The sequence below is a fragment of the Lynx canadensis genome, chromosome B2 (assembly GCF_007474595.2).
Source record: "Lynx canadensis isolate LIC74 chromosome B2, mLynCan4.pri.v2, whole genome shotgun sequence".
NCBI lineage: Eukaryota > Metazoa > Chordata > Mammalia > Carnivora > Felidae > Lynx > Lynx canadensis.
The window spans coordinates 149,769,208-149,839,472 of NC_044307.1; the positions used below are offsets into that span (position 1 = coordinate 149,769,208).

The 70,265-nt window shown below is 54.4% G+C and overlaps 3 protein-coding genes and 1 long non-coding RNA gene across 4 annotated transcripts; all 4 read right to left on the minus strand.

Moving 5' to 3' along the window:
• Window positions 1-9,305: 9,305 nt before the first annotated feature.
• Window positions 9,306-11,932, minus strand: PRR18 (proline rich 18; the record flags this gene model as incomplete). The annotated part of the gene is made up of 1 exon (XM_030317129.1): window positions 9,306-11,932. A coding segment is annotated over one exon (369 nt), but the record flags the coding sequence as incomplete, so codon positions are not given.
• A 4,923-nt stretch (window positions 11,933-16,855) lies between these two features.
• On the minus strand, window positions 16,856-17,555 carry LOC115514649. The gene is made up of 2 exons (XR_003969059.1): window positions 17,289-17,555; window positions 16,856-17,195 (listed from the first exon to the last, which is right to left on the minus strand). It is a non-coding gene; the product is annotated as an uncharacterized LOC115514649 (long non-coding RNA).
• Window positions 17,556-19,746: 2,191 nt separating this feature from the next.
• SFT2D1 (SFT2 domain containing 1) lies at window positions 19,747-35,923 on the minus strand. Its single transcript, XM_030316775.1, is given in 10 exon segments — window positions 19,747-20,255; window positions 21,853-21,882; window positions 23,572-23,587; window positions 23,590-23,629; window positions 25,321-25,356; window positions 27,458-27,539; window positions 28,701-28,729; window positions 28,731-28,784; window positions 29,552-29,638; window positions 35,772-35,923. Coding segments are annotated over 10 exon segments (477 nt in total). The 5' UTR covers window positions 35,835-35,923; the 3' UTR covers window positions 19,747-20,215.
• Window positions 35,924-57,790: 21,867 nt separating this feature from the next.
• Window positions 57,791-67,060, minus strand: MPC1 (mitochondrial pyruvate carrier 1). Its single transcript, XM_030316774.1, has 5 exons — window positions 66,917-67,060; window positions 61,560-61,563; window positions 59,407-59,503; window positions 58,657-58,789; window positions 57,791-58,291 (listed from the first exon to the last, which is right to left on the minus strand). The coding sequence occupies exons 1-5, from the start codon at window positions 66,985-66,987 to the stop codon at window positions 58,267-58,269; spliced, it is 330 nt and encodes a 109-aa protein (XP_030172634.1). The 5' UTR covers window positions 66,988-67,060; the 3' UTR covers window positions 57,791-58,266.
• Window positions 67,061-70,265: the final 3,205 nt, after the last annotated feature.

Here is a 70,265-nt window from a genome sequence, read left to right on the forward strand (position 1 = left end):
AGTGATTCCCCTCCGGGAGTGTGCTGGCAATTCCAGAACAAAGGGACGTGTGACTAAAAAATACACACGGGAAATGATACCGATGTGGTCGGTTCTATTTCGCCTGGACGTCCACACGCTTTTCCCCATTCTTAGGCATGGGGTCCCTTCATTTTGTGCTGTGTTGCTGACATCTTGGCCACATTTTCCTAAAATTCTGGCAAACATTCCGTTATTGGTGGGAGACTGGGTGTAATTTCTTCTAGACGCACTAGGCTCTCGGCACACACAGGCGTCCCTGGGGAAAGTGTGGGTGGCCGGAGACAGGTGGGGGTGAACAGCGGAGCCTGCGGCTAAAATCATCGCGGTCATCCGGTGCCGCGGCTGGGGCAGTGCGCTTCCCCAAAGGAGAAGGGGACCCCAGGCACCGTCCGCGAGCCAGCCATTGTCGTGTCTGCACCCCCTGGGCCAGTCCTGGTCGTGGAGGAAACTTTGTTCGAAGCTGCTGTTGCCTCGAGAGTGATGCTGGTGTGGGAAGGGAAGTCTGTGGCGTGGCCCCACAAAGCAGCAGGGCTTCCGCTCCGGGATCGGTGACACTGCGGGACACCCTGGTCACCATGGGACACTGAGGGATACCCTGGACACCATGGGACACCGTGGGACACTGGGGACACCATGGGACACTGGGGGACACCATGGGACACTGTGGGACACTGGGGGACACCCTGGTCACCGTGGGACACTGAGGGATACCCTGGACACCATGGGACACCGTGGGACACTGGGGACACCATGGGACACTGGGGGACACCATGGGACACTGTGGGACACTGGGGGACACCCTGGTCACCGTGGGACACTGAGGGACACCGTGGGGCACTGGGGGACACCATGGGACACTGTGGGACACTGGGGGACACCCTGGTCACCGTGGGACACTGAGGGACACCGTGGGACACTGGGGGACACCAGGGACACTGGGGACACTGGGGGACACCGTGGGACACTGGGGGACACCCTCGACACCATGGGACACTGTGGGACACCAGGGACACTGGGGACACTGGGACACTGTGGGACACTGGGATACCCTGGACACCATGGGACATGAGGGGCACTCTGTACACCATGGGATGCTATGGCACACCATGGGACACTATAGGATACCAGAGATATGTGGGACACTGGGGGACACCGTGGGACACTGGGGGACACCAGGGACACTGGGGACACTGGGACACCGTGGGACACTGAGGGATACCCTGGACACCATGGGACACCGTGGGACACTGGGGACACCATGGGACACTGGGGGACACTGGGGGACACCATGGGACACTGGGGGACACCATGGGACACTGTGGGACACTGGGGGGCACCCTGGACACCATGGGACACCATGGGACACTGGGGGACACCATGGGACACTGTGGGACACTGGGGGACACCCTGGTCACCGTGGGACACTGAGGGACACCGTGGGACACTGAGGGACACCGTGGGACACTGGGGGACACCCTCGACACCATGGGACACTGTGGGACACCAGGGACACTGGGGACACTGGGACACTGTGGGACACTGGGATACCCTGGACACCATGGGACATGAGGGGCACTCTGTACACCATGGGATGCTATGGCACACCATGGGACACTATAGGATACCGGAGATATGTGGGACACTGGGGGACACCATGGGACATGCAGGACACCCTAGACACCATGGGACACTGTGGGACACCAGGGACACCATGGGACATGTGGGACACCCTAGACATCCTGGGACACTGTGGGACATCCTAGACACCATGGGACACTGTGGGACACCTGGGACACCATGGGACACTGGGGGACACCATGGGACCTGCAGGACACCCTAGACGCCATGGGACACTGTGGGACACCTGGGACACCATGGGACACTGGGGGACACCATGGGACCTGCAGGACACCCTAGACGCCATGGGACACTGTGGGACACCATGGGACACTGGGGGACACTGGGGACACCAGGGACACTGGGAGACGCTGTGGACAGGGAGGTAGAGAATTCCCATAGATGCAGGAGAGACTCTTCTCACTGACTCGTGTGACCACGCACATCAGGCTCTCTTTGCAAAAGGAGAGCATTTTTCCCACGTCCCGGTGACTGCCTGTGATACGAAGTTGCATCCGCTATTTTGCTTAAGGAAATAGAGGCAGAATCCTCTTTGCACCCAATCTGACAAACTACATCGCAGAGTCAAAAGCTTCCATGTCTCGGGTGTGAATACCGGCCGTTTTTGTTGTTTGGCAAACTAGACGCGGACGTCGGAAAGGATATCTGCTGGAACAACGCAGAGACCACGTTGCTCAGCACCTGCTCTGAACAACACTGTCTGTCGCCGGGAGGCTGGAGGCTGTGCCCTCAGTCGTTCAGTCCACGGTCTTGTCCGACGGCCATTTCAAAACCTGATAGCCCTTCTGTTATTCCCGGTCTCAGTCATTTGGGATTTTTTAAAAATCTCCTTTTTCCTTGGCGAGTCTCGCTACAGGTTGCTCAATGCAACGAGTCTTTTAAAGGAACCAGCTTGGGGCTCTGCTAATTTTCTCTGTTGTTTGGGTCCTGGTTCATGGACCTCTGTCGTGATCTCTGTTCGTGAGGAGTTTTAAACCAATGTTCCGCAGAAACTCCAAGCTTCCTAAAACCCACCTCGAAGGAGGTTCCCAGAGGTCACGCTGCGCACAAGTCCTTGCTGTTTGCTCATGGTGGCCCCCACGGTGTTCAGCTGGCCCGTTTGCAGAAAGGTGGGGAACCAGAACTCAGGTGGACCCAGGTGTGATGCCCAGCTCAAGAGCGGGGTCGTCGTGAGCTCTCGGCGCGAGCTCCTTACCCTAAGACCCCTTCTGCCTCTGGAACTAGAGGGAAGCTGGCTGTGAGGACCAGTGTGCCTGTGCGGCCAGCACAGCATCTCAGCCCCCCTGCGGGTCGGAGGAGCCAGGCGGACACGGTGGGGGGGGGGAAGCTCCCTGTGGGAGTCACGAGGGGCGGCTCGCGCAGGCTCTGGGACACCCCTGTGCATCACCGCCAAGTGGAGACCGCTGTAGGGATGAGGCGGGGGAACCTGACACAGCACATCGGTTTCCAAGTGTGGGAAGGTCTGGAGGAGCGAGGGGGAGCACAGTGTCATCCCGAGTTGCCCACCGCGGCCACTGCAGGACGGTCGGGGCTACAGCAGGCCACGGTGGCTGGGTCCCCCAGCTGCCGCCTGAGCAGGAGCCCAGGACCCCCCGCACGCCACTGCTGTTACTGCTGGGGTGCCACCAGAAGCTGGAGGAAACCGTCCCCCCTCCGTCCCCTCTTCAGCTGTCTGCAGCACGGCCACCCTCGACTGAGAGACGCAGCCGGTGTGGTGCCTGAGGCCCGACGGAGGGGATGTTGCATACGCCGGGCGGGGATGGGGCAGGTTCTCAGCCCTGTCTGTCTGTCTGTCTATCAACTGTCTGTCTACCGGCATACCTACTGGTATTTCTGTTCTAGTTCCAGCTGCTCTAACTGAATACCACGGGCTGGGGCAGGGGCGGGGGGATGATACACAGCAGACATTGATTATCGATTACTCTCGACTCTGGAGGCTCCAAGTCCCAGATCCAGACGCCGGCAGAGTCGGCATCCGGTGACAGCTCGCTTCCTGCTTGCGTCCTCATGGGGGAAGGAGCAAGGGAGCTCCCTGGGGTCTCTAAGGGCACACACGTCATTTGTGAGGACCCCATCCCGTGACCTGATCACTTCCCTTGGGTCCTAATACCATCACATCCGGGGGCAGGTTTCAACGTGTGGATTCTGGGGAGACACAGACAGTCGGCATTATCTCTCTACCACGTACCCCTCTATCGATCTATCGATCTATCTCCTCTCTCGATCTGTCATCTGAGGATGTCTCACCTACTCACAGAGTTGAGCTGTCAACGGGTCCTCATTGACTGTTGCTCGTAGGCATAATGAGAACCTTCCTGAATCGCATAGTATGTCACAGGCGAATGAGTCCGTGATACGAGCATCAGCGTCCGCTCATTCATTCTACAAGCTCTTGACATTCGTCACCCAGGACATAAAGACTAAAAAATGAAACACGGTGCTTCGCCCACAGAACTGGAGAGAGGGTGTGGGGAACGGACGAGGTTCCCTTGGAAACATTCAGCATTCAGTACCAGCGAAATCGTGAAGAATTTCTCAAGGAGACCACTCGCAAGTGTTCGGCGTTTTCAGAGACACTGCTGAATGTGATTTCAAGTGTGTCTTCCCCTTCGGATTGAGTCGCATCACGTCCGGAGCAACCGCTCACACAATTGCTTCTCCAGCAGCATGCGTGTGTGCACGTGTGTGTGTGCACGCGTGTCTGGGTGCCTGTCCACGGGCACGTGAGTCCACGCGTGCGCACACGTGTGCCTGTTCAAGCCTGTGCGCGCAGAGGTGCAAACACAGACAGGAAAAGGAAGGGTTCCGGGCAGCTGAGCCCGGCGGGCCCCCCACAGACTACACAAGAGGCCCGCAGCCCTCTCTCGTCGCCTCTTCTCCTCGTGTGGTGGCCTCCGCCCACACAGAGACAGGCAAACAACTGGGAATCAACCAGAAACAATGGGCAGTAACAGCCTCGCAGCAGCAGATGCCCTGGAAGAGGACCTTTAGGAACAAGGAAGGTAGCCAGGAAGTGGTCAGAAGAAGGAAGGAGGGGAGAGGTGGGAGAGGAAGGAAAGTGGGATGAAGACAGTGGAAAAGAGCGCGCGGGTGAGGGCGCACCCCGGGGGAGGGGGACAGAGCCGGACAGGGCGCCCCCAGCGTGCAGGGGATGCGCCCAAACCAAACCACGCCTCCCCCTGCACATCACCTCCCACCACCAGGCACCCACCGCCAAAGACCTCACCAGGAACCTCAGGACAGGAGTTAACACAGAAACAGGCACAAAAACAAAGAGAGAGAGAGAGAGAGAGAGAGAGAGAGGTGGAAGGCAAAGAAAATCTTTAAAATGTTAGGTTACAGCCCAGCTCGAGCCCTTCTGACCAGTTGGGCAAATCCCTTCACCTCCAAATCTTTGTATGTAGAAATACCAAGAAGGGACTGTTTCTTTTTCTCCAGATTTCAGTCAAAATTTGTTCTCTTACATCTTTGTGCTTCCCAGAGTTGTATGTGTGTGCGCCTGCTAGGAGGGAACCGATGATCCTTTCCTGCTGTCATATATGTAAATGACCTCGGGGCACCTGGCTGGCTCAGTCGGTGAAGCGTCCGACTCCTGACTTCAGCCCAGGTCATGATCTCACTGTTCGAGGGTTCGAGCCCCGCATCAGGCTCTGTGCTGTCTGTGGATTCTCTCTCTCCCTCTCTCTCTGCCCCTCCCCTGCTCACTCTCTACATCTCTCAAATAAAATAAAGTAAAATAAAATAAAATAAAATAAAATAAAATAAAATAAAAACTTAAAAAAAAACAAATGACCTTGGGGCACCTGGGTGGCTCAAGTCAGTTGAGCGTCCGACTTCGGCTCTGGTCATGGTCTCACCATCGGTGAGTTCAGGCCCCACGTCGGGCCCTGTGCTGACAGCTCAGAGCCTGGAGCCCGCTTCGGATTCTGTGTCTCCCTCTCTCTCTGCCCCTCCTCTGCTCATGCTCTGTCTCTCTCTGTCTCAAAAATAAAACATTAAAAAAAAATTAAAAAAAAACAAATGACCTTAAAAAGCACCCCAAGTCACAGACCATGTTATACACTGAATGATGTCCCCCCCCCCCAAATTCAGTGCTGTCCAACCACAGTCATTGCTCCTGGCAGATGGTCTCCTAAATTATGGCTTTTAACAGGTGGATTCACGCATTTGGACAGGGAGTAGTTCTTAATTAGTCTTGCATCTCGGGTACCCCCCATCCAGTGGAAACAGGGTAGATATTTGCTGAATGGATGAATGAATTTTTCTGGGTCTCCTCGAATACTATCCTGCTCAAAGTAAAACGTTCTATAAATGTTTATTAGAGTTGGTGCATAAAATCAGGAAATACCGGACAAACGTGCACCATTTGGGGATGGTTTTCAGTGCATAAGTGCGGGCGTCTGCGGTCCTCACGGCTCGCCCCCTGCCCCTCTGGGAACATCATGGCGTGTAGGGCTATGGAGTACGTGTTTCTGGGAAGCACTTACGATGACAGAGGTGGATGAGGGACCATCTGGGACATCAGTCGGCCGGGGGACGGCAGGGACTCTGGGAGAGGAGGGCTGAGGCAAGGCCCCCTCGGGTGGGACGTCCAGCATTCCCGGCGTCATGGTTCCCGTGGGCATTCTGAGCCAAGTGGCGACACTGACCGGTGAGGACTTTCGTTAGTTTGGTCACCATGTTAAGCTCTCTCCGCCACAAGGAACATGCAGCTGGGAAGGGGGTATGACCCCTAGAAAATGACTTTTTCTGAAATTGACGCTTGGGGTCTCTTATGACAGAACACGATTGGTACGCTCCTCGAGTACCGCCCTGTATTTCCTGCTGTAGAGCAGTGGTTCCCAGACCCGGGTGCGCACCAGCTCCTGCTGGACCCTGTCTCACATCTGCTGAATTGGGGTCCCTAGGTTTGGGGTCTGGATCATCTGTCTCTTGAAATGTTTCCCCAGTATCTCAGATGTAGCCCGCTCGGCAAGGACGGCAGGCCCTAGGAACTGACCTATACGGTAAAAAACAATGGTTCTCAAAGCGCAGCCCTAAGATTTTGAGGCCCTCTGAGGGTCTTGGTTTTTATTTCTAATGCAGAAAGTGTTGGACGGTATAATCCACATGAACAAAAGTTATGCGGCCTCCCTGAAAAATGTTTAAGAGTATAAAGGAGTCTTGAGACCAAAAAGTTCAGGTATTGATATAAAACTTCCTGGAGTTTTAGGCCAGTACTTGCTGATTTGAAAGTACTTCCTAAAGATTCTCTACCATTGTTGGCAGGGGTCCAAATAACCCACCTGTCCCGGGGGGGTGGTCCAATGGGGGAGAGGATGCAAATGCTAATTCTCCCGCTGGCTTTTATCAGGAACAGATACCGCCATGAAGCACATCTCTGCATCTTCCAGAAGCTGCATTGAAGGACGCTGTCCATCGCATTGCGTATAATACAAATATATGCATCACACAAAAATTCCTTTGCTCCAAGGAAAACGTTGACCTCCTGTAACGAGTTCGTGTTCTTGTTATTGGATATCGAAATTACGTAACTCATTATTTTTCATCTTGTCTTTACTACCGGGAAGCAAGGCGGTGCGTTTTGTATTCAGGACGTAAATCATAAATAATTCTGGAATAAGAAGGTAAAACACAGTAGACATTTTTAGTTTTAAACTCCTCAGGGAACTAAAAGTGTAGCCCCCACCCCGGGTGTGCATTAAATGGTTAGAGAGAAAACCCTCAGAATATGGTAACCAAGATAGTCTTTGATTTTGCACATACAAGTGCCAGAGACTAATGTGTTATAACGAGTGGTGAGGTTTTCCGTCGTGGCAGTGATAGTTACCCTGAGCTGGCGACGCGCAGGGATTGTCCCAAAGGCTTTACACACACGTCGTCATAATCCTTACCAGGGTCTGCGATGGCATCTTATGACAAAGAAGTTTAACGAGACACGGCTGACGCAGGACAGAATCAGGATGGAAATTCTCTGTTCGACCTTTACCCACGGGGAGGGCTCTTCTCCTGCACCACACTGGGGAGGCACTCGGTCTCTAGGCTGGACTTGGGGCCACCCTCGCAGGCCACGAGACCAGCGATGCGGGTCTGAACCGGGCCCCTCCGAGCACCCCACAGGTTACCAAGACACCTGCGTGCCTTACTCACAGCGCACACGGACTTGCTCAGGCAGGTATCTCCATGCTTAGAAACACAGGCACGAACGTAGAGCTTCAGAGTAAGTTTGCTGTGACCAGAGCCCATAGATCATCCACCCTCGACGGAACTGCGCACTTTCTAGGGAAGCCACGAAACCAAAGTTTCTGGCTTTTGGCGTCTCCTTTTTCCAGAAACAAAGGAGATCGATGTAAACACCTCTCTTGAAATGCTCGGGTATGCTTTAAATACATGGGATTAAGTCATATTCGCTCAGTCTCCAGCATGTTACATGCACTTGGCTTAGACAGTGGTGTCCCACGATCTGTCCCCACAACACGTAGCGAAGGCTCAGCCTCCGCAGAGGGGTTCCCTTGTCCCTGCTGTAGGACTGTGCAGTGTTGGGAGAATTTGACAATAATACCACGGCGCCTCCAGAGACAGCGTGTTCCCAACTGTCTTACTTCCACGGACCCCTTTTATTACTTTTTTCTCTGGGTATCCCAATATTCTTTTTTAAAAAAAATTTTTTTAACGTTTATTTATTTTTGAGACAGAGAGAGACAGAGCATGAACAGGGGAGGGGCAGAGAGAGAGGGAGACACAGAATCGGAAGCAGGCTCCAGGCTCCGAGCCATCAGCCCAGAGCCCGATAGGTATCCCAATATTCTAAAGACAAACCACATTTACTAGGTGACATCATCCTTTTTGGTGATCGAATAGCTCTCGCTGTTATTCAAACTGACCCTTCAACTTCTGATCGGCGTCACCTACCATTTTGAAATCACTTTCAGCAAAATAGTGTTCCAGTGAGCATACAGGAGTTCTTAGTTTGGGGTCCATGAGCTTCCTAAAATACACACAAATTTTTGTGGTCACGGGGTACATCTTGGGAGTGTATCTGGAATATAACGTGCGTGGGGTTTGTGACCCAACACAAGGTTAAGTATCATTGCCAAATAGCTTTCTTCCAATAACGTTTGATCACGGGGCACCTGGGTGGTTCAGTCGGCTAAACGTCCGACTCTTGATTTCAGCTAAGGTCACAATCTCACGATCTGTGAGTTTGAGCCCCACGTAGGGCTCCGAAAAAACCTGGTCATTGCCAGTAGTATTTAAAGCTAATGAACGTCTACCAACCCCCCCCCCCCCCCGAATCCCAGGCCCTCCGGGCGGGATGGGGGCAGCAACACGGGGGGACCACCTCACATGAACTCTAAGTACCTTGGTAATCTCTTCCCGACCAGCTTTTAATATTTAAAAAACATTTTTTTTGATGTCTATGTTTTTGAGAAACACAGTGCGAGCGGGGGAGGGGCAGAGAGGGAGACACGGAATCCGAAGCAGGCTCCAGGCTCCGAGCGGTCAGCACAGAGCCCAACGCGGGGCTCGAACTCACGGACCGTGAGATCATGACCTGAGCCGAAGTCGGACGCTCAACCGACTGAGCCCCCCAGGCGCCCCCAGACCAGTTTTTAAAATCCTCCCCAAAAAGAAAACACAAGGCATTGAATTTCTCTTTTATTTAAACATTAAGAAATTGCAGCACAGTGACTCCGAAAACTTTCTCAAAATGTCCGTAACAACACGACGAGACATCCAGCGTCATAGGTAGAAGTTCCGTCTCTTCGAGGGTCATCAGCCGGAGCAACATAAACGTTCCGCTCGTCTGCTTTTACAGTGAAGAACAAGGCACACAAAACTCTGTTTGACAAATGCCATTGGGAAAAAGGAGCACAATACCGGACTGGGGCCGGTCAAGAGAACTGGGGCGGGGGCGGGGGCGGGGGGGGAGGGGACCCAGAGAAGGAAGAGGGTGAGGAGAGGGAGAGACAAAGAACAGGGACACACAGACCCATGCACTGTGACCGTGACGGGACGAGGGACACGCACCCACATGGGCAGCCACGGAAAGGTGCTTCGAAAAGTCACCTACTTTACGAAAGTCTTTAAAACGTTACTGAACTCAACAGAAACCTGGGTCTCTCGAGTCCTGGTATCTGCTCAGAGGGCACGCGAGAGCAGTTAGCACCCTGCCCACGGGACCACCACTCACGCTCACTCCCAGGGCTGGTTAACGTCCAGAACCAGCGCTCCGTCCCGGACTGAGAGTCCACGGCCACGTCTCCGTGTCGCCTCAGCCGGATTGCCACCTGGGCCTCTCTGGTGCTGACGCGTTCATTTTCCATGAAAGACAACTGAGCTCTATGCATCCAGGCAGGAGTCGGAAAAGACAAGCCAGTCGGTGGGGAGGGGCTTTGGCTTTGCAAACTCCTCTGCTGGCTGACCTCGCTCCTGCTGGATTAAACGCTTCCTGTTTGACTAGGTTTGTGTCTAGTGAGAGAGAGCGAGACAGAGAGAGTGGGGCAGAGATCACAGGCACAATCTGGCTTTTAAACATGTAAGGCTTCCGTGTAAAATATAATTAAGACTTCCCACATTAAAGCCCAACGAGATAAACATTCAACTACTTACTGACTTTCACACAAGTCAAAAGGTGAGGTAATACATTACTCTTCCATGACCAGCCTTCTCTGATTACGACTTTTTCCCCCCTCTTTCTCAACCTTAGAGTTAAGTATAATCAGATGCATGGAGGGAGTGTGTAGAAATCAGCCTGGAGTCAGCAAGAAAGGGTATGGGCGGCTCCCAAAAGGCCGAGGAGTTTTAACCCTTTATTCAAATAATAGGCAGAGATTTTCTCTTTTAAAAAAATGAGTATACACAATTGTACAAAGCCACTATGTCACCGATTTTTACCCGGTGATTAAAGCCGCTGGAATCGTTAACATCTGCCCCCAGGGACCCCCCCACTTCCTCCCTCAAATGAATTGCCCGCCTGGCCCGGAACATGTCGATCTGCGTCCGTCTGTCCGCACACGGCTTTTTGCCTTCTCCCCTCCCTCCGCGGTCGGCCTTTCCGCAGGACAGAAGTCACATTGCAGGTGGCGCTTCCAAGAAAAACGGCGACCTTCAGCAGAAGCTGACTTTCACCCCCGCTCACATCTTGTCCCGGCCTTTCAAGTCCATCCCCGTCGCTGTGCTCCAGGGACACACCTGTGTGCGTGATGGGGTCTGTGCGTGTGCGTGTGTGGCCGTGACTCTGTGTGCACGTGGGTACGTGAGCAGGAACGTGGTTTTAAAAAATGTTTAACGTTTATTTATATATGAGAGAGGGGGAGGGGCAGAGAGAGGGAGACACAGAATCCGATGCAGGTTCCAGGCTCGGAACTGTCGGCACAGAGCCCGACGCGGGGCTCGAACCCACGAGAGGGGAGATCGTGAGCTGCGCGCAAGTCGGACGCCAGACCGGCTGAAGCCCCCAGCCCCCCGGAGAGCTAAGCGTTCGTGACAGAGCTCTGTGGGTGTGGGTGTGTGAGCATGCGTGTGACTGTGCGTGGGGGCAATGTGGGCAGGCAGGCCCGGCTGGCAGACGAGGCTGTGCGTGTGCCGCCAGGGTGCCCCGGAGGAAAGGCTATTTGCGCGGTCAGCCAGGGGCATCCGGTCCTGCCCACCGGGTGCGGCGGGTTCACAGGTGCCGGAGGGTGGCCGTGGGCGTTGGGGGTGGGGGGAGGGCAGGCTCCCAGGGTGCGGCCACGCTTCCGGGAGGTGGGGAGGTCCCTTCCCCTGCTCACGGCCATCCAGGGGGTGGGCGCAGGTGCGGGGGTGGGGGGACCCCCAGGCTCACGGGCATCCAGGAGGCGGGCGCAGGTGCGGGGGGGGGGGCACCTTCGGGTCCGCGGGGAGCCCCCACCCCCCCTCCGGCTCACAGCGTGCTCAGGTGCGGCAGCGTGTCCAGGGGCCCCGCGAGGTCGCGCGCGGCGGCCGCCGACTCCACGCCGCGCAGCCACTCGGTGCACCTGCGGACCAGGCCCTCGTCCACCGCCCGGGCCTCCTCCTCGTACTCCACGTCGTCGTACCGGTGCCGCTCGTTGAGCAGCGACACGCGCGGCGCCGGGCGGCGGCCGGGACCCGCGGGAGAGGGCGAGGGCGGCGGGCGGCAGGGCCGCGCGGGCAGCCGCCTCTGCAGGTGGCGCCCCTGAAGCAGCAGGACGGCCTCGGGGGGCAGGCCGGGCGAGAAGCGCGCGGCGGCGGCGGGTCCTGTCCCCGGGGCCGCGTCCCCCGCGGGCTGTGGCCGGATGCGGGCGGGCCGGGCGGGGGCGCGCGGCGGGCCTGGGCCGGGGCCGGGGGGCCGCGCCGGGCCGCGACCGCTTCAGGGCGGCGGGGGGCCAGGACCGGACAGCGCGCCCTCGGGGGCCTCCTCCTGTCCGCGGCGGCGGGCGGTCGAGGGCGCGGGCGCGGGCGGGGCGCGGGCGGGCGCTGCCCTGCGCGGGGCGCCGGGCCTGCGGGTCGGGGGGCGCGGCGGGGTGGCCCCCGGGGTCGGCGTGGGCGGGAAGGGCATGGTGCCACGGAGCCTGCGGGTCATCGGCGCCCTGGAAGGAGACGGGCGGCTCTCAGTCGCGGGGGCGCGGGGGGCGGGTGTGGGGGGGCCCGGGGCGTCCCCGCGGGGTGGCCGGGCTTCGGGCGCCGCGTGCCGCCCCGCCGCACCCACCTGCGTCCGGCCGCGGCATCGCCGGCTTCGCTCACGTCCCGGCTCCCGGGGCCCTCCCCTCGCTCGGGGACAGTCACCGGCCGCCCGAGCCCGGCCCGGGCGGGGACGCGCCAGCAGGAGGAGCCGAGCGTCTGGCTGGTGTCACGACCCGACTGTTGCGTGCGGCCGGCCACGGAGCCGGAGCCGGGACGGCGCGGGGCGGGACCGGGCGGGACCGGCCTCCCCCGTCGGCCCCCACCACCGACAGGACTCAATCAACCCGGGGCGGAGGCGGGAGGGCCGGCTGGGTCCCGAGTCCTGGGCGGAGTCCCTGCCGCTTGGAGGGAAAGTCCTGGACAACCGCTTGGCGCCTTTAAGAGGGTGGGAGTTGGGCCGCGGGGGGTCACCGGCCAGGCCAGGCTGCCGGGCCGCGCCCTGGTGTCAGAGGGGAAGGCCGGCCCCCCTGGATGGCGCTGGGGAAAAGGCATTTCGGGGGATCCTCTTAGTTCCCCTTTTACAATGCTGATGCCACTGCTGAAGGGCGGTCCCCTGAAATTCGAGCCCTAGCTTTATCAAGGGGCAAGACAGGCCCGTGTCAGTGATGCCATGACAATGGCAGAGGAAACGGTGCACACGGAGGGATTCCTGGGCGCAGAGCAATGTACTTACTGCTGTGACGGTGGTTCAAGCGAGTGACACATCGTGACTGTCATCCCATATTCGAGGAGGAGACCTGGAGACGTCCCTCCGACGTTCAGACGAGTGATGACGTCACACGGCGACGCATCACAAGTCAAGGCACCACTCAAGGAGAATTATCCCCCAGCAAACACTCTTCCATAGGAGGTGCTTTCAGGCCTAACCGGGGACGGGACCAGGTTGTGCGGCTATGGCCCAGGTCAGCCGAAAGCATTCAAGTGTGGGTGAACTCCAAGTGCGCTGTGCCAGTGGCCGCCCCCCCACCCCCACCCCAGCAGCACCTCCCGGCCGTGAGGGCACTGGCCGCGTCCCTGTCCCTCCTGCCCCCGTGTCAGGGCACCAGGCAAGAGCGGAACTCGGTCGGTGGCCAGAGCCGGTCTCCCCACAGCTGGGGGTGGAGAAGGGGGCTGAGGTCCCATAATCTCCACCTGCAACCGAAAACCACATCTACATACGTGTTCTCCACAAAACGTGCAAACGCGGCTTCAAGACAGGCTTCGTTCTCTCAAACGTTCTCCCCGTCCCGCCGGGGGCCTCAAGGTTGGCCTCCCACTGCCCGCTGCTCAGGGGCCGGGATGTTTGAGGCAGGTTGGGTCATAAATCTCTGCCGCAGGTGCGCCTGTGTGTTTTATTCCAAGTTTCTGTATTTCTAGGTGGATGCGGGACCGGGTAGGTTAGTGGTGCAGCGGGTGGACAGCGTCCCGCCGGGAGAGCCCGGGTTGGAGGGCAGGCGGACACAGTGAAGACAGGAGAGGACGGGGGCACAGGAGGACTCGGAGGGGAAGGTGACACACAGGAAAAGCAGCAAACCGGATCCTCCCGAGACTGGAGTATGGGTCCCAGATGCCCAGTGGCTGCAGTGGCAACCGTGACGGGGTCCTAATTCCCAAGTCCCGCAGGACAGTCGCAGGTGACCAGGCGGAGCTGGCGATCCCATAATCGCCTGCCTGTGTGGCTTCTGTCACCATTTCCCTTCTGCTAGGAACTGGGGGCTGAGTGGGATGGAGGAGAGGAGACAATCCCAGCAACAGAATTCCAGACACACCACATCTGAGCCAGCACCTTGAGGAAGGGAAGGAAAGTCCTGGGCAAGGGTGAGGGGCTATTAGCCACGCCCACATCCACAGTAGCAGAGATCGGGCATTTTCCTCCAAGAAGAGACAGTGAGATTCATCAGACCGCTGCACACGTCGGATGAGACTGTCCCTGGGATTCTCCAGAACCCCCACATCCTGTCCCAGCCCAGAAGCATGGGGACTTGGGAAGCTGGACGTCTCTGCCTGACCTCCGAGGAGAAAGTGAGTGCCGGGCGCCTGCCATCGCGTCACCTGCCCAGGTCAGAAGGGCGCTCCCCTCCTGTCTTTCCTCAAAGGCCCGGTAAGCACCCCTGCTGGGGGCGGCGACGACTTCCGGTACCTGGTGGTGGGCTACTGGCCCCGGAGCGGCAGAGGAGTGAGTGTCCCCCACAGGACTCTGCTGTTCAGACTCCGCTCAAGCATCCAGATGACAGCATCCCTGCTCCCTGCCAGCCACCTCTTCTACTCGAACCCTTCAGCCCCTGGGAAACCGGAGGCTGGAAAGAGTGGCCTGGCCTGGCGGGGACCGTGGGCGAGCAGCGCGCGCCACCTGCACTGTCGCGGCCCGCTGGCTGTTATAGAATCCGTTACAGTCTGTGTGGTTGAATCAAGCCGCTGGTGACAGTTACCAGGAAGGAAAACCACACTAGGACAGCCAGCCAAACTTCCCTCCAGAATTGGGGACGCGACAGAAAAGCAACTACAGTCAAGAAGTAACGGCCAGCTGTAACTTGGTCATCTGCGTGGGATTTTGCATGCTGGGCCCAGAACCCAACAGTGGGGCTGTAGCTACGTGTGAAACAGGAAAACAGGAGGACCAGAATCCTGGGATCGGGTTATCAGTTTCACACTGTATTCCTGGGGTCTCCGGACTCTAAAACCCACGAGTATGTTTCATCTGGAGGTCACAAAAGCTACCTCAACCATAAGCTGGTCGATTTGCAAGGTCAGTTACGCAAAAGCCCATATACGTACTCAGAACTGTCCGTATTTTTTGCCTGTGCTGTCTCACTTTCCAATTACATCGATGCTCTTTTTGTTGTTTTTTTTTTTAATTTTAAAAAAATTTTTTTTTTCAACGTTTTTTATTTATTTTTGGGACAGAGAGAGACAGAGCATGAACGGGGGAGGGGCAGAGAGAGAGGGAGACACAGAACTGGAAACAGGCTCCAGGCTCTGAGCTGTCAGCACAGAGCCCGACGCGGGGCTCGAACTCACGGACCGCGAGATCGTGACCTGAGCTGAAGTCGGACGCTTAACCGACTGCGCCACCCAGGCGCCCCTCGATGCTCCTTTTTGAAACATTACACTTGGCACACTGTCACATCAGCGTCAGGTGCACAGCACAGCGATTCGACCCGTCTGTGGGGGATGCAGTGCTCACGAGCGTCGCTATCACCTGTCACCAGACGATGCCGTGACATTTGTTTGATTTTCAGATTCTGAACAAACGTGAACACGGTATGGTCCACCATTTGAGAATTCATGGTCATTTTTTCTCCCACTGTTGTATCAGAGTTAAGTGTAGGAACGCGGACTTTTTGTTATGACAACCCTTGAAACTGTTTCCAGGACAAAGACGTAAGCAGAAAATATTTAAATCACCAAAATAAAGAAGCAAGACGACATCCAGGCCCCACTAAAATCAGCGCGAGTGCTGTGCAGATTTGAAGGGAAGGGAAAACCGCGCAGCCTGCGGGGTGCTGAGCCTGCTCTGTGGGAGGCTGGGGTCCCACAGGGATCCCCCCAAATCCTGAGTACAGACACACTGCGCTCACCAGCTCATCCCCACGGACGCCGCTGATTGAGGCAGCGCCGGCGATCACACCATGGTGCCCGGAAACCAGTCGCTATTTTAAGAAAGTTCCTTTTTCTCACGAACTCATCAGTGTCTCGGCTTTACCTCGGTATGACGACTTCAGCGCACGTTCAGAAAAATGTCCAAAGGCAAAGAGATCGATGCCCTGCTTTTCCAAATCACACCTTCTTCCCACATGCTGTGCTTTGTTCCCGTGTTTTGACTCAAATGACTTCACGCGATGGGGCGGTAAATCGTCCAACAGCCAGAACCAACATGGAGTCTGAATTTTAAACCGCAAGAGGTCTCCTTCTGGCTGTTACAATCCTCGTGGGCCCCTGAGACACAGACAACTCGGTCGATAACCAGAAATACGTCCATTCCTTCTTCTCACAGCGGTCTGTTACCGTGAGAGGGTCTGGGGGTAGAAAACATTCAGGAACCTGTTCAGACACTGTTTGCTTTAGAGTCCTTCTCCCCAACGCTAAGATAATGATCCACTTTATCTGGATTTTGCTTCACTCAAACCTCACGAGCTTTAGGAGAGAAGAACAGGAAGGACCTGTGTTTTACGGACGACCGACCAAGATTTCCCCAGGAGCTTCACGACCGGCCACAAGGAGACCTGCCGGGTCAGGGAGGCCCCAGAGCCCTCTCCCCTCGCTGCCGTGGGGCCTCAACGCCTCCCTGACACTCCGAGGACCCGCTTCTGTTTTTACGGCCTCTCTGGATGTTAACCTCAGTAGAAATTCCAAGTGACTTAAAAAACGTGTATTAACACATCTAAAAATGACAACAAACTCGTGACATTAACAATACACCCATTACGTTGGGGCGCCCGGGTGGCTCAGTCAGAAGAACACATGGCTCTCCATCTCGCGGTTGTGAGTTCAAGCCCCACATCGGGTGTAGACATGAGTAAAAAAATAAACTGAAAAACGAACAATACACCCATCGCGTTAACATGTTTTTAATGAAAAATAACGGTATTTGCTAAAACCAACAAATCAGAGATGAGGGGTGGGCTCCGTGCTGCCGGGTTCTCGTGTGATCACGTGTCCGCAGCCCCGTGACTCCGCCGTGCGTTCACGGTAGCACGAGTGGAAGCACAGGGTCTTGGGATTGCGCCAAAGCGGGCCCCGGCAGGGTGTCCGGGACCCCACTTTGAGAATCGCCACACTGCCTGCCGTGTTGCACCAGGAACCGGCCGCTCGGGATGGCGAGCCACAATGGTGGCTAGGAGGTGAGCTGCTTTGAAAGCGAGACTTCACACGTGGCTCTTTCTTGCAACAGCCTGGAAAAGCCCGAAGCAAATCAGAACAGGACGGTGTGGGGAGAAAAGACACAGGCTTCCCTTAAAACGACAGGCCTGAAGCTTACACCGCACCTTTTCCTTGCCGCGCTCGGCCTTGCAGAGAGGCGCAGTGGCATTTCAGAGGACCGTGGACACCCCGAAGGCTGGTTCACACACCGAGAGGTGACAGAATAGTTGGAGACTCACGGAACCGTTTGCTTTGCCTTGCCCTCTGGGGACAGCCCTTTGCCAAGGTCCCCGGAAGGAATCCCGGTGGTCACGTCGCACGCAGGTTACCCAACCCCCCAGCCCTGTCACCGCGGCCGTGACGTGAGCAGCACGCCAGCCCTGCGCTGCAGCAGCGCGGGCGAGCTCACGCGGACTCGTGCTCGGGAGCCGTCAGGTGGGGCCCGGTGGAAGTGCATAGGTCGCGCAGAGAAGTGTGTAAGAGCGCCTTCCTCATTGTGCACGCTGGCGTCTCGGGCCGGCTCTTGCCCCCGCCGTCCTATCAAGCAAATAAACTGTCTTCTATCAAGCAAATAAGTATCTTCAGACGGCAGCGGGGTGGGGGTCCCAGAGGGGAGGACCCGGCCGGGCGCGCTACGGCCACGCGGACGCGGAGCCTCCCCCCAGTCCCCCCGCCCCTCCCCCCCCCCCCAGCTCTCTCGGTGACCTGATCTTGTCGAGACCGACATCCGGGCCAGGGTGACCACGCCGGCTAGTGCCCCTCCTCGGTTCAGCCAGAAGGCCCTTAGCCCGTCGATTTTAATGTTTGGGGACCCGTATGCGGGGCCAACAGCCCACCTGCACCTGCCAGGCCTATTGCTCTCGGGGAGGCGGAGGCGCTGGCCCGACACATGCCTGCCGCGGTGGGGGTGGGGTGGGGGGGGTCGGGGGGACAGGCCAGCGCTGGCAGAGCGGGGTACGTGCGCCCCGAGAGACAGAGGGGCTAGGCGGGGGGCACCGGGGTGACCTTCCAAGGACAGGGCCCCGCCCACACACCCTGACCTGCACTCTCTGGGTCTAAGGAGACTCCCCCCTACCTTTCACCCACCCCCCCCCAGCCAGGGCCCCGCCCCGTCCCACTCACCCTGCGGGCTGTGGCACCCTGCAGGTGTCCCCCCCTCCCACTGCAGGGCCCGGCTGTCATCCGCCGGGCGGCGGGTCCTGTCAGCGAGCGAGGAAGTTAACAAGATGCACCGCACCTCGCCCGTGCACAGTCCTCTCTCCACCACCCCCGCCCCCACCCCACTTCCCCTGGGGACCCCACCACCTCCGCCACCTCTGCCCCTCCTGCCTGGACTGATGTCCACCCTGGACCCGGCACTCCAAGCAGCTGCGCCCTCGCCATCTCGGTGGGCGGAACCGACCGGCTTCTGCCCCGTCCGAGGCTGAGCCCGCACCCTCCACAGCAGGAACGTCCCCCGAAGTTCCGTGTTCCGTCCTGGGACCCTGTGCACGGACACGGCAACGGGGCCACGTCACCGTACCGCCACCCCAACGGGGGGGCCGCCGGCTCAAGGCCGATCCTTCTGGGGATGCAGACGGGCTCTGTGGCTACCGTCATCTACCGACACCGAGAATAACCCACTTCTTTGAGCTCCACGCCTCCAGGTCACACCCCCGCCCCTCAGCGGGCCTCCTGCACAGCCCGCTTCCCGTGTGGTACACACCACGCCCTCCTCCCCTCCCTCCCTGCTCTGCACGCACCTCTGCCCGCGGCGCAGCGAGCTGTCCTCCCCGCCCTCCCACGGTGTCCTGTGACTCTCTGTAACCACAACCGCCACGGGACTGGGACCTCTTGGGGGGCCGGGGGAGGTGTCGGGCGGTCGCCCGTCACCGCCGCCTGGTGCCGTGTTCCCACCCTGACCTGCGGTATCCTTTAGGGCGTGGGGTCTGGCCCTGGCCTCGCTCCCCACCGCCAGCCTTCCCCAGTCGAGCTCCGATCCGCCCTGTCCCCCCCCCCCGTACCCCCCCCTGCAAAGGCCGGGGCATGTTTTCTGGGTTAACCACTGAAGAGCTAACTCTCCCACCACCCGCTCTGAGCCCACATCGTTATCAAGGATCGTCACACCAAGGCCCAGGGCCGTGCTGGCCCTCCCCCTGCTGACCCCTGCGCTGCTGGCTATGGATCTGACCACGGATCCACACGTGGGGTGGGGGTGGGGGAACAACCTCAGAACAGGAGTGGGGGGCTGGGCTTCACCCACCCGCCCCCAACCATTCTTCCAGCGCAGGGGTGAAAGCAGCTTCCTCCTGGGGCTGCCTCACCTACCCTCACCTACCCGACTTGCCCCGTGGACACTCCTCGCACCTCTGGAACCGTCCCCCACGCCCCACCCTCCTCCTCAACTTTCTGGTGTGTTTTTCGGTCTGGATGACACCCTCTTCCCTGCCGTCACCATCGCAGTCCTGTGATCTTGTGCAAATGTTCACAGCATTGTTAGGACAGAGACTGTCTCTCGTTCATTTTTCTACAGAAACACTGTGTCGTGCCAGAACTCCATCAGTGTGCCCCCCACCTAAAACGTTATAAATTTGATCCAGAAAATATTCTTTGTCCAAGTGTGGATTTATTTCAAAATTGTCAAGATTTATATATTATTTTATTACATATGATAAGCAATTTTTAGCTTAAAGTAAAAACTTTCACATTTAAGGTGTTTTTAAAAAAAAGATACTTTAAAAACAGACATTTTTAAAAGAGCTTGCGGCACAGTCTTAAATATTCACATCTTAGATGCTGCTTAGAAAAGGTTAAAAAACCAGGAAAAAATCATTTACAATTGGCAGAGATTAAAAGCTCCTAATCTGCGGGAGAGCATGTTAACGACACATCATGAATTTCACGTTACGAGCGTGTAACCGTTGAATCAAGCGTGGCCTTTCCGCCAGCACACAAAACGGTCACGACGGTCACGGCAGCTGTAGGGGGAGTGATGACTGCATCGGGAAAGGCGTACTTCACCAAAAACACAACGTCAGTCCTTCCAACGCTCTTTTCAAAGAATTTCTCATTTTCAACTTAAGAGAGAAGAGCAGCATTTAATTACCGCATCCCTGGTTTGGGGGGAAAAAGAGGAAAAACAATACAATAACCTGCCTCAGGAGCAAACGTGGACAACACATTCCCGCCAAGAGACAGGCACGTGAGGACCTGTTACGACAGAACTCAGTGAAGCCATCAAAACATTTTCTAACGAAAACTCTGCTGAGTATCACCTGAAATCAGGAACCGAAATTTCAAAATAATGTTTTAAGGTCTGAAATGGCATTTATTTTAGGAAATCTTTTCCAGCACACACACTAATCTTAATGTAAAGAAAGAAACATAAATAACCAAAAATAACCTAACAAAAGAACCAAGTTTTAAAACAATGAACTGGATTTTAAAAAGCAAAACGTTTATGACGAATCCTCAGAATTCAAAAAAAATAAAATAAAATTCACAAGACTTGGCCTTTCACATTTTCTTTCCAAAACAGTTTGTTTAAACTATCACTTGATGCTTTTATGCATTTAAAGCTACTACTTGTATACGGACTGTTAAAAGCATGCACCAGTCAGGGCGCCTGGCCGGCTCAGTCAGAAGAACATGAGACTTTGGACCTCGGGGTTCGGAACTTGAGCCCCACGTTGGGTGTAGAGATTTTTTTAAAAAGACCTTACTAAATAAGAAAATTCAGGAAAGCACTCACCAGGGGACTAGAGCTGTGTGAGCAGATTCTATATGCTGCCCTCAAAGGCAGAGGGTTAAGCACTTTCTAGTAGCCTGGCCACGGCTTTGAACTCAGTCTTACAGGGGTGGTTATCACTTCTAGGTGACCTGTCCTCTTGCTGAGAAACGGCACGACGTCTCCCAGCTGGGGCCCCGAGGACAGGCGAGCTACCTATGGTCCCCCTGCTGGACAGCCTGCCCACCTGGGTTGACCCCGTATAGGCACTCATCAGAAAGAATCATCCATTTGAGATGAATAAAAATCGTTATTTCTACAGTTTCCTTCATTGTTCACATTAGGCATACGAGTTTGCTGTTTTTCACATGCAACCTGTTCCCAAATTTCACCTAGAAGCAAAGTTGTGCCTCAACAGAGTACTTTTCTGAACCGGTCAGGTTTAAGGTTATAATTAGGTTGGTTTTTCCCTCCACAACTAAATTAGCACATTTCTCTGAAAAAAATGCAAGAAAATGGTAGTTACTCTTGACATATAAAATAAATATGTTTCTACTGGCTTCAAACAAACACTGATGTTATCAGACCTCAGTTTCTAACTTCCTGTTTTTTTTGGGTTTTTTTTAATGTGGAATTTTGTTTTACTGGTGTGTGTCCATCCCATTTACCGAGTATTTGCTGTCAGGGAAGGATCAGGAATCTCTCGTCAAAATTTCCTGACTGTAAATGTTTAATTGGTAAAAACAGGAGGTTCCAACCTGGTTGCTACACATGTTCTGAATGGTTTTGCTTTATACGGCAAACTTCTATTGATCTTATTTAAAAAGTAAATAAAGTAAATGGGGGGGGGGGCATGCGGAGAGAAAGTCTACGAAAAACAGCTTTTTACATCATATTTGAATGCGCAGATCCTAAAATTCACGTAACTGTGTCAAGATCAGCAGAGGACCAGAAACGACAAGATGGAATTTGAACAGTCTCACCTTGCATACGGGATGTACGACAGGCTGTACCTGCAAGAAAAATTCAAAGATGCTGAGACGATCCAGACACCTGCCGCTCTTCTTCATGCCGAGGGGCCACACTCCAACACCGTAACAAACGAAGCCGCGCGATACTGTGCAGTAACCCTCAAAGCACAGCCCCAGACCAGTAACGGCAGCTTCAGCCGGGAACTTGGTAAACGGGCAAGTGATTGTTCCCCGCCCCCACCCCCGAACAAGAACTCTGTGTTTTCAGGAGCCATCTGTGGGACTCGACCGCCCGCTACAGTCTGGGCCTGTTCCGGTAAGAAGGTCACCCTTTGAAGTCTTTTCGATCAAAAGAGTAAAGCGAGAATAAACGGCATTCCCCTTCAGGGATACATCAACCGTCACGTACAGATGATGCCACAAAATGCAACCTCTTACAGAAAAAGGCCACGGCACGGGATTTACATCTTCCCACGGTTCCCCGAACAAGAGTGAAGCCATGCACAGAGAAGCGCAGGTGACACCCGTCGAGGCCGCGGCCAGCGGAGGGGAACAGGGCGCAAGGAAAGACTGATCTCGCAGGGGCGACGTCAGAGAGGCTGAAGGCCACGAGCCCGGGCAGGGTGGCCTGACCCCTGCAGGGAGCGCACGAACTCAGCTCTGAAGAAGGAAAACCCTCTGACAGATACCGGATCTGTGACAAACACGGACGCGTGTGAGGAGGGCGCAACCAACCGGATCACACACTCACACGCGGGGGAACTGGCCGCAGCCCAGACCCTAAAGAGGCTTCCCGGAGGAGGGAGCATGTGGCCGGGAGGGAAGGGCGAGGCCGAATACTCGGAGGGACAGGTCACCACAGGCAGCGGGAAGGCCGAGAAGCGGGATTTGCAACCACGGGCAGCTGACTCTGTGGAATCACGTGGGTTTGAACTATTGGGTCCACTTAAATGTGGATTTTTTTTTTTCCCCCAATAAACACAACTGGGAAATTTTTTGGCTGGAGATCTGCGCCATTTTGAAAAAACCTGGCAGAGGAAGCCCGCGGCCGAGGAATACCAAAAAGAATTAAGGAATAGGTATAATCGTGAGACCACACTACGGGACACAGACGGAAAATGCCTATTAATCGACTGCTTCTGTAACTGGCGAGGCTTCAACAGTAGGCTCTTGGTAGTTAAGTTCTGGGGCAAAGGTCATACACAGATTTCCCACGGTGGGGGTTGGTGGGTGGGGGTTGGTGCCCCTCGTGCCGAAGGTCAACTGTATTCACTGACGATTCAGATGGGACGTGCCAGGTATCACAGGGCCACGTTCAGCAGAGGGAATCCTCCCTTGTAGCTATCGGGCAACACGGAGCAAAGAGCCAGTATTCTCCCGGGCTTCTCCCCGACATGGCCTCGCTCGCACGCGTCCATCCTGGTATTCCCTACACGTGCTGTCGTTTCTTTCGCACACGAGGAAGAGAAGTAAGGGCGTCACTGTGCAACAGCACCCACCCCCCACTGGTGCGACCCCACCCCTCCCCAGTCGCCCCGAGCGACGTGTGGGTCCCACGGGACGGCTGCAAATCGCACTCCTCTGACCTCTCATGAGGTCCGTCCCCTCCAGGGCACATGCTTCGACCATCACGCGAAAGGCCAGACGTTCCCAGGCTCAAAGGCTCCATAAGAAAGTGCTTATCGAGACTTAGGGCATTCGAAGTTTCTCAGCAGCCTAAGCAAGACTTACCAGGTCATGGACAAGACTGCGATATGCAGAACAACAAGGCCAGGCCCTTCTTGTGCCACTAACAACAGCAAAAACAGACAAACGGCAAGTTAGGAATCTTCAAAAATAGTTTTTTCTCAAACAGGTTTCAATTCCTCCCCTTCGAAAATGCAGACAGCTTCATTTACGTTATTAAGTTTTACCGTGGACAAATTGAGAACTCGGTAGATCCAAACTTTAAACCTCCGTGAAGCGTCGTTCCTTTCTAAAGTCTCCGTATCAATTTAGACGCTGGGAAATACAGGGCACCGAGTGAGTGTCCCCCGAAGTAACCGCGCGAGGCTGCACGCGCCGGTGCTCTCCCGCCAGCTCTCCAGGCCGACGCCTTTACTAAAATCAACCCTGAAAACCCACGGAGCTACCCGATCTCTGTCCTGGGTGGGATGTGCACCCTTTACCTCCTTTCTCTCTTGCTCCTGGAGTTATTTTTGAAGAAAAACGGCATTTTATCTGATCTTCTAGAATAACGTAAAAATTAACAGTTTCGGTTTTAAAAATGGCCTGTTTTTAGGATTCCTTGTCCATTTTATTTTTGCTTACTTCTTTATATTCATTTTAACTTACTGCCTATAAATAAATAGGCTGTTAGACCAAGGCCAAAACTCATGTTCCATACAGATATGCAAATACTGTTTAAGAACATTCTTTTAGGGGCGCCCGGGTGGCTCAGTCGGTTAAGCCTCTGACTTCGGCTCAGGTCATGATCTCACGGTTTGTGGGTTCGAGCCCCGAGTCGGGCTCTGTGCTGACAGCTCAGAGCCTGGAGCCTGCTTCGGATTCTGTGTCTTCCTCTCTGCCCCACCCCCGCTCGTGCTCACGCTCTCTTCTCTCAAAAATAAACAAACATGAAAAAAACTAAGAATATTCTTTCAGTCATCATTGAGAAATGAGGTGTAAGAATTGTCACACGATTAAAGCTCAGTCCATTTTGACACAGAATATTTCTAGAACATATATGCTGCTGTTTTTTGTTTTTAATGTGTAGTTTTTCTTGATAGCTCACGAACCACCTCAAATCCCGAAGTAGATGGGGGGCGCAAATAAATAAAGGGAATAAAGACTCAGGAGCACCGGAAAGTGTGCTGAACTTCAGGCTAATGAAGAGCTGTTCACCTTAACAGTAACAGGTATATTGAAGTTCTTTTGCCCGCCCGCCCTTTTTTTTTTTTCAGCGATTTTACATCTTCTTAAAAATTAATTAATTAAAGTAACCTCTGCACCCAACGTGGGGCTCAAAGTCACAACCCCAAGATCAAGTCGCACGCTCTTTCCGACCAGGCCGGCCAGGCGCCCCCTTTTGCTAATTCGTTTGGTTGTTTTCTTGCCCTTTCTTCTTATTAGTTTTGACATCTTGCGACTCGCAAACGCACTCCCTCATCAGCGGCCTCCTCTCCGCCGTAGGGGATAGGATGGCCCGGCTCGCGAGCACCGCAGACGAGAGCAGACAGACCCCGGCAGGAGCCTCTGGGAGCCCAGGAGCGGTCAGGGTCAGGTTCAGTGTTCTCCAGAGGCAAGCAGGAACCTGCCTGTGTTGGATGGCGGGGTTCATCGCGAGTGTAGCCACTAAGCTCATGTCACGATACACAATGTTAGGGACACCCAACCTCTGTGGGCTTCAAGAAGCAGACTCTGAGCTCCTTGGGACAGCAGGGTGAGCATGACGGTGAGGGGCCAGTTAGCAGAAAAGGCAGGCCCAGCTGACATACTTACCCAAAGAGCAGCGCACAATGTAAGTATGAAACACAACTATAGGAAAGGAAAGAAAAAAATAGCAAATGTGAGTCCTTTCAAAACCTTAAAAAAATCATAAACTAATCTGCATCATTGCATGCATAATAAAACTACAGGACAAGATCAGAGCCGCGGCCAAGTCTAGCCGCATTCCCACACGCGTGCCAAGTTCATCCTCCCCTTGATGTCCGTGACTCGAGCAAACTGTGTTCCCAGGCAAACTGGAAGCTCCTAGTGAACAATCCGTTGATCAATCACGGAAAGGATGTGTTGAGGAATGGTTTAGTAATATCAGCTGTTCTTTTAATTTGATCTTCAACTTTCCAATTCTTGTATAATTAACATCTACGTTCTATTAGTTTCAGGTGTACAACGGAGGGACTCAACCCTTCTACACATGACTCCGTGCCCGTCATGACACCCACCCTCTTAAATCCCAGCAACAGCCGTTCTTACGAGCGCTTGTGTTCATGTCTAGTAACAGAAAATCGCCAACAGAGTGCTTAGTACGACTGGGGACGCCCCAGTAATTCTACTTTACTTAACTCTACGGAAGGAATCTACTGTAATGATTTCCATGCAGAAGATGACAGCACCACTCCACATCCCTGGGTCCCCCAAGGGGCAGGTGACAGCAACAGTGACAAGCAGGAGGCTGGCGGACAGAGAGCCCTAGGCTTTGACGCTTCGAGTGTTAAATCAGTCCATCGGTCCAGGACTCCAGTAATCTTCTCTTGAAAATGAGGATGCTATCTACCCACGTGCTCTGAAGGGCTCCGGCAATGAACGAGCAGAACTGGTCTGTGATGTGCTTGAGGTGGGGGCTGGCACCGAGGAGACGCCACGCGCGTGGCCCGGATGGCGCACGGCCATCATCAGGCAAAATCTTACGTGAGCAGCAAATGAGACCACACAGAACAGTCAGATGGACATGCTGACTGGAGTCATCACCGAAGTTGTGTCACATAAATACTTAACGGTCTCTTCTGGGGCAACGGTCTGCATTTCTAAATGTTTGCACAGCCTTCTCCACTCGATGCTTATACACGACTAAGACGGGTTCCGGGAGACTCTACGCAAAGCCAGTCTCCAAAAAATCCTAGTAAAATATAAACTTCTCACGGTCTAACAGCATGAGATGACTTTCCAATAACCTAGACAAAGTTGAGTTACTGATGTATCGCTATACTTGCTAACACACGAAATTCTAACTGGAAAAATCGGAAATACGGTCCTAAACTATGACGACAGTGAAAAAGGACACGAACGAGAAGTTAGTCTGAAACAGGTGTTCCCTCTGGTAACGAGGTGGGAGGAGACACACATTATGGTTGAGGAATGAGCAGCGTCTAGAAGCTTGGCCCTGGTTACAGGACAAACCGGCCGATACGACTGACCTTACACTCCACAACGTGCGTAAGAGGCAAGAGGAAGCCGCCAGAGACAACAGACGAACATGCTGGGAGCCGGGGGCTCAGTGCACACAGGGACACTCGAGTTCCTCGGCCCGGGACCCCAAAACGTCAGCCGAGAACCCAAAATGTGCGACGTGAAAACGGTTACCCGCCCCTCGCCCGGTTCACAGATAAAGAGAACGCCAGGTGTCAGGGTGACGACCTGGCAGCCGCGCACAGTCCGGTGACAGGGACCCGGCACACTCACAGGTCCGGCCACAGAAGCCACGCTGTTGGGAGTACAAACGGTGACACGGGAAGGCACCAAAGCCAGACGACCGGCTACGTCAGTTGAGCCCTGCGTCCCCGAGAGGACTCCAGTGGCCCCGGAGACCTGTATTCCAGCCCCACCCCCCCGAGAGCACACACATCCGGTAAGAGGTGCTCCGCGGGGCTTGGAAACAGCGTTCAAAGCACCTCCCAGCTCCGCTTTGAACCCACGGAGCTCCGGAGCACGTGCAACAGAAGGCGGGATTTACCGAGTCGGCCAATTTAGGCGATGCTGTACCATCTACCTCCTGCAGACACACAGGCTTAGGGATGTGAGGATGACATACAGGCAGAGAGAGAAACAGAACAGTCCAGACAGAAGGGCGGGCGACCATCTGCAAAGCAGTAACGCAAGACTCGTCCAAACGCTTGAATTGTCAGTGTTTACTTACAAGCATGATGATTGTTGCAAGCAATCTTGTCGTTTCAAACATTTTCTTCAGCTGCTTCATGGGTCCCATTAAAAAGCACGTACTATTTGAAACAAACAGGAGCAGAGATGAATCTATAATTTGTCTGGCCATATAACAAAAATGCTTTCAAGAAAAGACATCCCTGCTGGTTTACGAATAAAAATTTCTCACTAAATCACTTACATTTTTCTTTAATATTAAAAGAACTTTTTTTTAAAACTTGTTATTTAAGTAAGCTCTAGGCCCAACGTGGGGCGTGAACGCATGACTCCGAGATCAAGAGTCACGTGCTCTACGGACTGAGCCAGCCAGGTTCCCCAAAAGGAAACTTAATCTAGTTTTCTATGACACACATAAATGCCCTTTTTACAAATTACTGGCGGTCGGAGGATCCTGAACCACAGGTGACCTGCTTCCAATCTGTGCCAACTCAGTCACTACCCTTCCTCATTTCCGCCCGTGACGGGCCAGAGCGATGAACGATGCCCTCCGGACACCGGTCCGTTTAAAGCCCCCGACAGCGGCAACACATACCGTGCTGAGCTGGGCTCTGCTCAGACCGGAGCCTGGAAGGGAAGGCCTGCAGGCACAAGCCCAGGAAAGCGGGCTGAGCTTGGTCTCAGCTACACAGCTTCACGTGGACTACCTCTGATCCAGAAAGTTCCGGAGGAGACAGAAGGTCACCTGGGAAAGCTAACTCCTGCCTCTGACACCTACTTCAACAGACCTCCAAACACCCAAACATGCACCAAAGATCCTCAGACAGGAATTTGCGAAAGCCCGATCCGAAATGCCACTGGGCTCGCTGGTGCTCGCCACCATTAAGGCCGGATCTTCGGGCTGGTCGGCTGGAGGGCCGGTCCTTTCTCTCACTAAGACGAGGCTTCACAAGCAGGGAGCGGGGCTCCGGAGGACGGTCTGGTGGGAAGTGCGCCTGGTCACCTCACTGGGCACACCCCCGGGGTAGGGACTCACCCAGCTCCAAGGATCACACACTGGGGTAACGGAGAGAAACACCCGGCAAGTGCCCCAAATCCTGGCTCCCCCTGCCCACCCCACTCCGCCGCGCCGCTGGCCCACGGCAGGGAACGATAAACGTTCCCGCGCGAACATCAACTGTGCAGCTACAGAAGAAGACCCTAGCAGGAAGTGCTCACCGGAAGGAAGACTGCGATGGCAACAGCAACCCAAACGACCCGAAGAGCCCGGCTTCTACACGTACCTGGCCAGCGCGGCGATGTTTCCGAGCGTGGTAAAACACTGCGAAAAGCTTGATGCCCCCGGGAAGCCACAGTAATCCAGTTCCCTGAGTTAAGACAGATTTTAAAATCATGACACCACCGGGACAGCTTGAAACACAAACGCGCTACGTATGATCGTTACATAATATGCAGTTTAAGTATAAATGCGCCAATGCAGACTTTTTGTAGTTCTAAAAAGGCAGTGAACTTTCCTTGTCATCGACTCTGAGCCTTCTGCCTGTTTTGCAGGTCGGTGCGCACAACTTAGCGGTAACACAACCTCCCCTGCGCACGTGAGTCAACCTCACTCTTTCGTCAACAGGCCTCGTAAACGGCAAGTTAAACAAAGCATCTCGATTCCTGACCCTACAGCTCTTTACACACATGGGTTTTCTTAAAAAAATGATTTTCGGGGCGCCTGGGGGGCTCAGTCGGTTGAGCGTCCACCTTCAACTCAGGTCATGGTGTCACAGTTTGTGAGTTTGAGCCCCGTGTCAGGCTCTGTGCTGACAGCCCTGAGCCTGGAGCCTGTTTGGGATTCTGTGTCTCCCTCACTCTCTGCCCTCCCCCGTTCATGCTCTGTCTCTCTCTGTCTCAAAAATAATCAACATTAAAAAAAAAAAATTTTTTTTTTAATTATTTTCACAGCCCCTAAACCCCATGAAATGTGAACGCCTCCCCGTCCTGATCTCCTCGCCCCTATTTCAGGCGACATACATCCCGTGGAAACAGACTCACTGTGATCGACTACAGGCTGCTCCGCTGCCACTACACGGGGTCATCGGTCTGACAAAAAGTAAAAGCGATCGGGCAACACGAAGCTTTAACTCACAAGGATAGAGAAGAGAATGCCGCACACGAAGCAGATCGCAAACCACTTCAACCTGGTGTTGAAACTAAGGGACGAGGCATCCAGGACCTTAAAGAGGAAGGGAGATCAGAACACGTTCTTAACCTGCCACGAACCAATCTGATTCTTTATGCTGAATTATGGCCCAGTTTCATTTTAACCCGTACGGGGAATCGGTCTTATGCTGCACATGGTCGGGCCTTGGAGAAGAACCACAGTCCACGGCTGCCAAGGGAGATGTGAACATGACCTGGGACTCACATGGTCCTGAGAAGCCGAGAGCCCTGCCCAGGTGTGAGAGCAGCTGTGACAGCAGCCCTGGGCTCCCGGTTCTCCAGGGCCTTACCTGGGCGGGACGCCAGGCGCACATAGACGTGGACCAGTGGACACAGCGTATGATGCGTGTTATAAAATACTCAGTGCTTAAAGAAACAAGACAAGCGGACTGTGGACCGATGATGCGGAGACGGTCCCGGCACGCAGGGCTCACCGCCTCCCCGCATCCCCGCCGGAGGTCGCGTACGGCAGGCTCCCTGATGCAGAGCCTGAGACAGGATCTGGCACACGACTGCTCTCAGGAGAAACCCCGTAGAAAGTCGGGGGGGCTGGACGGGGAAGGGGGACCCTGATGTGGCGTCGGCTGGAGTTCAGCCCCGGCCTGCAGCGTCAACCCCGCACTCAGTGTCACTTCTGCCTCGAGGCAGGGGGCCAGCCTTCCGGAACCCACCTCCCGTCAGCCGGTCCCTGGCTGTGGGCAAAGTGGGGTGACTGCAGGACCTCCAGGGTGAACCGCTGGGAGATGGGTACACCCGCCCCGCGACGGGGACCTGGGCAGCCAGCAGGGGTGATCATTTCCATGCGTTATAAAAGTTCGCTTAAAACCAACTCAGGAAAGCCCTAGGTACCCCCTCACCCATTATTAAAAACACATTACTGGAAAGATCATTTATGCTAGAGCAAGTGCATTCCTGTATGCTGTGCAAATTCTGACCAAACGGTGAGGGAAGAGAGCGGCAGTGACCCCGCTCCTGACACACTGATGGGGGGGGGGGGGGGCAACACACTCTCGCAACTTCTGTCCCAGTGAGGCTGGGGTGGGACAAAAGCGGCTGCCTCAAGAAACTAGAAACAGATCTTGACGACTCATGTATCAACATGTCATTTCTGACTTACGTTACCGTTACCATATATACTCAAAAATGAGACACGCTTAGTATGTACTCTCGAGAATAATGGAGCAAAACCAGAAAATTTTATACGCGAAAGCTCAAAACACCTTTGGCTGCATTCCTTACCTCGACAGGTTAGTCTGGGAGTCCTCATGCAGCATGAAGAGTAGATAAAAATAACTAAATAAAGATTGTAAATGTAACACACAATCACTTTTTAAACACATTTAAGAAATGTTTTTTTTCTTTTTTTTTTTTTTTCAACGTTTATTTATTTTTGGGACAGAGAGAGACAGAGCATGAACGGGGGAGGGTGCAGAGAGAGAGGGAGACACAGAATCTGAAACAGGCTCCAGGCTCTGAGCCATCAGCCCAGAGCCCGACGCGGGGCTCGAACTCACGGACCGCGAGATCGTGACCTGGCTGAAGTCGGACGCTTAACCTAGCGCCACCCAGGCGCCCCAAGAAATGTTTTTTTCAAAAAATTTTGCTTTATTCCCATTCTTGCTTCCAGCAATGTCCCCCGTTTACAGAATCGCTCCACTGTACGTGAAGCTAGACCGGCCCGTGAAAACATCCGAACCTCACGGGACCAGAAGGGCGCCCGCCAACATTGTCCCTGCTACACAGAGCACAACAAAGCCCAGAGGGTGGAGCACGACACGGGAGGCGGCCCGCGACCCGTGCAGGGCAGGGTCCTCCGTGAGCCCGACTTCCGAACGGTCAGGGTGAGGACACCGTGATGCGGGCGCGTGTCGTTTGCACTTTCCTCTACAAGTTTAACTCACCCCACTGTTGCTCTCTCCTGTCGGCTCAGCTATTTGCACAACAGGAGGCGTCTCCCCTATTACCATTTCCACGGGGTGATCTTAAAACCGAAACGAGTTATTTCTATTCGTAAATACAGAATACTCAACCCGCGAGCAAAGACCGGTCTTGAGCTCAGCGTGAAGAGCTGAAGGTGAGCCGACGGCGAACACAGGCAACAGGTGTCCAGCGACTCTCCTGAGTGGGATTGTCACCCCACCTTCCGGGCGCCCTGCGCCTGACCCAGTCCCCTCCCTGACTGGCAGGCTCATGTGTCAACGGCCACCCCTGCCGTCCCCACTCCTGTCACCTACTGCTCTCTGGTCATCCTCTCCCACTCGGGACCCCTGATCACAGGTCCCACCCTGCATCCCGGCAGAGCGTTGGATGCTTTCGGCATCCACCCGACGGCCCGGCCTCCCTGCGCCTCGCCCCCTATCCCCGTGACCTCTGCCCTCCAGCGCACTCAGTGAGCCAGGCCACTCTCACCACCCGAATCAGCCCACGTCCAAACTTCAAGCGGCAGCTGCCGGCCCCCGACGGTGGCCGCGTCTGATTCAACTGCTCGTGTCCCGGTCTGCACCGCGGCCTCTGGGTCCCCTTAGCCAGCCCCCCGGTCCTCCTCCTCCCTTCTGTTCTGCGGAACTCCCACGCCACGCCGACTCAGGAGGGCCTTTGGAATCCCCCTCCGCCGCACCCATCTGGCAAAATCCCACCGCGACTCCAGCCTGCCGTCCTCTTCCTCTGGGCGGGTCCCGACGGCAGGACGGGGGGCTCCCAGCCAGGTGCTCAGGCCGTCGGCACCTTCCGGCGGGCCCTGCCTGCCCGGCAGCCTGACGTGACACGGCGATGTCTGTCTGCCTCTGGCTCCGCGGCCGGCTGACTGCTCAAACCTCCAGTCTTGCCCTGACACTTCCAGCGGGCAGCTCCCCGTCTTTCACAGGAAACGGAAACCATCAACGCGCCCTCCCTCCACCGTCTGCCGCCGAACCGCCCGCCGCGCCGACCTCGAGGACCTCTCTCCTTTCCTCGGATCACCACGGAGGTCGGTGCGCCCTGCCTAGAGCCCAGCCCTCCACCTTCTCTGGGAACCTGCACTGTCAGCTCCGCACCCCCAAGGGCGCCCCGAGTTCTCTCCCCGAGACCATGTCTCTCCACCTGTCCCCGTGACTGGGCCTCTCCCGTCTTGAAGAAAAAGCTCGCCTGATTTCCCTCCGGCCTCTGCTCATCCATTCCGCAAATACCTACGGAGTGCTCCCGGGTGCCAGCTCCACGGGCCGCTCAGCGTCTCGCCCTCCCTGCACCTGCGCCCCGCACCTGCTCCCTGACGTCAGGCTCCCGCGAGCCCTTTGCGTGCCGCTCCCCTGACAGTGGAGTGGGGGCCCCGGGCAGGGGCCGAGTCCCTGGGGGAATGGCCCAGAGGGAAGCCAGCCCTTCCTGGGTTCCAGCCTCCGGCTGCGTCTATCGCAGAAAGTGCTCCAAGGCAGGAAGTGCCCTCTCACGTGGCCTAGTGCTTTAACCGGCTACAGGGGGCGGGAGACTGGGGGGGGGGGGGTGACTTCAAACAAGCAAATGCCCAGCGAACAGAACAGCAGGGGCGGGATGTGCTGCAGGGGAAACCAGGCAGCTCCCAGGCTGGAGGGCGGGGGGGCAGCAGCCAGAGCGGGTGGTCCTGCTGAAGGCCTCTGGGGACGTGCCTCGAACTCTGGCCTCCACCCTCCCCACCCTCAGCAGGATGATGGGGCAGTCCCAGATCTCAGATCCCTCCTCCACTGTCTGGCCACCTCCCCAGTCTGCCCTGAGCCAATTCCATCAAGTCCTCCAACCCCGGCTCCTATGCGCCCGGCCACACTCAAGGGACACCACCCTAGGTATCACCAGCAGCTCCTGGCATCCTCCCCGCCCCCCCACCCCAGCCGTGCCCTGACCGGCCCGTTCCCCGCTGTCTGCACTCGCCAAGGGGGGGCCCCATCTTCTCAAGAACCCCCCCGCCGGTCCCGATAACTAGGGGGTTCACTGCCACTCTCCTCCCTTCCTCAGCCCCAGAAACGCCTCCTCCAAGATCCTGCCATCACGCCAGGCCACCTGCTGCTGCTTCTCACTGTTGTCACTACCATCCGCTGGGTCACCCCCATCACTGCCCCATCACAACTCTTGCTCTTGTGAGGACTCTGCACGGGGCTCGCCACCATCCCCCCACTCCTGTCTGAACTCCTGGTGACTTCATCACTGCAGTAAGCCAGCTTCCAAACTCTAAGACTCTTGGTTTCTTCTCGAGCGTCCTCTCCTCCAAAGGTCGAATTCTGCACCTTACGTCAACCAAGCCCCTTCTCTCTGGCAATAAATGCGCCACGTGTCGACAATCTCCGTGACCTCAGTTTCAAGCGTCCTCCTTCCGATCACCAGCCCCTACCCTCCAGCACCCCCCCACCCCCACCCTGGCTGCCCTCCTATAATCACTCAGCCCTCTGTCCCTCTACGCATTCACTGGGCAAAGTGTGAACCCTGTGAGATCCAACTCTGCCAGCCCTGCCCTGCCCTCCTGCTGCTGAACGTGACTCCCGCTTCAAGTTCAGGACCACTGCCCACAGGTGGGGCCCTGTGCTGCGAACAGTCCCAACGCTGCCCCCCTCCATTCGTTTTCCTATTCTCTAACCAACCACTTCGCACCTCCTTGAACTTCAACGCTCACACCCCTCCAAAACTTCCACCTGGCAACCTCATTTCCTGTTTCAGTGTGACAGCTAAGGAGTGGGGGGAGAATCCTCTCCCACTCTGAAGGCAGCACCTGGAGCTGTGCCGCACGCTCTCCCCGCTCTCCTCCCGTCGCCCGCACACCAGCCTGCGTGAGCTGGCCAAGGCCGGCCCCTTCTCTTGTGCACACGTCCCATCTCCTGGGATTTTCCCAACCACTCCTGGACGGCACCCCAGCAATGATCCCCTCTCTTGACTGCATCGTCAGCTTCCCCCCTTTTCTGGACCATTCTCAACATCTCTCTCCCCTCTAGACTGTGGGCTCAAGAAAAGGGGCACTATCACCTCCCTGTCCCCAAGGCTTAGAGCGGCTCAGTACAACAGAACTTTCCGCCACGAGATGTCCCACTCACGTACTGTCCTGTGCAGCAGCCACTAACACGTGTGCCTCCTGAGCACCTGAAATGCGACCCGTGGGACTAAGAAAGAATCCCAAATTGTATTTAATTTCACTAATGCAAATGTAAAAACCACACGCAGCTCTGGGTCCTGTACTACACAGCACAGACGGGGGGCATAAGGTGGGGAACAAAAGAGTGGCTCGATCGATGAGTTGGGGTGAGCCATTACTGCCCTAGTGGCATTTCTCACACTACCTACCCCTCGTGGATTCTTGTGTTGCCACTGTGGTTGGCCCAACTGGTCACAGCGTCCCCTGAGAGCCGAGGCTTCTCTGCCAGCCCCTGAGCCCCCACAGACTAACCTAGAACCCTGGCCACAAGAAGTGCTGAGTGAACACGACAAGGAAGAGAGATGGGAATGTTAAGGGACTAACAAACGACCCTCGGGCAGCACCATGGGGTTGTAAGTGCCCCACTCCCGGGACAGGCCAGTAACGGCTCGTCAGCATGCGCGCCACAGAAACACTTACAAGCAGTTCCTTCTCCACTGCTATTTTTAACCCTCTCGCTAGAGGAAGTAACCCTCATCAAGCCTCCCGGCTCAGAGCGCAGAAGCAAAGGATGTTTTTGTTTTACGTTTAACCTTGTGGCAGGGGCTGGATGCCCTAACGGACAACTTCTAATTCCGCGTATTTCGCGTTTTCAACGACCTTCCCCGCCCCTCTCCTGCGTCCCTACTCCCAAAAGACACGCACACACGCACATCCCAGCGCCTCGTCCGCCTCCACGGCGGACGCACGGGACTGTAAGCTCTGGGCTCGCTGCGGCTCGCAGGACAAAGCCGCTGCCCACCTGCTGGCGCTGCCCAGCCGGGTTCAGGGTCCAGGCCGAGCGCAGCAAACCCAGCGGAGCTGGGCTGAGAGCGGCTGGCTGATCCGGGGGCGCGAAGACGGACAGCAGAGGGGCTCCCGAGGGTCGGAAGGCCAAAAGCGGGGCGTGGGGTGGGTCTCAAAGCGAGCCTCTGCAGACGCCACGAAAACCGGGGAGGCTCCCCAGAGTCTCCCCGGGAGGCGGCGGAGTCGTCCCTCCGCAACGCGGCCGGCACAGGACCGCCCCCGCCCCGCCCGCTACCTGCGCGGTGAGGCCCTGCTCCTCGTCGTCCTGGCCGCTCAGGCCCCGCCGCAGCTTCTCCATGGCCCTGCTCCGCCGCCGCCCTGGCGGCTCCCGCTTGCCGGCCCCCCGTGCCCTGCCGGAACCCGGAACCAGGAAGCCGGAACCCGAAACCCCACGAGACCGGAAGTCCGGGCCGCCCGCTTCCGGCGCGCCCGCGCGGCCCCGCCCCCCTCCCCGCCGCTGCCTAGCAGCGCGCACATGCGTGCCGGCGCCCGTCTGCCCGGGGTCCGGGTCTGCGCCCGCCGCTTCCCTCCCCTTCCCTTCCCGCCGGCCAGCCTGGCGGTGGCGGTGACCACCCCCCCTCGGACCGCGGCGGGCGCCGCCTCCCTTCACCTGGCGTCGGGTCGCGGCGGACGCACAGCCGTTGCTGTAGGACGAATAGACCCGCGAACGCGGGTCCTCGCGCGTGGTGTCGGCGCTCCGCACCGCAGACCCACGGCGGGTGCCCCAGACCGGAGCCCCGGCACTGCAGCCCCGACACCCGGTACTGCGGCCCCCACGTCCAGTCTTGGAGCCCCAGACCTAGTACTGCCAGCCTGTCCCCCAGCGCTACAGCCCCAGCGTCCGGTACTGCAGCCCCAGGGTCTAGCGCTGCTGCCCCGACACCCAGTACTATTAAGTCCTGCGTCCGGCACTGCACACCAACATCAAGTGCAGCGGCCCCAACATCCGGTGCAACAAACGTGATGTTCAGGCCTGACCCCAGGAGACTGCTGAGGGCCGTTTCGGGAATACTGGCGGGGGTTCAGTTCTAAAGTGGACATCTCCTTACTAAGAGTGAAGTGCTCCAAACATCTGCACTTGGGGCGAGTCAAGGAGGGAGGGAGGGCCGGCTTTGGGGCACCCGGTTCTGTGTTCTGACCGCCAGGTGGCGCTGGGGCTCAGCTCTCTCCCAGCCCCATCTCCTCAAGACGGAGCACCTACTTTTCAAAGTTAAATGAGAATAGATGTACTTCAGATCATCTCAGTTGAAATAACAGGAGGCTGCCTTCTTCCTTTTTATGTGTGAGAGGTGCTCATGTGCTCAGTTTATCTTCCAACCAGGAATTTGAAAGAGCGAGACCCTACTCAGGAGAGGAAGAGATAATCCAACCCATCTGTCCGGTTTTGCATAAACACTGTGAACCCCTGAACAACTGTTTACTGTTCTCTGGTTGGTCCTGGGTGAATGAACACCAGCAAACGAGGAAGTGGCTTTTTTTTTTCTTGTTATCCACCATGGCTATTTTAAAGAGAGATTAAAAATTAGGGCTGCCCGTACAACATGAATTTCAGGGTATCTTGGGGTTTTCCACAAATGTACTACCCTAAGGTCACCAAGGGATAGCTTTTGCTCTTCACTTTGCCAAGACCATAATGGAAGCATCTGTTATTTTGTTTTGTTACATCACCCAGATTCCTCAGAGCTGACCGTTAAAAGGTGGACGGACCCCTGAAGACTTTTATTACCCATGCTACTGTCTTCAGTAGAGATGTTGTCTAATCCCAATTAGATAAATACAGGTATTATTAGACCCCTAAAAAAGCAGATCTGGGGCGCCTGGGTGCCTCAGTCGGTTAAGCAGCCGACTTCGGCTCAGGTCACGATCTCGCGGTCCGTGAGTTCGAGCCCCGCGTTGGGCTCTGTGCTGACCGCTCAGAGCCTGGAGCCTGTTTCAGATTCTGTGTCTCCCTCTCTCTCTGACCCTCCCCCGTTCATGCTGTCTCTCCCTGTCTCAAAAATAAATACACATTAAAAAAAAAAAGAAAGAAAGAAAGAAAAAGCAGATCATATACTGCTCTGAGAAAACGGTCCAATGCTCAGTATTTGGGGGGCAGAAAATACTTCTATTTGGCGTATTTCTACTAAAGTGTGAGATCTTATCTTTTTGTCCTTAATTTTACAAGATCGGAAAATAGATGATAAATGTCTGCTGTAAGATAACAAATCTGTACACTTCTAGTCAATAAAAAGGTATGTCTGTACATTGTTCAGAGACTTCGATTTGAAGCGTAGTGACTTTAGTTTTCCATATGCCAAAAGAGGAAATAAACCAATATCTCCGGTAATGGAGAGAAAGTTTTCCAAGGAGATACGGGGTTGAACCATGTAAAACTGGGAAAGCCCAACTACTTTTGACCTAAAAAGGTCAACTTCCTGTGTTTCGACCTGTACCTGGGCGTAAGAAATTTCACTCAGAAAATAACACTGGAGGTTTAAGAGTGTGGTTTGGGATCTTTGACTTCTCGTGCCCCATGAGCCAAGCCTAGTTTCCTGAAATATTCTGCACAAAGTTCATTGAAAGTACAAACCTTAAAAGAAGTCCTACATCGCTGAGTCTAGGCTCTGAAGCCAGCCTGCCTGTGTTGGAGTCCCAGCTCCCCCATTTTGTTACTTCGGGATTTTGAACCAGCAACTCGAGCCTTTCGCTTTCTCAGGTGTGAAAATCAAGGCGATAAGATAACAGCTCCTCCCTTGCAGGGTTGTCACCGCAGCCGTAGATCCTCATTCTTCATGGGTCCTATACTTGCAAATTCGCCTACTTGCCCAAGTTCCTCTGTAGCCCCAGAATCAATGCTTGCACACGTTTTCATGGTCGCTGAAGGACATGCGCAGAACAGTGAAAAAGCAGAGTCACCTGGGGTGCGTGGGCCCAGCTAAGAGGGAGCGAGGTGACGCCCTCCCTGCCTTCTTGTTTCGGCTCCCACCGTACACGAGTGCCATTTTTTGTGATGTAACAAAACCACACAAACCTGCCGTGTTTTTCACTCTTCTGAATGGCCCCAAGCCTAGCGCTAAGGGCCACCTAGTGTCCGCACAAGAAGGCCTCGTCTCCCAGGCTGCTTTCCCAGCGCCGTGCCCCCAAGGGGCCCCGTGCACAAACCACCACCCCTGTTCCCACTGACTTAGGTGACGTTGGCTTGGTTCCCAGAGGGCCTCTTAGGGCAGGAGCATCAGAAAGGGTGTGGGGACCCTTCCCTAGTGGCAGCATGCCAAGCATGTTGAAAGAAGATACTTCAGAACCTTTGAAGTGTCCCACTCCCATCTCTTAAGACTGCATAAAGCACTTGGCAGAAAGTATTGAATGTGTCCGACACTCTTAAGTGTCCAGGCAGGAAATGACCCTTGAAATTGAAATTCTAAGCCCTGAGCAGTTAGAAGCAGCTTAGAAAGAGCGCAGAACCCACAAGTCCAGGAAAGATCTCCTAATGTCTAATCACAGGTCTTTTATTTATTTTTTATTAAAAAAAATTTTTTTTAACGTTTATTTATTTTTGAGACAGAGAGAGAGCATGAACGGGGGAGGGTCAGAGAGAGGGAGACACAGAATCGGAAACAGGCTCCAGGCTCTGAGCTGTCAGCACAGAGCCCAACGCGGGGCTCGAACTCGCAGACCGCAAGAGCGTGACCTGAGCTGAAGTCGGACGCTCAACCGACTGAGCCCCCCAGGTGCCCCTCACAGGTCTTTTAAAACTCTCTCTCTTGAGCTGATTTCAACCACTTCTCTAGACATGGTAGCAACTCCAGACACAACTAGTAACATCGAGTCTTCCTTAAGGACTGAGGCCCCAGAGTGCTTTGTGCAGAGAGAAAAGCAAGTCTGTTGCTATAGTCGTCTGAGCGCTCATGGCAGAAGGGGCCGGGGTCAGAGGAGAGTGCGGGGGGCCAGGGGAGGCCTGGGCAGAGGGGAGCGCGGGGTGGGGGGTGGCAGGGTGCTCGGACCAGAGGAAGCAGGACGTCCAAAGACTCCAGTCATTGCTTACGAGGAACATGTCTGAGATGAGAACAGAGGAGACACGCCTTGGGAAAAACAGCCTACGTTCCAATAACGCTCCCTGGTTGTCCGCACAGACCTCGATTCTCCCCATGGCATTTCCCAGCTCCGTTCCTGACAGCCCCTAGAAAGCTAGCTGCCCGGCCACCACTGCCAGGGCGGTGACACAAGGCAGGTGCGTGGGGCACAGAGGGGTAGCCCCACCCCCACGCCTCCACCCGGTCAGCAGGGGCAGTGGGGCGATTCGGAGACATACCTGCCCCAAGGGGAGACGGACATGGGGGCCAATAAGCCCCACGGTTTGAGAAGGTGATCCCAGAGCGGCCGGTGTCACCCCTGGCGGGTACGTCCAGTCCCTCCCCACCTGTAGCCCCTCTCCATGCCCTGGCTGGCGAGGGCCTTCTCTTTCTTCAGTGCGGAGGTCCTTTTAAATCCGTGCCTCTCACTCCTCTGCTTAAAAACCTTCAACAACTTTCTCGTGTTTTTAGAATAAAGGCCACGGTGATAATCGTAAAAGACATAAGTTAGGGGCACCTGGGTGGTGGCTCAGTGGGTTAAGCATCTGACTCCTGGTTTCGGCTCAGGTCAGGACCTTGGGATCCACGAGTTCGAGCCCCGCGTCGGGCTCTGCGCTCCAGGAAGGGCGAAGGGCTGGAGGTGGGAAGGCACTCAGCACATTTGAAACAGAAGTTGTGTTAAGTTTGTTCGGCTGGTATGTGCAGCACAAGGGGGAGAAGGGGGTCAGGAGGTCGGAAGGAGGTGACTGCACCGTTACCTTTGAACGGGCTCTGGCAACAAATACCGCCTGCGCAGCTCACGCCGTGGAAATTTATATCACGCAGCTCTGCAGGCTGGACGTCCAAGTCGGTCCCCTCCTCCCTGTGTCCCACGAGGCGGGGAGAGAGGAAGCTCTGGTCTCTCCCTCCTTCTATGAAGGCATCAGTTCCATTAGGAGGGGGCGCCACTCTCACGACCTAATCTAACCCTCATCTCCCCAAATACCATCGCACTGGGGATTAGGGCCTCAGCATACAAAGCTTGGAGGGACATCAACATTCAGTCCATAGCAAGCATGTTAAGGATCTGGGATTGTGACTTCCGAAAGATGGGGAGCCATTGAACTTGTCACGGCAAATGCGAAGGTGACACATCAGATTGGCTATTCGTCTGTTTATTTTTAAGCAGCCTCCACACCCAGCCCGGCGCCCACCTTGGGGTTCCATCCCGCAACCCTGAGATCAAGACCTGAGCCGAGATCAAGAGTCAGATGCTTAAGCCACTGAGCTACCCAGGCGCCCCCAGATTTGCATTTTATTTTATTTTATTTTTTTTTTAATTTTTTCAACGTTTATTTATTTTTGGGACAGAGAGAGACAGAGCATGAACGGGGGAGGGGCAGAGAGAGAGGGAGACACAGAATCGGAAACAGGCTCCAGGCTCTGAGCCGTCAGCACAGAGCCCGACGCGGGGCTCGAACTCACGGACCGCGAGATCGTGACCTGGCTGAAGTCGGACGCTTAACCGACTGCGCCACCCAGGCGCCCCCCAGATTTGCATTTTAGAAAGCTCGCCCACTCATGCTTGACAAGTGGGTCTCAGAGGCAGGTGTGGACGTGCGGAGATCTCTTCGGGTTTTTACGGTGGGCCCGAGGAGGGTCACGGTGCCTTAGACTAGGATGGCGTGGAGATGGGCAGAGCGACCAGTCACAGACTAAAGGTGGGATCCACGGGCCTCGACTGAGTGCAGAGAGGGTGGCAGAGGAGGGGCGTGGGGGGCGGGGGGGAGGGACGTCTGCACCGAGGAGAGGAGCAGGGAGCAGAGGGCAGGGAAGCGCCCAGTGGGTGGCCCTTTGTCTACGATGAGCGAGTGGGCGGGACACCAGCCACCGAGGCGCCTCTGTAATTCCGTAGCTCTCCCTGCAGAGCTAATGCGTATTCGAATGGCCCAAATAAACCAGGCATTTCCTCTACTGTGGGCGCTCGGGGAGCGTCACTCCATTACTGAGCAGGAGACCCAGAATCTTTGCTGACGTCCAGCGACGCCAGATTTGCCGTGACACCCCTGTTCTCTGTCGTTTGCTGAGCCACGTAAATCACCGAACGGTGAGTGACTGAAATGTTTTCCCCAGGGATCTGCTCTTTGTTGAGAATGTCCTGCTCCGTGGGGCGGCTGGCTGGCTCAGTCGGAAGAGCCTATGACTCTGGATTTGGGGGTCATGAGTTCGAGCCCCACGTCGGGCTCTGTGCTGACAGCTTAGAGCCTGGAGCCCGCTTCCGATTCTGTGTCTCCCTCTCCCTCTCTGCCCTTCCCCTGCTCACGCTGTCTCTCTGTCTCTCTCTGTCTCTCAAAAATAAATAAACGTAGGGGCGCCCGGGTGGCTCAGTCGGTTGAGCATCCGACTTCAGCTCAGGTCATGATCTCGCGGTCCGTGAGTTCGAGCCCCGCGTCGGGCTCTGTGCCGACAGCTCGAAGCCTGGAGCCTGCTTCCGATTCTGTGTCTCCCTTTCTCTGCCCCTCGCCCCGTTCGTGCTCTGTCTCTCTCTGTCTCAAAAATAAATAAACGTTAAAAAATTTTTTTAAATAAATCAAAAATAAAAATGTAAAGACACAGGATGACTTTTTAATGCCTAGCAGGCGCTATATCTTTCCAAGAAGTTTTTACACCTCGATCCCTGATAAGAGAAAATGCCTTCCCTAAATCCCATCTCTCGGGAGAGGGAACCTCGTACCCTAAAAACAGAACTCTGCTCCTTGCTCTCTCTCTCTGACAACAGCTGGTGTTGTGAGACAGAAAATCCCTGTTGTGGTCCCGGCCAAGTGTAGCTGCTGGCCACTTACTAATGTTCTTTTGAGGCCATCGCGAAACTCATTTGTGGTCCATGAAAACAGGGGTCCGGGACTCATGCTTGGAATGAATGAGCCAGCTATAAACAAGCGTTGGACGTTGGTTGCTTCAAACCAAAAATATACTTGGCATTTCGTTCGCTTATTTCTCCTGGTCCATTTGCTAATATCCCTATTAGTTCTCGGAAATGCGACTTTAATACCGCACCAACGAGTCGCACGTGTTTCCCTGGTAACTGCGCTGGAGCTGACCAGGATGCAATCTGTAGAGGAAAAGTGCGGGTCGGCAAGGCCAAGTCTCGGCCTCGCCACGAATGACACCGTCTTGCCTTCAAGGGGCTAGTGGATTAACACGCGTTTGCCGTGTACTCGGTACTCCGGGGAAGAAAAAGGTACCACCTCGTCCTCAAAGAATTTACAAGTTAAATTTCGAAATAAGATTTCACGGGGACGGACAGAAGCGACCTGGCGTGCACTGGGTTCTCACGTCGCCCATTAGACCCTTGCTACTGCGACTGTGGCCCCGACGGCCCCCCGGTTGGCGCCTGGAAGCTTGTGCGAAATGCAGTTTCCGGAGCCTGCCGGCCTTACGCGTGAGAGCCTCCTGCTCACAGGACCCCCAGGTGGGAAATCCGCACGGGGAAAGTGGGACAGGCGCTGGACCCCCCTGGTGTCTCCACAGATGCTCCCAGAAAGGGAGATGCCAGGGCTATCTTATTCAGGAAGTGGATTCTCGTACGAACAGATCTTAGTTCAAAATCGGTTTGATCTCCTGCTTTCTCCGTCTCTCTGGCTCCTCTGCTCTAACCCGTGTCCCGTGCCAGTGCCCAAGTGACCCGTGGAAGGCAGGTGATGGCCCCTCGGCCTTCACGCCCGCCTGGGACGCCCTTACAAACGGGCCAGGTCCTTCCAGCCTGCCCCAGTTGGGTTCCACAGGACACAGGCAAGCAGGACGCAGGACCGGCACCGGGGGAAGGTGGCGGGGCCGAGGTGGGCAGAGGGACACTGGACTACAAATAGCCACCCCAAAGTCTTCCGGCCTACAGAGGCCGCCTACCTGGAGGGGGAGGTCCAGGCCCTCATTTCTGCATCCGCCCATGATGCTCTGGGAGCAGCCTCTGGCAGGTTCTAGAGAGAAGCTCGACCGGCTTCAGGTGGCTCGTCCAAGGTTACAGGTGAGAGGGGACAGCCTAGTGACCGAGGACAGAGGACAGGGAGCACCGCGGCGCTGCCCCCTGTGAGGTCAGTGTGGGAGCTAAGACGAGGTCGGCAACTGCCCCGACTCGGGCTGGGGCCTTGGGCTGGGGCCGGGGAGATGCGCGTGGCCAGAAAGCTTGATCAACCGCCTGGGGGACTTGCAAGGGGCACGTGGGGCTTCTGTGGCAAGTGCTGGGGACAAACAGCGTGGACGGACCTATACCAGCAGCCTGCACGTTCCTGAAGCTGAGGCTGGAGGCCAGGAAGTTACTTCAGGGACAGCTTAGCAACCGCTTGTTACGATGTTGGGGGCCGTCCGTCTTTGAATCCGACTGTCCTTAAACATGAGCGGTCCAGTCCATTTTCCTGTTTTCTTCTCGGTAAATTGGGGATCGTAATAGAACTGACATCCCGGGAATGTTGCAAGGATTAAACGGGACAAGTGGGGATCTCAGAACGACGCCTGCCTCGTGTCACGTGGTCCAGCAGCGAATGATGCTTTCGATAAACCCGTCGTTGGATAAACCCCCACCTGCGTGACAACGCGGTCACTCACTTCTGTGATCATGTGTGGATTGTTTTGTTCTGTTTGCTTAAGAAGAAAATGGTTTTAATGTTTATTTATTTTTGAGAGAGAGCACGAGCGGAGGAGGGGCAGAGAGAGAGGGAGAGAATTGGAAGCAGGCTCCATCCAGGCTCCGAACTCTCAGCACAGAGCCCCGCGTGGGGCTCGAACCCACAAACTAGGAGATCGTGACCCGAGCCGAAGTCGGACACTCAACCGACTGAGCCACCCAGGCGCCCACTTTGCAGTTCTTTTGCTGGTTGGGAGGCGGGCAAATGACTCCAGAACCCGTGTCGGTGGGCCTGGGTGGGAGGCGGAGAGGACCGGTTCTCAGGAGTCATCCCCGGTGGGAACAGCCTCCGAGCTGCCCAGCTGCCTTTCCCATTCATACAGCTAAGGAGGCGGAAGCGAGGGACGGGGTCGACTCTTGCTTTTTGCATCGGGGTCACTTGTTAATCGCTCTTGCGACGGGGTTGGGCGCAAACAAAAAATGCAGGTGGTACAATCTCAGCACTTTCCCTCCGTCTTTGCTCCCCCTCCCCCGCCCCTGCACTTGGCCCGGACCCCGCACCTGACATGTCTGCGAGCTCTCTGCCCTCCATTCTCATAGATGCGTTAGTAGAAAAGACAGATACTCCAATAGGAGGGCGTACGTGCTTGGAAAGGTGTCTGTATACTTTTTACAACAACGAGTAGCTGGACGTGATCGATGGATCACGCGTGACCTCAGCTTTCCAGTCTTGTGAGGCCACAAGATGGCGTCACGTAGCCACAAAATAGTCTCCGACCTGGGGAAAGGGCAAATCTGTCCCTAGTCTGCACTGTTCAACTGCCGCAGGCTCGTTGGAAGCCCAGGGAGGTCCCTTCCCGCACGGGCCAGTGTCCCTGAGAGGCCTCAACTGACAGAGGGGGACAGTGGAGTTATCCCTGCAGACAGGTGGATGGCGTAGGAGATTTTATCCTTCCTTCCTCCCTCCATTCCCTTCTTCCCTCCTTCCTTCCTCCCTCCCTCCCTCGTTCCTTCCTTCCTCTCTCCCTCCCTTCTCCTCTCCCTTCCTCCCTCCTTCCTTCCTTCCTTCCTTCCTCCTTCCTTCCTTCCTTCCTCCCTCCCTCCTCCTCTCCCTTCTTCCTTCCTTCCTTCCTTCCTTCCTTCCTTCCTTCCTTCCTCCTTTCTCCTCCTTCCCTCCTTCCTTCCTCCCTCCCTCCTCCTCTCCTTCTTCCTTCCTTCCTTCCTTCCTTCCTTCCTTCCTTCCTTCCTTCCTTCCTCCTTTCTCCTCCTTCCTTCCTTCCTCCTCCTCTCCTCCCTTCTTCCTTCCTTCCTTCTTCCTTCCTTCCTTCCTCCTTCCTTCCTTCCTTCCTCCCTCCCTCGTTCCTTCCTTCCTCCCTCCTTCCTTCCTTCCTCCCTCCCTCCCTTCTCCTCTCCCTTCCTCCCTCCCTCCTTCCTCCTTCCTTCCTTCCTTCCTCCTTTCTCCTCCTTCCCTCCTTCCTTCCTCCCTCCCTCCTCCTCTCCCTTCTTCCTTCCTTCCTTCCTTCCTTCCTTCCTTCTTCCTTCCTCCTTCCTCCTCCTTCCTTCCTTCCTCCCTCCTCCTCTCCCTTCTTCCTTCCTTCCTTCCTTCCTTCCTTCCTTCCTCCTTCCTTCCTTCCTTCCTCCCTCCCTCGTTCCTTCCTTCCTCCCTCCTTCCTTCCTTCCTCCCTCCCTCCCTTCTCCTCTCCCTTCCTCCCTCCCTCCTTCCTTCTTCCTTCCTTCCTTCCTTCCTTCCTTCCTTCCTTCTTTCTCCTTCTTTCCTCCTTCCTTCCTCTTTCCTCCCTCCCTCTTTCCTTCCATCCTTTCTTTCTCTCTTTCTCCCTCTCCTTCTTTCTCACCCCTCCCCTCCTCTCCTTCCTTTCCTCCCACGTTTCTCTCTTTCCCTCTCTCTCTCATATTCAGAAGCGTCCACCTCCTTTATTACTCTTCTCTGTGGCCGGAGGAAGAGCAGCCCCCCCCCCCCCCGCCCCGGGGAACAACTCTGTGTCACAGGCTTTGTGGAAGGACGTCTCCATCCTGGCTGTGCTGCTTTGACAGATGACAGTTCTTTTCCCTGACTAGTTGGTGTCCTCTGAGTTCTGGTTAGGGATGCCTGCTGGATGACAGATGCTTGGGATGTGGGGAAGACAGGCAGAAGGACATGGCAGGGAAAATTACCTTTCCTAATAACCCACAGCCCATTGGCAAATACCTGAGGCAGGCAGAGAGTGACGTTTCTCCGGGAACTCCCTACGGTCTTAACGTTAATGCTTGGCCAACCTTAGCTTGACAATAGCTAGGCCTCCACAGCCTGTGAGTCTTCCTTAGCCTATGAAAGTCTCACTGGAAACTTCCCCTGGACTTTACCTCCCCCAGCCCCACGGCACAGCCCCATAGCATAGCATAGTCTCTCCTCATGATCCTGGGCCGGCTCTTCCTGCCCACGGGTCCTGTCCCCATGCCCTAATAAAATCACCTTTCTGCACCGAAGACGTCTCAAGAATTCCTTCCTGGCCACCAGCTCTGGCCCCCACCACGGCAAACCCCCATCACGTGCACTGCTCTCGCGGACCTGGGCTGAGACCAGCATCCCAGCTAGCGCGGTGGCCGTGGCAGTCACCACGGCAGAACTTGTCGATTTGGCGAATGGTCCACGATGAAAACTGGGAACTGCCATTCAGGGCATTGCTTAGGGGTTAGCGGGTAGCTTCTGGACTTGAAGAGCCGGGTTCCAACCCTGAAGCCGTGCTGTGTGAGTGGTCTGACATGCTGGTTCCCCTTCTGTATCCGCTGTCCTTATGTGGAAGGGGGGACATAAGACCTGCAAAGGGCCTACAGCACCTGAAGCGCGTCGCATACGATCGTTACCGCAAGGCCATCTTGCTGGGAGTAGCTCCCCTTTGTCCTGCAGGATGGCTCCTTTCGGAATAGTTTTGGCCTCCCCCAAATGTCGCAAACGTAAGTAGAGTTTGCTTCTGCCTTTCCCCTCATTGCCTAACGTGAACCTCCTACATCACGGGACCGCGGGGATCTGGACCAGGAAGCGAACGCTGATGCAGTACCGCCCGCTAATCTGCAGGTGGCGCTCTACCTCTGCAGCCGTCCCGCCCGCGCGCCGCTGGCAGGTGCGGGCCTGGCCTCCACCTTCTGTTCGGCCCCGGGGTCTCCAGCCTGGGGCGGCTTTTCAGTCCTGATGTTTCACGCCCTTAACGCTTTTGCAGATCAGTGGCCCGTGATTTTGTACCTGCCCCTGGTTTGGGGGATGATCTGGGATTTCCCCCTGATTCGGCTGACGTCGGGCCCTTTGGCAAGAGTGGCGCCCGCGGGCTCCTTGGCGCGTCCCGCCCGGAAGCGGGGTGTGCAGAAATCTCGTTACAGATACGGCTGACTTGGATCCCTTGGGTCGGGGGCCATCCGCCAGAGCCCTTCACCGGAGCCTTGCTGTTTTCCCCTCTGTGACCGATGGCACCTGTGAGATTTACCGACGGTGTGACTATCATTTCGCCTTGAATTTACCATCAGTGATGATTGTGGCCCACGCCCATTACGACGGGAGCTGCCTACCGGAAACTTCCATCAGCCACTCAATACTTCTGACAGGGGCGCCCGGGCGGTGCAGTCGGTTAGGCGTCCCACTTCGGCTCAGGTCACGATCGCTTGGTCCGTGAGTTCGAGCCCCGCCTCGGGCCCTGGGCTGACAGCTCGGAGCCTGGAGCCCGCTTCCGATTCTGTGTCTCCCTCTCTCTCTGCCCCTCCCCCGCTCGTGCTCTGTCTCTCTGTGTCTCTCAAAAATAAACATTAAAAACTGTTTTAAAATCTATCTCGGGGCATTCTAAGGAAGAGCGGCCCCTCCTCCCCCGTGTACGCAGGCGTCCGTGTGTGTGTTCACTCATTCATTCCGTTATAGGACTGTGGACTTCTGGGTCTTTATTTTACTCTATGAGTTAGGAATTGCCATCGTTACTGGTTTTGTTGCTCAGATTTTCCCAGACTGGGAGCGCCGCAAGCCGGCTCTCGTGTTCCTTCAATATGCCCTCATCGTTTTTTGAGGGCTTCCTTCATTTCTAGCACCAGAAGATGTGCCGGACTCATCGTGTGTTTCCCCACCCCACCTGGAGTCCACCGTTTACCAGGGAGCCCCGGTTTCTTTTCCTGGAAATTCATATTTATGAACGGATGTCTGGCCGAGTTCTGGGTGTGCACGTTACCCCTGGGGGACCTAGCCTCTAGGCCACCTGAGCGGGGGGAATCAGATACACGTGTACGTGTGTGTGTATGTACATAGATTACATTTATATGCATAATATATAATACACGATAAATACATATATGTTATGTAGATGTATGCACTCACATCATGAGCTCTTTCTTATGCCTCCCACCTCGCCTTTTTTGTGTCATCTGTTCTGCAAATAAGAAACCACAGCATAGCTAGGTATTTGCATAGCTAGGTATTTGCTAGATTCAACGCCGCATCGTTTCAGAATTTCTTGCCTGCGCCGTGGTGGAAAACACATTTCCCAATGAGAGTACAGGATTTGTGTGCAGCTTCACAATGGGCAGCCGGTACACCGTGCTCCAAACGGATACAGGTTAGTTATTTTCTCCCCCGCCTCCATGCGGTTATGTGCACGGAGGGCCACTTAGTGCTACCCCAAATGGGGTCCCCCACGGCCCGGCTGATCTGAAGTATTTATTTTGGGGAGAGTTGTTCTAAGAGGACTGTATCCAAGCACACTCAGCCTCTTTTCCTCCTTTCCGTCCCCCTCCTGCCATCCTCCCCCCCCCCCCCCCCCCCCCTGCAGGTAGGTTTCCGCATTAATTCCTGGTTTATGCTTCTTGTACTTCTTTTACAGAAAAGATCAGATACATGTACACTCTTCCACGGCCTTCTTTCTTACACGAGGATGGCGTGTTGGCTTTTTTCACTTAACAATATATCCTGAAATCAGACACTATCAATACTTAGAGACTTTTCTCTCCCCCCACCCTCCAGCTCTCTTTTCAAAAAAAATTTTTTAGAGGCGCCTGGGTGGCTCAGTCGGTTGAGCGTCCGACTTCGGCTCAGGTCATGATCTCGCGGTTCGTGAGTTCGAGCCCTGCATCGCGCCCTGTGCTTACGGCTCGGAGCCTGGAACCTGCTTCAGATTCTGTGTCCCCTTCTCTCTCCGCCCCACCCCTACTTGTGCTCTGTCTCTGTCTTTCAAAAATGATTAAACATAAAAAAAAATTTTTTTTAATTAAAAAAAATTTTTTTTCATGTTTATTTTTGAGAGAAAGAGAGACAGAGAGTGAGTGGGGGAGGGACACAGAGAGAGGGAGACACAGAATCCAAAACAGGTTCCAGGCTCCGAGCTGTCAGCACAGAGCCTGACCTGGGGCTCAAACTCACAAATCTGTGAGAGCCTGACCTGAGCCAAAGTCGGACGTTTAACCAAGTGAGCCATCCAGGTGCCCCTCTCTCTTTTTTGTTACAACAGCCAAATACTATGTTATGTTGCAAAGTTTTCTCAATGACTACTACTCTTTCTATAATTTTTCAAGACAAAACAATGCTGTAATGATTTTTAAAAATCTTCTTTAATGTTTATTCATTTTTAAGAAAGAGAGAGACAGAGTGCAAGTGGAGGAGGGGCAGAGAGAGGGAGACACAGAATCCGAAGCAGGCTCCAGGCCCTGAGCTGTCGGCACAGAGCCCCACACGGGGCTCGAACCCACAAACTGCGAGATCATGACCTGAGCCACAGTCGGATGCTCAACCGACTGAGCCACCCAGGCGCCCCAATGCTGTGATGATTAACCTAATGCACGTATGTACATAACTTGCAATTGATGGACTTGTAAGTTCTGTACTGCTGTGTAACAAATGTCTCCAGATGTGGTAGCTTAAAACAGCGACCATTGACCATCGCACGGCGTCTGTGAGCAGCGTGGCCCGGCCATCGGCGAGGGTCTCCCCTGCGAGGCTGCAGACAGGCCGGAGGGCAGGGCCGCGGTCTCACTTGAAGGCTGGGCTGAGGGAGGACCACCCTCCAGCTCACATGCGTTGCTGTCGGCAGGAGGTAATTCCTCATCGGGTGTCGGGCTACGAGCCTCAGGCCCTCGCCGTCTCGAGGCCAGAGGTCCCCTCCGCTCCGTGGTTGTCTGTCCACAGAGCCGGTGTGGTAGACACAGTCTGTTTTGCTGTGATCCTGTAATGGACTGTCCGTAGCTGTCTGATCACCCTGAATCCCGTGTCTCTGGAACAATCTCCTGGATTCCTTTCTTCTCTGACCCGAGTGCTTCCTTCAAGAGCATTTCCCACGTGTGGCAATTGTTTGAGGCTTTATGTGAGTGAGAAAATGTATATTATACTCTCACATCTGAATGACAATTTGGATAAAAATTTAACACTCAGAACTTTCCTTTTAACACATTACAAGGATTATATTCCATTATCCTCGCATAGCATTTATCAATCTTTTTAGCCCTTGGTAGGTAGAGTGAAGAAATAATTCGTCATTTAACCAGGACACTTTTGAGTGAGCGGGACGCTACTGATAATTAAGCTTGGACGGGAGGTGCAAACCGGGAAGGTTGTAGGTAAACTAAGACACGTGGTTTATTTATTCATAGGTTTAGTCATCCTATTTATAGATGGTCTATTCCTTTTCTCTGGAAGGTTTTACAACTTTCCTTTTGCATCTGATATTCTTGGGCTTTGCTATACTACCCCCATGTGTGGTTTTTCTGTCGTCCCTGCTTGGCCTTCTTTGCGTTCTTTATGCTGGAACAACTCCCTCCTTCTCTCCTCCCTCCCCCCATCTACGTTCCAGTGAGTTCCACCCTAATCCCTCAGGCTTTTATCGTAGCCAAAGGCGGAGACACACTTATCCTGCCAACAGGAGCCATTCAGTCCATTTGAGATTTATCACTGCAGCTTTTAAGGAGGCATTCGGTCTTGTATCTGCGGTCCGCTTTAAGTTTTGAGCACTTGCAGGAGCTAAGGCATGGAGAAGAGCCTCCGGGCCCGGGGCCTCTGGTCTTCCCTAAGAAGGCATTGCATTCTAGTAACTGTAAAAGGTATTTCCAGATGCCCGTGGCCTCTGCTAATTTCTCATCGGGAATGGCGGACACGGGGAGGAAGAAGTCGTGCTCCTGTGCGAGGTCGGTCGAGTCCTTAATTGTGGACGCAACGTGCTCTGGCCGGCGTAAGCAGAAGAGGGTCGACTACGGGCTGTGAGGTCAGTCACAGGGTGGTGTGGAACGGGAGGAGCGCGGAGACGGGGCGTGTGTCCCGGGCCAGCCTGTGACCCGCGCCCTGGACGGGGAGGACCAGAGAGCCAGCCCCGGGGTCCCTGCCAGCTCCCTGCCTGGCGGCTGCTGCCAGACCACATGTGGTTTTCAGGCAGGAGCTGCACGGGCCAGGGAGGCAGATGCTCTAGGAGAGCCCGCCTGGGGACGCTCGCCTCCAGAGGGAAGCAGGGCGTGGGAGCGCCCGGTTGCCACCTGCCTGGCACCGGGGAGGCGCCTCGGGAGGCAGAGCCGATAAACAGGAAGTTTGGGAACTTCCGAAAATGCGCGAAGGCGGTTTGAAGCCTTCTGGGCCTCGGTTTATGACAAACATTCACTCCCCACGATCCCCCAGGGAGCCTGCCGTCCAACCACAGAGATTTCGGAACTGCCTGTCGGCCGGGTGACCCGGATAGACCCAAGATGTCACGCCTACCCTGAGACATCAACACGGAAAAACAGTTCCCTGGAGGGTTTGTCTAAGTCTCCTTTCCAGACGAAAAGGAAGACCTTTAAGTCTTAAATGAAATTTGCAGGGGCACCTGGGTGGCTCAGTCGGGTGAGCATCCGATTTCCGCTCAGGTCAGGACCTTGTGGTCATGAGTTCGAGTCCCGCGTCGGCTCCTGCTGTCAGCCTGTCGGTGCAGAGCCTGCTTCCGATCCTGGTCCCCCCTCTCTCTGCCCCTCCCCTGCTTGTGCTGTCCCCAAAATAAATATTAAAAGAAAATAATGAAATTGGCAGAGTTCTCCCTTACGTGTCCAGCATTTTTCAGACTGCTTTAAAAACATTGTAAGTCTTCTATTTACTGAGACATCACCTCATTGAACCAGAGGGCTTTTGGATCAGTCTAGAAAAAGCACTTGTGGGGCGCCTGGGTGGCGCAGTCGGTTAAGCGTCCGACTTCAGCCAGGTCACGATCTCGCGGTCCGTGAGTTCGAGCCCCACGTCGGGCTCTGGGCTGACTGCTCAGAGCCTGGAGCCTGTTTCCGATTCTGTGTCTCCCTCTCTCTCTGTCCCTCCCCCGTTCATGCTCTGTCTCTCTCTGTCCAAAAAAAAAAAAAAACGTTGAAAAAAAAAAAAAAATTAAAAAAAAAAAAAAAAAAAAAAGAAAAAGCACTTGCTGAGATGCCTTCCTCGCCCCTCAGGTCTGACACACCCCAGGCGTTTTTAAAGACTTACTCTGTGCAGCAACTTCTGCAAACTACGACAGAAAATCATCAAGTTAGGATTCTTTTTAAAAATTTTAAAAAATATTTATTTCTGAGAGAGAGAGAGAGAGAGAGATTGAGAGAGAGAATGAGCAGGGGAGGGGCAGAGAAAGAGGGAGACAATCAAGAGAAGGCTCCAGTCTCCGAGCTGCCAGCACAGAGCCCGACGTGGGGCTCGAACCCACAAACCAGACGCCCCTAAGTTATATAATTCTTAATTAGAAAGGCTTTCAGGAGGAAGTGGAGTGTGGTTGAACTGAAATGCAGAACTTGAAAGACTGGGTCCGCTGACCGCTCTATTACTGTGTTGATAGTCTCCGTTTTCTCTGTTCTGTGCAAAGTGCCTCAGCCACTGGGGAGGAAGGGGCCACGCGTGCCCGGGGCGTGCTCCCGGATCGTCTGCCTGAGTGCTCTGCCCTGGGCTCTGACACGTTTCTCTCGGCCAAAAGCAAACGCTGCGGTGAAGCTCCCTACCGCCCACGTTAGCCTTGCAGTGGCCTCGGGCCGACCCTTCCCCGGGCTGACGCCCAAGTGTGGCCAAAAGCACTGTCACTGTGACGACTGATGAGTTCTGGCCCAAACAAGTCAACTCTACCTTTTCCTACTTCGTTTCTAGTGCTGTCACCGACCTACACAGTTCAACTGTCTACTCTCGTCCCGATGTGAAAGTTCTACCTCATGCCCGCCCTTTCTGACTTCTGTCCGTAAATGCCCGTGGCACCCACAGTTTCCACGGACCAGGCTATGTACTTCTGCACCGAGGCTCACATCGTGTAAATCCGAACAATTCTCTCTGAACAGCCTCCTGTCTTTGTGGGAGTCCGTTTAACCCTGCTCTGGGAGATTCTAGGGAGATGGACAGAATCAAACCTTTTTAAAAAAAATTTTTTTTTTAACATTTATTTCTTTTTGAGATGGAGAGAGAGCAGGAGCGGGGGAGGGGCAGGGAGAGAGGGAAACAGCATCTGAAGCAGGCTCCAGGCTCCGAGCGGTCAGCACAGACTCCCATGCAGGGCTCGATCCCATGCAGGGCTCGAACCCACGAACACGTGAGCCGAAGTCGGTCGCTCAACCGGCTGAGCCACCCAGGCGCCCCTGTACTTAAGACCTTTTAAGGACTATAGTTGTGTACTTAAAAATACAAACAAAAAAACCCAAGACCACTGTCACAGTGACACCACTTTCGGCCGCACTTGGCTGTCAGCCCGGGGAAGGGTCAGCCCAGGGAAGGGTGCGTCTCTGCCTCTGGCGGAGAGAGACGGATCAGAGCCCGGGGCAGAGCAGTTCAGGCAAGCGACTCCGCGAGCACGCCCTGGGCACGCGTGCCCCCTTCCTCCCCACGTGGCTACTGCGCTCGTAGAGATCGCATTGCTCAGATGGGCCTGTCACCTCGAAGTGCGCTCGCAGGCTGACCCCCGATTTCCCGCACTGAGAAAACTGGCCCAAAGCTACCACGTCCTCAGAACTATCAGCTCCAAGAATTGCAAAAGCCTTCACCTTTAAAACAAACCTGAGCAACGGCAGTGAACTCGGGGCGCCTGGGTGGCTCAGTGGGTTAAGCGTCTGACTTCGGCTCAGGGCATGATCTCACGGTCTGTGGGTTCGAGCCCCGCGTGGGGCTCTGTGCCGACAGCTCAGAGCCTGGAGCCTGCTTCGGATTCTGTGTCTCCCCCTCTCTGCCCCTCCCTCACTCATGCTCTGTCTCTCTCTGTCTCAAAAGTAAACATAAAAAAATTTTTTTTTTAATAAAATAAAATCGAGTGAGAAAGGAAAGAGTGGAGCACGTATCCTGCCGTTTCAGTAGGGCTGTGTTTGTAAGTGAGCGTCCTGCTGATAAACAGAAATAGAAAACCACCATTTAACCAGCACCACGTACCTGTTGGTTTCGGTGGGACTGTCCAGGCGGGGCTGCGATATGGTCCCATCTGCCGCAGACGGACCTTCCAGAGCCCCTGAAAGCAGTTCCGCCAGGTTCGTTAGGAATATGGCAGATGTTGGCTAACGGGCCAAGGAACATCACTTGCTGTGCCCGTAGGTAAAGCAGCTGTGTCCTTTCGTAGTCAAGCTGCCAGGGGCTCGTCCTCCTCGTGCCACCCTCCCGCGGTTCCTGTCACCTCCACCCAAACCAGCAAAACCCTGGGAGTGCTGTGGGCCCGCCCGGCTCAGCTCAGCTCTCAGCAGGTGCCTGGGGGCTGACAGTGAGGCCGGGGCTTTCTGGGGGTTTTCCTGCCCGGAGCGGCCCCTTTCTGCACGGACCCCTGCCGCTGCTCTCCCCCAGGGGCTCCGGTGCCAGGTAACTCGGGCTTTGCTTTAGATGATGTGGCCATTATCTCTGAGGCCATCCAAGTGACTTCCAAGTGATGCAATGTTGACATGCCAGGGCCCACGCTCACTTTCTCACTAGCGTGTAAACGCGCCATCCAGACGGACACCGCAACGCACCTGGGAAGCCAAGATCCAAGTGGAAGAGGACGGAGACGAACGAGCCCAGCCTGGGTCCCGCCGGGCGGGCGTGTGGCCGAGGGCACGGTGCCAGCCGCCTGCGGAGGAAGGATTAGGAAACAAAAGGCCGTTGAGGGTCCGGTTTCCTCAAGCTGGCAGTGGCCGTTCGTGCCCTGAGCCGCCGCGCCAGGACCCCCGCTGTCTGTGGCGCGCAGTCAGGAAGCGCTCGACAATGGTCACCTCCGCCCCACGGGGTGGTCACAGCAAGAAGGGAGATGCCTGAAGCCACCACAGCACATGAGCACGGACAGCTGGTGCCAGCCTCACCTTGGAGGTTGGTGACAGCACACGTGCATCCGTGTATTCTGCTACCGGAAAATGAAAAGTACTCGGGAGCCCTTGTGTGTTACCTTTAGAGATGGTCACGTGCAGGCATTAGACATTCTGAGCACGTATTTCTGGGCTTTTTCGGGTAACCAAGTTTTGCTTCAACCCTGTCCTGTCTCTGCGTTTTCTCGTGGGGCCACTACCACTTGGAGGGCTGACTCGTGTTGTGGTGACTGTACAAACGTCACCAGCAGTGTCTCCACCACACACGGCCCTGGGCACGGACTCGACGCCACCTTTCGTGAGAATATCCTGCAAGTGTCCCTAGGAGGCAGAGCCATGCCAGTCCCCAGAAAGAAAGCAGTACGGGTGGGAGCCGGCCCAGGCCTCGGAGTCCTTGCCACCTGGAAGGCTGCCACTGCCCGAGAGCAGAGTGACGGCTAACTGGTCGGTCTTCTCCTGACAAGGATCACCGACGACCTGGACGCCCACTTGTGGGAAGTGTCCTTTCTGCTACTGGTCATTTTAAAGCAACCAAGAAACTTGAAAACAACAAGAACAAAAACACAAAGGAATTCTGCTCTGGAACGTACTTTCTCACGTCGGCGTTGATCTGGGTGAGATCAGGACCCAGACCCCTGCAGTGGAACGCTTCACGCCTTCTGGTCTCGCCCGTACCCTCCCTCCGACCCGCAAGCACTCGGCTCTGCGCAGAGAAGGCAGACGGCTGGGAGCTTCAGACCCTCTGAGGGAGCCAGGGACAGGATCAGTGTCCCCTCCTGGTCCCTCGCTCCTTTCCCCAGGATGGTGAACCTCCCTGCAACCCCAGGGCACCCAGTACCCCCTCCTCATGCAACTTCTGCATCGTCTGCATGGACTTTCATCCCATGTGTTCCTCTGTGTCCATCTGCAGGTTTCTTTTTAATGTATTTGTCTATTTTTGAGAGAGAGAGAGAGAGAGAGAGAGAGAGAGAGAGAGAGAGAATCCCAAGCAGGCTCTGTGCTGTCAGCACAGAGCCTGACGTGAGTCTTGAACCTACGAGCCATTGAGATCGTGACCTGAGCCGCCCAGACGCCCCTGCAGGTTTCTGTCTCACATCAGGAACACCTGCTGGAGAAGGGACCGTGCTGGCCCCTGCCTGCCTTCTCAGGTGTACGGGGAGGCCCACTGAGGCAGCCTGCGGAACTGTGTCATCAGGCCTCCTGCTCGCAGGTCTGCAGTGTCTGCACCACGATCCCCGAGGCTCTCGGGACAGCCGTCCCTTCAGAGGCGGGAAAGGCCCTTGCTCCCCAGGAGCACGTGAGACGGGCGGACCAGAATTCTTGCAAGGGACAAAAGAAAGAGGAAGATCCCAGGGGCGCCTGGGGGCGCAGTGGGTTGGGCGTCCGACTCTTGATCTCGGCTCGGGTCACAATGTCACAGTTTGTGGGTTCGGGCCCCACATCGGGCTCTGTGATGATGTTGCAGCCCCTGCTTGGGATTCTGTCACGCCTTCTCTGTGACCCTCCCCCGCGTGTGTGCGTGCTCTCTCTAAATAAATAAAATTGAAACAAAACCTTTTTTAAAAGAGGAAGATCCCAAACCAGAACGCCAGCGGTGACTGGCACCGGAGGGCAGCCGGAAGCCCCAGGCAGGTTCCAGCTGGCACTTTCTACACCCTGGGGTCTGGGGTTCTCACAAGCGACGTTACCTGCACGACTGGAACCTGGCGCTCTCACTTCGCTAAGCCAGTCCGGGCTCTCGTCGCTGGGTCCTCTCGCCCGACCCCCGCTCGGGTCAAGTGCGGAGCAATGGGCCTGAGGGCACCCCGGAGGCGGCGCCCCCTCACCTCCAGAGGGGAAACGGGAGCACAGGTGAAAACGCTCTGCCCATGGTCTCGTGCCTTTAAAGAGAGTGACAGCGAGAAATGACTCGGATCCGCCTGCCGCTCTTTGCCACAGAAAGCGGTGTCGCCATCCGTGGGGACAGGTCAGCACTGTGGCCTCCCCCCACCCGGCCGACTCCCCGGAGCGGCTCCTGAGCCATGGACTCCCCTGCTCGGGCGCCCGCAGAGCTGGGGACACGCGCCTGTCTGCTGTGGGCTGTCACCCGACGGCTCTCGGGGCCACGGCTCGGCTCGCCATCAGCTACCCCATGGCCTGCTCCAGGTGCCACCCGTGGGTGCACTTTCTAACGCTGCCCGGAGGAAAGCGCGCATTCTGAGTGACCGTCGGTGCCTTCCCGACACCGGCCGTCCAGCTCGCCGTCCCCCGGCCGCCTTCCTCGTTTTCCAGGAGCGCCACTCTACGCACAACGCTCTTTCCAGGGACATTCTGGTTCTGTGGTTTTTTAGCCCAGCAAGATACTTAATATCACACTCATTTGACAAATATTTAAATCATTTATTGCCATTAAGTTCCAGCAGCTCAATATACACACTGCACGGAAATACACACTTTTTCAAAACATTGGCAATGAGATTGGAGTATGTGGCCAGCCGTCGGTCTCGTGGTCATTACAGTTAAGAATTCTGAGTACTTAAATGCTAATAATTATAAACGATGTTCTCTTCGGTTTTTCATTAAGTAAATTCTAACAGGTATTACCGCAGATAAAACCATCATCGGGAATTACTAAATTGATTGCATATCTTGAGCTACTCTTTACGAAGAGAAGTAAAATATTCGGTACTTGTAAGGCAGCAGAGAGTTGGCTTCGGGACTCTCAGCTATTTCTAGAAAAACTGGTTAGTAAAAATAGTAGCCAGCCTGTTTTCCTTAGCGAGCCTATCGTGAGGCAGACTGACTCAGCAGCGGCATAGCTTCCCTTCCAACAGCTGGTTTTTCATTTTCCCTTGTTATGCTGATGCCTTTTTAGTCATCCTGGAAATAAACACAAAGAAAAATTCAGTTTGAGACAAATTTCACTGGGGCCTCCAAAAACTTGGATGACTTTGAGAAGACACCTTTACAGTTATTAAAACCGAAAATGTTATGAAAACAGCAATATCCTACTTCCTGTCAATTTGCATGTTTTAATAAGCAAACCTGCAGTGCACTCACTGTTTTCAATTCAGCAGCATATTTTTTTTTTTCAACAGCGTATTTTTGCTCAGAGTCCAGCTTCCCCCACAGCTAACGCATCATCTCCGCACACACTCACGCCCGGTGCCCCCGACGCCTCCAGATTTGAGTTTCGTTCTCCGTAATTTCTCAAAACGGAAGTGATGAGACCGGAAGGGGCTTACTCGTATTTGATAAGGCGACTCCCCTGAATGAGCTGGGCGACTTCGTTTGTGGCGTGGCAGGCGAAGAGAAGCCAGTTTCGAGGCTGCACCTTGTAGGCAAATCTCATGAACGTCAGGGAGTAACAGCAGAGAGCTGCCAGAAACATCAAAGCGAGGCAATGACTTACGGCTCAGCAGACCACGAGCTGCGTGCTCGGAGGTCAGGGCTCAATCACCTTTAATCGGAACAAGAATCTCTCCTGCTAAAACTCGTGGCAGATGAAGAACGTCACTGCCTAAATGCTTCCGTGAATGGGAAGCTCATCCTACATTTTACTCTGCCGCTTGGTGCCTTACTTACTAAACACTTTAAGGACGTGTCTGTTGGCTGCAGCGGCCAGTAGCTCAGACCACTTCCTGTCCCCTCAGAACTGTTTACGGCCCACCGTCTGGAAGAACTGCTACTTAATCCCGCAACAACACCTTAAGGACAAGTAGCAGGGCTCCAAATGCACTTAAAGGCACTTCCTCCAAATAGAGGTTAGAGAGGACAGTTTTTAGCTGCGTGCCCATCTGAAAGGCACACAGGACCCCAACACTTTCTAGATAAATATTTCAAAACAACTCCGCTTTTTCCTCCCCATGGACAAGCAACGCCGTTCCAACGCCATGTCGCTCTATAGGTCACTTGCAAACAGCGGAGCGTGGGAGCCATACTCCGCGTGATTCTATGCGTGAAGTCCCCCCAACTGTTCACAGTCGCATCCTTACCAAATGTCATCCGCCCACTGATAATCTCTGGAGACTTTTTCATGTCATTGATGGCAGCAATGGGAAGACCCCAGTTGGCTACAGGGCCCCAGAAGTGCTACAGAAATGAGAGGAGGGAAAGGGAAGAGGAAAAGGGTAAGGCGGGCGTGAACAGCTGCGGCCCTCCCTTAAGTGATAACGCAGATAACGGAAGTGCGTGAGGACAGGTCTTCACCATCGTGTGCACGGCCTGCAGGCCGGTTAACATCCGGGCCCTGACTGTTCAAGGGTCAGCCCAGAAATGGGCTGCCCTTCAAAGGCGAGCCCAGAGGCAGAAAATATCTGGCAGCTTCCCACCAGGGAACCAAATGCCCCGCCCGGAGAACTTTCAATCTGATTAACTTCTCACCCCATGGCCTCCTGGCACAACTTAAACCTCATTACGACTATCCTCCGCAAGGTAATGTTTAAATCTATCAGCCCCCCTCCCCCTTCAAATGCTCATTAAGAGATCTGTCACTATCTCTTACCACGCAGATCCTAAATTGGGTATTTTTTCTGAAGAAAGTACCCTAAGAGGGGAGAACCTGCTTTTCGGCTCGTGTGAACTAGGTTAAGATCGGAGAGCCTGGAAATCCGCACTCAGAACTGCCAGATCCTAGGAAGTTAAGGTTGGAAACTACTCTCGATGGCAAAGCCCCCGCCTCCGTGCCACGCTGTGACCACGGCCGCCCCGGAACCAAGAAGTTGCCCGTGTTTAACAGCAGCGGCACCCAATTTGATAAAACTGGCTGCTGGCTTTTCCAGCACATTAAAAATTGTTTTATGAATGTGCAATTTTCAGTGCTTTAAAATATGAAAGAAACCACACGTCATTGGCTAAACACCCTTCTTAGTTTTCAGAATAGTAAGCAGTAATCTGTGCAGTGCTGCCCACTGGAGCATTTAAGACAAATTCAGGCTGCTGAATCCGTTTCTGACACTGACCAGGAGTCATTAAAACCCAAACTCCCATAAGCAGCAGGAGACCAGGGAAATCCAAGAAAAATAGAGTTGGAGGACACCTGGCCGGACAGGAGAGCATTTTGCAGTGCTTACTTCGCATGCTAGGTCTGAAACTGTGGTGACGCATCAGAGCTCCCGCGGGGCCGGGACGCTAGGCACTGACAGTCTACAACCGAGTCAGGACCCCGCAAACTAGACACAGCGGGTGCAAACGATCTCCGGGGTTCTGGGAGGCTACCTAGTCCTCTTGTCTTTAGACCGGATGTTATCTGGGTGAGACACACCTCTAGAACCTTAACTTCCGGTACCTGGATGACAGGTGGCCGCTGTCCCTTCTCTCCCCTCCATCCCAGACGCCTGGTGACGGAGGGCCCCCAGCCTTCCGTCTCCATCTTCCTCCCTTCTCCACCTGTCCTTTTCCTGGGAGTCCCTTCATTTTCCAGCTACCACCCCAGTGTCTTCCTTTCCTCCTTTCCTGACCAGTCCTTTCTCCACTTTGGTCTAGTTTCATCTTTTTCTAGTTAATCTTTCCACAGCTCCGCACTGCGCGGTGGCCCAGTATCTACTTTATCACGCACAGCCTCCGGGCTGGAACAGCCTGCAGAGTTTGCCTAGGAGGGGCTTCCCCCACCGGGCACACAGGCGTCTTCCCTCACGGCTGGGGCCACGGACAAGACCAGGGCAGAAATCCCACACCCCCAGCAGCCCAGGGGTTGTCCGCACAAATGATGGGATTACAAATTCTGGTGCGAGGACTTAAGCGTGAGGCAGAGCGCTGCAAGTCGAAGGCTATCTACATACTCGATTATGAACACTGTTTCTTAAAAAGAACATGAAAGGTAAAAATAATTTGAATACTCGTTCACTAAGAGATCTAGCCTTGGAAAGTCAGTAACGCATCCTTCGCCTAGTACACGCCTCTAGGTGCCACTTCCCTGTTTGGAAATATGTGTTTGGCCCACGCCCATCAGCTCAGCAGTCGAGGCACTGGTCCTGCCAGGGGTTAGCGCCCAGAGTGGACCAGGTCACCCAGGGGGACACCGGGAGAGCCACCAGGCACGGTGGCTGGATACGCTATCTCAAGCAACGGAGGCCGGGCCTGCCGTCCATAACTCTGTTGGTGCAGAAAGTCTGCAAAAGCCTGAAATGAAGGAGAACAATTTTCTTACCGTACTATTTGGTGAGGAGTCACCAAGGCGCAGACAAGAGACATGGAAAAAAAAAAAGAGAGAGAGATCAGCTGCTTTGAAAGACGTCTGTTCCTCCAGGTTCCTGCGACCTCCCACTTTGCTCTGGTTCCCGCAGCAGAGCCACAGGCGAGCAAGCACACTCTTCTCTCCCTGAGACGTGGGGGTAATCCCGGCAACAGCGCTGACCTCCGTCTCACGACACGGTCTAACGCTGAAGCCTCAGAGCGAAGCTGTCCTGCAGAAACGTGATGCAAGTGACTAGCAGCAGCCACACATTAATCTTAAGATTTCCAGAAGCCACGTTCACAAAAGTAAAACAAAAGAAGTCGAATTTATTAAGTTCATTCTGATGTACCGGAAATATCTTCATCTGAACACTTAATCGAGAGAAACTTATGAATGGGCTATTTTACATTCTTTTTTTGTACTAAGCTCCTGAGATCCGGTGCGTGTAGACATTCAGGGTGCACCCCATTTGGACTGTGGCCACAGCGAAAGCGCTCACGGCCGTCAGGCTGGACGGCACAGGCTGAACGGGGGCGTTTCTCTGGAAAGGACAAGCAGGAGAGAGGCGCGGTGACGCACAGCTCTGGCAACGGCGAGCTCGCCGTTAGGAACAGGTTATCGCCAGAAGGAAAGCCCCTAAAGACAGGCAAGTAGTTTTACATTCTGTTCACTTCTAAAACTCTGGAACGTCAAACAGTGCCCAGCATTTGCCACGCATTCAAAAAGTCTTTGTTGAATGAATGAATTGTAAAAACTTTCCAGTGATTTTTTTTCTGAACGTTAAACTCGGTACCATTTAAAAATACGTCAAGGGCCACCTGGGTGGCTCAGTCGGTTGAACGTCCGACTTAGGCTCAGGTCATGATCTCACAGTTTGTGGGTTCGAGCCCCGTGTCAGGCTTTGTGCTGACAGCTGGGCCTGGAACCTGCTTCAGATCCTGTGTCTCCCTATATACATACACACACACACACACACACACACACACACAGATGTGTGTGTGTGTATCCATCCATCCATCCATCCACCTCTCTCAGGAAAGGGGGTAAATCTCTAGAATAAATCTGCACAGACCGTCACTGACTCAATCATTAAAGCATATGCCTTACACCTCAGAATTTACTTGTTCAATCTTAATTCATTCTTCTTAGCCGAAATTCAGGAGCAAGAATGAAGAAAGGAAAAACAAAAAGCAATTTCTTTTACTCCATCAAGAAGGTATATGAGAATATTTTTAAAAATTAAAAAAAAAAGATAGGGGTGCCTGTCCAGCTCCAGTTGGTAGGGCACACGACTCTTGATCTCGGGGTGTGAGTTCAAGACCCACTTTGGAGATTACTTTAAAAAAAAAAAAAAAGATAGCAGAGATCCAGGAAGTTCTTGATTCAAGATCCTCGTTAGGGTAAGAAAATCAGCCGGAGAAGAGACAGAAGGCACCAAAAAAAGAGTACCAGAACCCAGAGGATTCAACATGGCATAATAATAAAGAATAAATGGGTCACTTACTTTTGCCGAGCAGGATACCGTATTGTCAAACAGCTACCAAAGCACAAAAGATAAGTAATTGTCCAGGACCACGCAGCTAAAAATGACGGGCGCCAGGATTCTCACTCACTGTTCAAACTCATCACTTGGGTCTGACGTTACCATGAATCACATCCGACGAAAGCTGTCAGTAATTACTTAATATTAAGACCCTACTTAGGGGTGGCTAGGATGCTTAGTTGGTTAAGCGTCTGACTTCGGCTCAGGTCATGATCTCACAGTCTGTGAGTAAGAGCCCCACGTCGGGCTCTGTGCTGACAGCTGGGAGCCCGGAGCCTGCTTTGGATTCTGTGTCTCCCTCTCACTCTCTGCGCCTCCTCTGCTCATGCTCTGTCTCTCTCCCTTAAAAATAAATAAAAACATTAAAAAAAAAAAGACCCTACTCAAACGTCCTCGTAATGCCTTTCATTTTTTTCCACTCTATATCCAATCAAAGTCCACACTCTTGCTATGGCTACAGCCTATTCCTTAACTTCTGTTGCTTGGTGCAAAAAAATGAACGTTTTAAAATACACTTGGAAATCCACATTAGTAAGAAAGACATTTCAATCTTACTCATACAATGTGACAGAATTTTACAATCTGTATGAAATAGGATTTTATATTTTTGCTGAAACACTCAACTGTGTTATTAAAATAATTTTTATGGGGCGCCTGGGTGGCTCAGTTGGTTGAGCGTCTGACTTCCGCTCAGGTCGTATCTCGTAGTTCTTGAGTTCGAGCCCCGCACTGGGCTCTGTGCTGTGAGCACGGAGCCTGCTTCAGATCCTCTGTCCCTTTCTCACTCTGCCTCGCCCCCACTTGCGCTCTCTCTCAAAAATAAATACAACATTAAAAAAAAAATTCAGGAACAGCTTTAGTTTAGAAGACCTCTGTCTCCCCTCAGTAGGTCGTAAGGATCCGGATCTTCCGCGGGTAGGGAGTGCAAAGTCGGTAGAACAAGTCACTGCGGAGGTGAGAATGTGCAGACCCTCATTTCCGATGGAAGAGAGAGGTGATGAGGTTTTCTTCCTTGGGCTTAATTCTCATTTGCAAAGCGCAGCAGCTTGGGAGAACACACAGGGAGAGCTTTCCCCTGTAAGTTGTAGGGGGAGCAGGTTCTCTTTCTAGGAGAAAAAGCTCAAAGAAAGATCGCCTGGTGAGAGTTCTGATACCAGCCCTTCAGCGGCCCTCCACCCCCGGCTGTGGGGGGCATGAAATCCACTGCTGCCAACAGCCGCAGCAGGGCAAACACAGCCAGCCTGGCATCTCGCTCCATCCAGTCAGTTCACAGAAGTCATTTCAGGTCAGGATCACAGAGCTTCACAAGATTTTAACCTTTTCCAGAACAGTATAGAGTGTTTCTGATTACACACACACACACACACACACACACACACACAGCGGAATATAAATTATGAATTGCATGGTGATTGGGAGTCTGAGTATTTATTTTCACATCCCTCATCCAGTTTAATGTTCTCAACAATCCAACCAGAAAGGGCATGATCATTAAACCCATTTCACAGGCAGGTAACCGAGGCCCACTGGGATTGGATTTGCTGGGGATCCCTTGAGTAGGAGTCACTCTTCCGTCTGCTGCCCCAGGAGACAGCACTCTTCCCCGGGCACTGCCACTCTCTTCCTCATTTAGTCAAGACTTAACTCAAAGTAACACTGGAAAAAGTATACACACAGTAAACCACATGAAGTTAATCTTAGGAAGAAAGGTTAAACCATATCAAAATATTGAGTTAAAAAGTCCGGCTCTGGGAAACCTAACTGCTAGGAAAAAAAGACAGAAATAGAAAATAGTAAAAATAAGAATAGAAATAAGTAGAAAAGCAGGGCTCACTTCCTTGAAAATATATTTAAAAAACATTTTTTTAATGTTTATTTTTGAGAGAGATAGAGCACGAGTAGGGGAGGGGCAGAGAGAGGGAGACAAAGAATCAAGAGCAGGCTCCAGGCTCTGAGCTGTCAGCACAGAGCCTGTTGTGGGGCTCGAACTCACGAACTGGGAGATCATGACCTGAGCTAAAGTTGGACGCTAAACTGACTGAGCCACCCAGGCGCCCCGAAAATAAATTTAACAAACTATTCTTAGGTAATAGGACGTTACCTAAAAATCAATATTTTTTCTGAAATGAATAAGGTGTGACCACTGTATTCTCAATTATTCCATACAATTTTATCCTTTGCTGTACCTAATGATTAGGAAGGCCCATTATCCAAAGCAGAAGACAGTAGTAAAAAGGTAACATTCCAAGAGAAACTTAACCGCAGGGCTGAGAACTGACCCTCGCAGGACTACGTGCTCAGATTTCCCCAACACGTTCCTCTGATAAACCACCCTGCTGCACAGCACTAAACATCTGTCCTCATTGATCACCGTCCTACTCAAGTACAGAAACTTCCTAACTGGAGAGCCGGGAGTGAAGCGTGTTTCCAAATTCATCACAGGAGAGACTGAATTGTACCTCTCACCCTGCTGCTCTGTAAAATTACAAGTGAACAGTGTTTGCAGAGTTCAGGACTTAAAACGGAATTCTTTTCACATTGGCAGAGGTTCAGTTGCACTCGCGCTGTACCTTTTGGATGGTTACAGGACTCATTTGTCCTCAGTGGTCCTCACTTAGCCTCTTTGGCACGCTATTCACCATTGGGGAAGGGGAAGGGGAAGGGGAAGGGGAAGGGGAAGGGGAAGGGGAAGGGGAAGGGGAAGGGGAAGGGGAAGGGGAGGAAACAGGGGCGCCTGGATGGCTCAGTCCGTCATGCGTGGAACTCTCGATTTCAGGGCAGGTCAGAATCTCAGGGTGGTGGGACTGAGCCCCAGGTCCAGCTGCTCACCCAGCGTGGAGCCTGCTTGGGATTCTCCCCCCCCCCCCAAACAAAACAAAACAAAACAAATCAAAACATAGCCCAACACCTAGGTTTTAAAATCACAAGACAGGAAAACCAAACCTTAAACTCCTAAATAAAGTATTTAAAACTGTTTCGGGGGCACTAGATTGGCTCGGTGGGTAGCGCCTGCAACTCTTGACCTCAGGAGTTGTGAATTCAAGTCCCGCCTGGGGTGTAGAGATTACTTTAAAAAAAAATTAAAAATCTCTAATATCTGGTTGATATAATATAATATAATATAATATAATATAATAATATATAAAGCTTGTAAAGTTATACTACATATTCTGAAATAAAAGCAAGAGTCTCAAGACTCGAGATGGAAATAGAATGTAGAAAGTGTGTCTTGGGCCCTTTCACCCGCAAATGCCCTTCGTTTCTAACTGGAAAGGAAGAGTGAAGGGAAAATCGAGTAAGGAAAAGCATGTCCTTGGAGACGCGCTGCTTTACTTTGGCCGTCAGAATATTCGTGCATAAAAATATTTGAGATTGGATTCCCTTCCCCGCTCGGACTGAAAGTCCTCCGAAGCCGGAAAACGGAAAGGCGCGCGGGACCCGGCACAAGTGATCGCGGGGACTCCAGGAGGGGCGATCGCGCGCACCTGCAGCAGCGCCCGCGTCCTGGACGCGCGCACGCTCTCCCGGCGCCTCCCGCCGGCCCCTCCCAGCCCCACACCTGGGCGCCCAGCTGCCCCGCAGGTGCCGAGAGGCGACATCCGGCCAGGAAACCGCGCCAGGGGCCAGGGTCCTCGGCGCTGCCCGGAGCCCGCCCCGCTGCCCCCCACCCCCGCTGGCCCCGCCGCCCGGCCCCCGCGCCCTCGTGGCCCCGCGTCCCGGGCGGCGTCAACCCCGACCTCCGGGAGCCCTCGGGGGTTCCGGAGGTCTGGCCCGGGGGACTCGTCACCTCATGAGGTAGTCCCGAAAGTCCTTGCTCCGGACATAGTCCGCCGCTTTCCGCACCAGCGCGCCCGCCATGGCCGTGCCCGACACCAGACACCCCGCAGTGCCCCGGCCGCCGCTCCTCGGAGCCCAGTGACACCCAGTCCAGCGAACAGCGGGAACGCCGCCCCCGCCCCCGGGGCCCGCGTCACGACAGCCGGCTCCGCCTTACGGCCGCGCCGCGCCGCCGGCGCTCGGCCTATGGGAGGGCGCAGGGCGGGAGGCGGCGGCGCGGATTGGCTGGGACCTGCTGCCGTAAAACGGCCGGGGCCGGCCGGGGATTGGCTGGCGCTGGTTCAGCCCCGGCCGCCGCAGTCCTCTGGCGCGGAGGTAGCGGTCGGTGGCGGCCGCCCGAGGGTCTGTGCCGCCGTACCCGCAAGGGCACCTTGGCCGGGCCGGGGTGCGCCCGGAGTGTCCGCGTGGGCGGCCCGGGTGCGCTCTGGGTACGCCCTGTCGGGGAGGCGGGACAGGAGGGTTCGGTTGTTCGGGTCTCTTTTTTAACTGTCACCCCTCCCCCGCTTTTTTATTTGCTGATGTTTGAGGTGGGGGGAAGGGCAGAGAGAGAGGGAGACAGATGATCCAAAGCAGGCTCTGTGCTGCCTGCGCAGAGAGCGGCCGAGAGCCTGACGCGGGGCTAGAACTCAAGGACCCGAGAGAGAACATGACCTGAGCCGGAATGGGTTGCTTAACGACTGAGCCACCCAGGCGCCCTGGTCTTTAAAATATTCTGTTAGGGGCCCCAGATGAAAACCATCGGCCCTCACCATGCCTTTTGGTGAAGGTGTAGGGGACGGGCGGCAGGCAGTCTCTGGTAGGAGCCTAAATTGGATGTCAACACTGCTGTGGGCGGTTGGTGGCGTGGATTGACGTTGGCTATGGACACGCCCTTTGGCCCAGCCGGCCCTTCTCCAGCGGTCCCCCCACCCCCCGACAGGCAAGCTTGTGCAATTTCAGATGCACAGCATTATTTTTAATATGTCCACCCACAGGGAGAGTTAGATCACGCTGCATCCATTCCACTGAATCATGTAGCAGCTCGGAAGGGGCAGGGTGCTCTGTGTGTGCCGGTATGGAAAGAGCTCTAAAATGTGTAAGAAAAATCAAGGGGCAGAATCGTGTGTAAAGTGTGCTACTCATTTGTGCATGGGGACAGAGAAAATCTGTAAGTTTGTTTCCAAAGTTGAAAGGGACGTGTTAGCAGGGACTGCCTCAGAAGATGTCCAAGTGCAGAGGGCTGGAGAGAAACAGCCTTTTCACCGTATACTTTTTTTATTCCTATTGAAATTTGTACAGGAAACATACGCTATCGAAAATAAACATCAGGGGCGCTGGGTGGCTCAGTCAGTGAACCTCCGACTCTTGATTTCTGCTGACAGTGCAGAGCCTGCTTGGGATTCTTTTTCCTTCTCTCTCTCTCTCTCTCTGCCCCTCCTCAGCTCACTCTCTCTCTCTCAAAAAAAAAAAAAAATCTTTTTAAATGGCATTAAAGAAATGCCTTTGAGAAGTAAAACAGCAGGCCTTTGAATCAGATTCATTTTCTGTTCAGGATCTCCGTGGGTCACACCTGACCTTGATCTTGTTTGAAAGTTGTCCGACTAGGCAGCACTGCCATCCCAGAATAACACAGGAAGGTCGGTTATGTTCAGCTGGTGCTTCAAGGTGAAGAAATAAATGAATGAGCTGAGAAAAAACAAGAGGGTTGATTATTAATAGTGCTATGGTTATTAGCGCTAAAAAGAAAACCGCAGGTCCAAGGTGGAGTCACTTGCCTCCAGTCCTGCAAACCAAGACTTAATTGCAGTTTCAAACTTTCCGGGAGTGGAATTTGAAGCCAGGCAATCTGGAATTTTCTGGCCAGTATCAATGTTACTTGGGCCCTTTCCAGTCCCCCCCTGACCCCAAAGGAGGTGACATAATGTGTGTGATAAGACCCCTTGCCCTTCCCAAGGTGACCTTGCCTGAAACCATCTTTTCTTTTGCAAATAACTTCTTGCTTCCCTCTTTTCTATAAAAACGTTCCTGCCGGGAGCCCATCCGTCCAGCCTTCCTGGTGGCACAGCCCGGGTGGTTGGCGGAAGGGCAATGCACAGCGACCCTCCGAATGGGAAGCTACTGGTATCCCTCCTCTTACTCATCACGGCCATCCCCATGGTCCAACTGGCATTGGTGATTCAAAATAAACCCATGGGGGCAAACTCGGGGATATTTTCTGGGGATGACCCCCAGTACAAAAAAGAAACCTTTTATCCAGCGGGTGCCATCCCCGCCTGCCCGTCCCCTAAAGGAAAGATAGCCCCATATATTTCCCAGCCAGGGAGGGGGGGCAAATGGGTTCGAAAGCCCCACTCCGGCCACAAAGGAATGTATCTATGGATACAAGTTACTCCAACCCCTAGGCCCACTTGGCCCCCAGGAGGCATTCCAGATGGTAACTGGACCTGGTGGGTTAAGGTACAGAATGGTTCATTAATTCCTAGGTATACATTGTCTCTCTGGGAGCGCGTAAGGCGTGGGTTCCCAGGGCCCTCTTGGCTCCCTCCCGGCACCCCAGACCAAAGCGAATACTTTTGTTCCTTGTACCGCAAATCGTTCAAAGGAACAATTGAACAATTAAGAAGTCGTGTCCCTGTCAACGTTCCACTTGAGGTGTTGAGAGCTGGATGGCCTTTCATGAAAATAGCAGAGCAAACACTTTATAAGTAAACGTAGATAACGAAAGTAGTATGAAGAAATTAATCAATAAGCAAAGGGGAGGAGGGAATGTTACAAAGAAATAACCATGAGGTTCCTTAACGGGTGATGACACAAAGGAGCATTTTTAGAATTAGGTAAAGCCGAGAAACATAGATGATGCACGCCACAAGGAATAACGCATATAATGCCACGCTGGCCACAATAAAGCGGCCTGTCTAACACACTGCTGTCGTCTGTGTGCGTTTGTTGTTTTTGCCGACGCCGTTCATCCTTCGGGAACCCCTGGTCCTGCTGGGGCTGGACTCCGGCACCTTCCATTTTGGACAACTCCTTGGAGCACGTCTCTCCTGGCCTGATGGAATGTTGCCCAATTCATGAATCGCTTAATAAAGCCTAGTAGATCTTTAAATTTTACTTCTTGAGTTTTGTTTTTTAATGCTCGCTACCGTGTGTTAACCGCTAGGCACTTTTCCTATGTTAGTTCTTACAACCCAGAGGGGTGGGAGCAGCGTAAAGAAACTGAATGGCTTCTTGAATAAAACCAAGGTGCTTCTGCAGGGTTCGTGGGAAGGGTCCCTCCCCAATACCCAGTGTGAGAAGAGGCTCCCGGTTCTCACAAT

Bases quoted from the DNA above. Each gene is read 5' to 3' on its own strand.
- MPC1 (XM_030316774.1), bottom strand. From the start codon at position 66,987: ATGGCGGGCGCGCTGGTGCGGAAAGCGGCGGACTATGTCCGGAGCAAG. The intron at 58,790-59,406 runs GTAAGGATGCGA...TGTTTCTGGCAG, and splicing joins CAGTGGGCGGATGACATTTG to CTCTCTGCTGTTACTCCCTG. The intron at 58,292-58,656 runs GTAAGCCCCTTC...GTTTATTTCCAG, and splicing joins AGTCGCCTTATCAAATACGA to GATGACTAAAAAGGCATCAG.